Source organism: Vicia villosa, linkage group LG2 (genome assembly GCF_029867415.1).
Source record: "Vicia villosa cultivar HV-30 ecotype Madison, WI linkage group LG2, Vvil1.0, whole genome shotgun sequence".
Classification (NCBI taxonomy): domain Eukaryota; kingdom Viridiplantae; phylum Streptophyta; class Magnoliopsida; order Fabales; family Fabaceae; genus Vicia; species Vicia villosa.
The window spans coordinates 4,860,140-4,932,228 of record NC_081181.1 but is presented as its reverse complement, the minus strand read 5'-3'; the positions used below and the strand labels follow the sequence as shown (position 1 = coordinate 4,932,228).

At 36.5% G+C, this 72,089-nt stretch overlaps 4 protein-coding genes and 1 long non-coding RNA gene across 5 annotated transcripts; 2 read left to right on the top strand and 3 right to left on the bottom strand.

Annotated features, from left to right (window-relative positions):
* Nucleotides 1-6,826: 6,826 nt before the first annotated feature.
* LOC131648868 (importin beta-like SAD2) lies at nucleotides 6,827-16,735 on the bottom strand. The gene is made up of 20 exons (XM_058918596.1): nucleotides 16,241-16,735; nucleotides 15,992-16,144; nucleotides 15,742-15,904; nucleotides 15,225-15,409; nucleotides 14,948-15,121; nucleotides 12,995-13,140; nucleotides 12,783-12,906; nucleotides 12,524-12,704; nucleotides 11,619-11,778; nucleotides 11,486-11,527; nucleotides 11,289-11,407; nucleotides 10,977-11,175; nucleotides 10,147-10,278; nucleotides 9,484-9,587; nucleotides 9,163-9,342; nucleotides 8,572-8,711; nucleotides 8,322-8,461; nucleotides 8,057-8,223; nucleotides 7,725-7,842; nucleotides 6,827-7,627 (listed from the first exon to the last, which is right to left on the bottom strand). The coding sequence occupies exons 1-20, from the start codon at nucleotides 16,549-16,551 to the stop codon at nucleotides 7,467-7,469; spliced, it is 3,099 nt and encodes a 1,032-aa protein (XP_058774579.1). The 5' UTR covers nucleotides 16,552-16,735; the 3' UTR covers nucleotides 6,827-7,466.
* A 31,008-nt stretch (nucleotides 16,736-47,743) lies between these two features.
* Nucleotides 47,744-48,368, bottom strand: LOC131645785 (uncharacterized). The gene is made up of 2 exons (XR_009297192.1): nucleotides 48,180-48,368; nucleotides 47,744-48,078 (listed from the first exon to the last, which is right to left on the bottom strand). It is a non-coding gene; the product is annotated as an uncharacterized LOC131645785 (long non-coding RNA).
* Nucleotides 48,369-60,699: 12,331 nt separating this feature from the next.
* LOC131645784 (putative F-box protein At1g32420) lies at nucleotides 60,700-62,077 on the top strand. The gene is made up of 2 exons (XM_058915994.1): nucleotides 60,700-61,339; nucleotides 61,433-62,077. The coding sequence occupies exons 1-2, from the start codon at nucleotides 60,700-60,702 to the stop codon at nucleotides 61,918-61,920; spliced, it is 1,128 nt and encodes a 375-aa protein (XP_058771977.1). The 3' UTR covers nucleotides 61,921-62,077.
* A 596-nt stretch (nucleotides 62,078-62,673) lies between these two features.
* On the top strand, nucleotides 62,674-63,273 carry LOC131648492 (uncharacterized). Its single transcript, XM_058918245.1, has one exon. The coding sequence runs from the start codon at nucleotides 62,674-62,676 to the stop codon at nucleotides 63,271-63,273; it is 600 nt and encodes a 199-aa protein (XP_058774228.1).
* A 456-nt stretch (nucleotides 63,274-63,729) lies between these two features.
* Nucleotides 63,730-64,755, bottom strand: LOC131645783 (intracellular ribonuclease LX-like). The gene is made up of 2 exons (XM_058915993.1): nucleotides 64,459-64,755; nucleotides 63,730-64,370 (listed from the first exon to the last, which is right to left on the bottom strand). The coding sequence occupies exons 1-2, from the start codon at nucleotides 64,729-64,731 to the stop codon at nucleotides 63,933-63,935; spliced, it is 711 nt and encodes a 236-aa protein (XP_058771976.1). The 5' UTR covers nucleotides 64,732-64,755; the 3' UTR covers nucleotides 63,730-63,932.
* Nucleotides 64,756-72,089: the final 7,334 nt, after the last annotated feature.

Sequence of the window (72,089 nt, the reverse complement as noted above, 5' to 3'; positions counted from 1 at the left end):
GCACATAAATATAATAGAATTAGCAATTACAATAGGAGAGACATAATTCTAAGAAGTAACTGACGCCTACAATGACCAATTTGAGAAATAAACACACATGTAAAAAAAATTCTACTATTTTTGCTACCATGGCTATTTCTGTGGTGGGAAACGAAACACTGTATCAAATCCATTAATATATTATTATTACATACCTTTATAGCTACAATATAATATGATCAGGGCAGAAGCAGTGTGAATCTGCCATATAAGAGTAATAATTAATATGAGAAAGAGAGAGGCGCAAACTTGTGTCAAAGGCACTTGAATGTCACCAAGTGCTTTATATAGTGTTGGAAACACTATGTCAAAGTATACTTCCGGCGAGCGTTGGATGCGTGTGTTGAATTTATCAAGAACATTCATTGCTGTCCACCGAACACGTGGGTGCGTATGTTCAAACGACTCTCTGGTTACTTTCAACACATAGTCTAAGAAACTTTCCAACTGCAACAGTAAAAAATAATGGTCAAACAAACAAATAAAATAAAGTTTTTTTTCCGTTTTGTTTCATGTTTCCTTAAAATTCAATTTTTGTTTTTCTAATCTTCGTCAATGTCATCATTTTTGACATTTTATAAACGGTTTTCCACTATGTTTACTCATTTGATGTTACTTAAACTCATAGAGAATTCACAATTAAATTTGAAGTATTCATGTTCTAAATGGATTTGAGATATCATATATTCAGCTTCATTTTATTTCAGTTTACTATTTACTTTCAAACATTTCAGTTCACATTATTTTAGTTCATTTCAGTTAAATTCACATCATGTCAATAATGGTTTACTCCTATATTACTATTTCATTAGGTATAAAATTGAAATAGAGGTTGAGTATGACAACAAAATTGGTTGTTTTGTTTTTTTGGACAAGAAATGTTATCCATACGGATGAATGCACGTGATCTAAGGCATGTTATGAAGAAGGTATGCATATCCCTACACATACCTGAAAGTTGATCTAAGGCACGTGATCTAAATATTTTTATATACGAAATTTACTATTGATCCAAATATTTTTGTATATGATACCTAAACAAAAATGAAGTCTGTATACGGAAAAAAATTATTATTGATCAAAATATTTTTATATACAATAAATGGTATTTATGATCATATATTTTTTATCCAAAAACGGTATACCGAAAAAAAATCTATTATTGATCTAAATATTTTTGTAAACGAAAATTTAATATTGGTCCAAATGTTTTTGTAAATTATATCTAAACAAAAATAATATTTGTATACGGAAAAAAATCTAGTAGTTACGAAAAATAGCATTTATGATCCAAATATTTTTTATTCAAAAATGATATAAGGGAAAAAATTTACTATTGATCTAAATATTTTTATATATGAAATTTCTTATTGATTCAAATATTTTTGTAAATAATACCTAAACAAAATGAAGTCTGTATACGGAAAAAAAATTATTATTGATCTAAATATTTCTATATACGAGAAATGATATTTATGATCAAATATTTTTTATCCAAACATGGTATACGGGGAAAAATACATTATTGATCTATATATTTTTATATACGAAAATTTAATATTGATCCAAATATTTTTGTAAATGATACCTAAACAAAAAAAATATTTGTATACGGAAAAAAAATTATTATTTACGAAAAATAGTATTTATGATTCAAAAAAATTTTATTCAAAAATGGTATACGGAAAAAAAAATCTACTATTGATCTAAATATTTTTATATACGAAATTTAATATTGATCCAAAATGTTATGATGAATTGGGAGGAATCCAGCATGTACTTTGTTAATAAGGGTGTTGGGATCCAGTTGCAAGGAAACCCTATTTTAGATGATTTAGATGATCAAATAGTTTCGACCAAAACCCTACACAAACTGACTGAGGTAGCGGCTATTTCTTTTAGGGTTAATACCTATTTTCACCCCTGCCATATGGGGCTGATTTGAAAAAAACCCCTGCAAAAAAAAAAGTTGCAAGAATTCCCCTAACATTTGAACATTCTCTCGTTTTAAACCCTGTAAAAATTTTATTTTGAAAACAAACCTTGCCACTTGAAAGACTCTATCATTTTGAACCCGGTAAATTATTATTTTTAGTAAAACCAACCTTTCCTGTCATATTCCAGAGGGTTTAAAATGACATAATCTACAAGATTATAAGGTTTAAAATGAGTGAATCTTCAAATAGCAAGGTTGGTTTTAAAAACAAAATTTTTACAAGGTTTAAAACGAGAACATCTTCAAATGTTAGGGGAATTCTTGCAACTTTTTTTTTTGCAGGGCGGTTTTTCAAATCAGCCCCATATGGCAGGGGTGGAAATAGGTATTAACCCTTTCTTTTATGTTATGTTTTACGCTACAAAACATAAATGTTGGCCAAGAGGGTATTCCAGGTTTGGTCCCACATTCACCTGCAATAGCAGATATTTTGACTAAGTTCCAAGATGTTTTAGAAGGTTACCACCTCATAGGGTGTTATTCACAAGATCCCTTTAAAGAATGTTACTGATCCAATCAATGCACGTCATTTTCGTACCCATGTGCAGAAGAACGCCATAAAGAGATTGGTTGCTGAAATGTTGGAAAGTGGCATCATTCAGCTGAGTTGCCGTCCTTGTTCTAGTCCGGTGATTTTGGTACAAAAAAAAGATGGGAGTTGGAGGTTTTGTGTGGATTATAGGGTTTCGAATTGAGCCAATATAGCATATAAATACCCTATGCCCGTAATTTAAGAACTCCTTGATGAGTTGCAACTTGCAAGGTGCTGAATTTTTTCAAAATTCGACTTGCAATTCAGCTGTCATCAAGTCAGAATGCAAGGTACTATCAGCTCAGTCCATAGTTATTCCTAAGTTGTTCGCTTAATTTCACACTACTCTTTTGGGAGGTCACTTTGATTTCTATCTTACCTATAGGCGTTTACGGCAGTCTAATAGTATGTCAAGTCATGTTATAATTAGAGAAAAAACAGTTGAAACGACTACCTATTCCAATAGCGGTCAATGCTTAGGCACATACGTATAATAGAATTAGCATTAGCAATTACAATAGGAGAGACATAATTCTAAGAAGTAACTGACGCCTACAATGACCAATTTGAGAAATAAACACACATGTAAAAAAAATTCTACTATTTTTGCTACCATGGCTATTTCTGTGGTGGGAAACGAAACACCGTATCAAATCCATTAATATATTATTATTACATACCTTTATAGCTACAATATAATATGATCAGGGCAGAAGCAGTGTGAATCTGCCATATAAGAGTAATAATTAATATGAGAAAGAGAGAGGCGCAAACTTGTGTCAAAGGCACTTGAATGTCACCAAGTGCTTTACATAGTGTTGGAAACACTATGTCAAAGTATACTTCCGGCGAGCGTTGGATGCGTGTGTTGAATTTATCAAGAACATTCATTGTTGTCCACCGAACACGTGGGTGCGTATGTTCAAACGACTCTCTGGTTACTTTCAACACATAGTCTAAGAAACTTTCCAACTGCAACAGTAAAAAATAATGGTGAAACAAACAAACAAAATAAAGTTTTTTTTTCCGTTTTGTTTCATGTTTCCTTAAAATTCAATTTTTTTTCTTCTAATCTTCGTCAATGTCATCATTTTTGACATTTTATAAACGGTTTTCCACTATGTTTACTCATTTGATGTTACTTAAACTCATAGAGAATTCACAATTAAATTTGAAGTATTCATGTTCTAAATGGATTTGAGATATCATATATTCAGCTTCATTTTATTTCAGTTTACTATTTACTTTCAAACATTTCAGTTCACATTATTTTAGTTCATTTCAGTTAAATTCACATCATGTCAATAATGGTTTACTCCTATATTACTATTTCATTAGGTATAAAATTGAAATAGAGGTTGAGTATGACAACAAAATTGGCTGTTTTGTTTTTTTGGGACAAGAAATGTTATCCATACGGATGAATGCACGTGATCTAAGGCATGTTATGAAGAAGGTATGCATATCCCTACACATACCTGAAAGTTGATCTAAGGCACGTGATCTAAATATTTTTATATACGAAATTTACTATTGATCCAAATATTTTTGTAAATGATACCTAAACAAAAATGAAGTCAGTATACGGAAAAAAATTATTATTAATCAAAATATTTTTATATACAATAAATGGTATTTATGATCAAATATTTTTGATCCAAAAACGGTATACCGAAAAAAAATCTATTATTGATCTAAATATTTTTGTAAACAAAAATTTAATATTGGTCCAAATGTTTTTGTAAATTATATTTAAACAAAAATAATATTTGTATCCGGAAAAAAATCTATTAGTTACGAAAAATAGCATATAACCTTTTCGAAATTGATGGGTAATCCTCCATTTATGTTGGTTTCTATGGTTTTTCAAGGACATATAACCTTTTCTGTTGTTACAACCGTTTAAGGAGATAAGTGTCAGGAGATCCTTTGAGTATGATCTAAAGGTCTCTGGGGTTATGTCACTTATATTTATGTGTACTTCTAGAGCAGGTTCATCTTAATATTTTGTGGAAGTAGAACCTTTTACATGGATAACTGCTCTAGGGATTGAAGTCAATACTCCTTATCTTCTAGATATGGCGGTTCTCAACAGCTTCAATTGGTAACTTAGAACACAATCATTTATATTGATATGTTGTACAAAAGGATTAAAACACCAATAATGGTACATGAACAGTGAATGTCTGATAAGTGTTAAATTTACAATAACACTTATTAACATAATTCACAAGTAATAAATGAAAAAATCCCCAATTTATAAATAGGGTTAAATATACTATAGGTCCTTATAAATATCCCAAAATCTAATTGTAGTCCCCAGAATATTTTCGTTCAAAGAATCGTCCTCTTAAAGTTTTTCGTCCCTATTTTTTGTCTCTGACGTCTATTCAGTTAATGGAAGCTTACGTTGACGACGGTGACTTGGCATTTTTTAAATAATTGAACAATTTCAAATTTCCACGTTTGTAAATCAATTATAAGTCGTTATTAAGGTCAATTTTCTTAGTACCATATGTAATTCTATTTTCCTCTGCGTCCTCTTTGTGCCTTAATTCCTTTCTTTGTAACTAGTCGTAGTCGAAGCTTTCTCACTCGCAGATTTAATTCGTCATCATCAAAGGAAGGTTGATGTAGTAATCCAAAACTACTACTTTGAAACCCAGTCTTCGTCCTCCGTGAGATGTCGTCGAGGAAGGAATTGTGGTTGTGAAGCTCGTATGATTACATATATGTGCAAGAATGGTCGCAATACAGACATGCTCTTCTGGAAATGTCCTTTTCGGAAGAGTGGAGAAACTTGTGATTTATTCATGAAGATATGGTTGAAGAAGATGGTAATGGTGTTTAACTAGTAGATGTCGAAAAGCTGAAGGGATTGGAGATCGTTGAACTGCTGAGGAGTTGTATGAAGGTTCCAAGAAGAAGAACATGAAGTTGCAAGCGAAATTGAGATTAGAGGAATGGGTTAGAAAAATCAAATTTTTCTGTTTTGTAGTTTCTCTTATGATTAATGTGTGCATAATAATGAAATGTAATTGTTGAAGTAAGGTTGTATGAGCAATTTAATTAATGTGTTCGTAATGTAATCATTATGTTTCTAATGGAATTATGCTGAATTTTATAGATTGTGTGGAATAGCCACTTATAATTGTGCCCTAATTCTGCTTAACTTTTGAATAAAATTTGCATATTCACTTTTAAAATTTTGTCATATTCACTTCTAAATATTGACATAGTTGGCCTCAATTTCGGCATAGTTTGCCTCAATTTTGGTATATTGTGGTCTAAAATATTCACATTGTTTTCCTTATTTGACAAATAACATTTTGAAGTCAATAGAGAGATTGTACCAAAAAAGGACCAACAATAAAGATCTTGGCCATAAAAAGCATAAATTTTTCCGACCTCATACTTTAACATTGGGACTTTAGCAATACTAATTACTAGAGTACAATTTAAATGTGGGTTATGTGCCAATAAATTGCAATAACACTATTGTTATTAGTCTCACTAAAAGTCATGTGCTTCATTCTCACACTAAACATATTGAACATTCACAGAAAATATCTATCAATTAAACAATAAATTTAAAACCTCGTCAGAAATTTAGACTATCATTGATAAACGTGTAGATTGTGTATAAGTGATTGATAAAATGCATTTTCTATAGGCGGAAGAAATTCAATACCCACAAACTCTCATCTCTATGAAAAATTCATTTAGCATTCACTTGTTATAAATTCTGCAACTTTAAACTTCCAAACAATTTGCAACCATAAGCTTAAAACCATAGTTTGCAACCATAAGCTTAAAACCATAGTGACGGTTAAACGTCATTGATATTGCACTGATCCTTGCGTAAACGATAAAACAAAAATACTTACTTTTTACTGTTTTACTGCAACACTCTCCCATATAATTTCTTCTCTTAGCTCTTATCTTTGATTCTTACATCCATAATCAACTTCTCTTAGCTCTTATCTTGATTCTTACATCCATAATCAATAATCAGTAATCTGTGTTGAATAGTCAAACTCTCCCAAAATACTTTTACTGTCCAAACAAATGTTCATATGAGACTATAGAATAAGAAAGAAATCTATTTAAGAACATGTCACCACACTCCTACTCTTTTCACCACCATAATATACTTCCTTCACTCTTTGTCCACCACAATCTCCAACCCATTTACTTGTAATGTCTATTAAGCTTTGACTAAAACAAAATTTGGAAGAAAACCGAAGACAAACAGAAACTTAACAAAAACATATTTAAACCTTAATGAGTATAATTGTTACACAATATATGCAGTAAGCAAGCAACGCTTGTAAAGGTAAATGCACAGCCTTAATCAATAAGCGGTGGATTTAGAATCTCAACTTAACTATTATAACCAAAAAATTGTCAAAAATACAAAAAACTAATTCCAAAATCATCTCAACAAAACCTGGCAATGCGCCAAACCGCATACCTCCTCGGTTTACCTGTCTATGTGACAGGACATCACAGAACTTGACATGAAGCCACTACTACACTAATCGGACAAGGACTTCCATATGCTGGAAACAGGGAACCTTGACACGGAGACTGGAAATGAAGGATCCATAAAAAAGTGAAAAGGAATTAGAGCAAAAACGGCAAGAATTGATCCTTTCATCCGAAGGATGGCCAGAAGCACTAAACTCCAGTTCCTTGAGCCAATAAATGGGAACTTCAATGTACTAAACTCTCAGGCATTTCAAAACTGCAAACTCTTGACTCATGGACCAACTAGGAACACTGAGCCAATAAATGCTTCAAATATATAACCCTATGCATCTCTTACAAAGTATCGATGCAAGAGAAAATGCCTGATAGCACAACAGCTAAACAAGAACCTCATGTACATCCAAAAGCTTAAGAATCTGCGATAGCTGACGACTTCTCTGATTTTTCCTTCTCAATTTCACCTCTTCTCATCTCGGCATGCTGGGCAACACCACTTGCAAGAGCTTGATAAGAGAACTCAAGTGTCTGGGTCAAGTTCTGAAACTTTATTGGATCGGACGATTGCATCACTACAGAGAAATTTATTTCAAAAGACAGAATTAGAACAATAATGATAGGTATTAAAATGAAACATTTAACACACTTTAAGAGTCAGTATCAACATACCTTTCATTGTATCCACAAAGAAAATAAAAGGATCCACCTCATCAATTGGGGATTGCAAATCTTCGTCATCACTGAAGTCATCCTCCGAGTCATCGTCACTGGGCCTGAATGACTTTGCCTATTGGGTGGCAATGCAAAATGATAACAGGAGTTGAAGAAAGTCATTAAACCAAAACAAATAATAAATTACATAAGTAAACTGTTTAAATAAAAATGCACAGTTTATATTTTATTTTCTGAGAAAGAAAAACAAGAAGTTTCATTCTTAAAAAATATAAATATGAATCAAGCAGACAAATGTTATTTGGGTCTTCAGAACTATATACACAGACCTGATCAGCCAACTTTCTAAGATTACTACTGGCAGCTTCATCTCCATCTTCAGCATCAGCTCCCATTTCCCCGTCAGAACCACTGTCGTCCTCAACTTCATCATCAGTTTGAAAGCCATCCATATCATCAACTTCTTCTTCTTCTTCCTCCTCCTCTTTTGCAGCTTCTGCAAAGTAAATAGTTGAGAATCAAAAATGGAATCAGTATATTCCTGATTATGCACTTCAACATGTCAAAGAGTTACAGAGAGTGTAGCATAAAGACCTGCAACTTGATCTTTGTATGCAACCAGAAGATCAAGAGTGGCACGGAATACCCGGCCTAAAGCCTCTCCTGGCAATTGATCAGCTGGAAGCACCAGCAAGGATGTTAAACCAAGGCAGCAGACTTTCTTACCATGTTCCCTGCATAAAAATAGTCACAACTATGCAATAAATAGACCTTCAAATTGCTACATACAAAAAACTTATATTGAGGTAAGGAGGAGTGATGGTGAAGAGGCAGGATAACAGACCTTTTAAAATTAGCATGTGCACCACTCTTCTTGACTTCTTGTAGCATATGAAACCAAAGATTGAAGATTTCTGATGCAACACCTAACTTTTGCAATATGCTGAGAGTCAATGCAGCATTGTAGTATAGACCATCTGCAATCTGCAAAAAATATATCCTCTTGTGAACTTACATTTGGTGTCTTTCCCTATCATCTTAAAAAAAATTGGCTTAGCTTATATGATAGATAAACTGAACTCATTGGAGAATGAATGAATCAATTTCATCAGACAAGTAATATGTTGCAGTTGATTTCTTTCTCTTTATAAATTTTAACAAGTAAAATCATCGCTAGTGGAAATGCAAACCATACGAACAAGGAGAACATAACAATTGCATAAAAAACCGCCATACAAAATTAAATGCATCCAACTTGATATGACTCGTACCGAATGTAAACCAAACTTCAAAATAGAAACATGGGTTGAAAAGAAAACAAGGTATAATGGATCATAAAAAACCAGCTTTTTTGAAGATGTATAAAAAAATAAGAAAGCAACAGACGCCAACTATCTCATGTGGCGTGTCAATAAAGATTCTAGTAAACCCTTACCACTTGCATGAGAAGACATTTTAAATTTGATTTTCCAGTTCGATGCAAGCGTTCAACTGTAATTCTGAGATACGGCTCAACCCAGTGGTCCACCAGTCCTCTGCAGTTTAGGAAGACAGCTTCAATAAGCTTTGGGGCTGGCTCAATATCACTATCCTCCATATTTTTATCTGCCATAAGCTTTAATGCGAAACATATATCAGAGATAACAAACAAGAAGCTAGAAAAAATAATAACAACTTAACACCCATTTACAATCACCAGATCCCACTCCTAACAGGTGGTGGCTAAATTAATTATAGTAATGCAAATATCACTTACAGATGAAATCATATTCCACAAACTCTGTTGATAGTCAGGTTCTTTGCAAGTAACGAAATGAACAGTTCCCCTTGAAATGTAATTGTCCAGAGGAACCATTATATCTGCCGAATCAAACCAACCAAGTAAGCATGTAGAAAGGGTGAAATTTTATATAGACTGTAAAGAGTCCCACATCGGATGTGAAATGGCTTGAAAATATGTTGAAAAGTGAGGACAACTCTCATCTCACAAGCCGGTTTTGTAGGTTTGAGTTAGGCTCAACCCAAATCGGATGCAATATATGTTTATAAGTGAGGGCATCCTCACCTTGCAAGCAGGTTTCCAAGGGTTCAGTAAGACCTAACTCAAATTCTAAGAAAGACATAAATTAATTTAAATATTAGGGTGCTGTATTGGGTAGAAGAGACAGGAAATTATTTGAAAGATATTCCCTGTTTTGAATAATATGGATCAGATCATGAAAAAATGAACCTTTTAAACAAACAAGGACTGCGTGAACAAAAATGGTGACAGTGACTCATCTCTAGCTTTCAATGTTATTAACAACAACAATCAAGCTTTATCACACTAAGCATGGTCGGCTATAAGTTATTATAAAAGAATATTTTTATAAGGCAACGATAAGTTGAGATGAATTGCATGAAATGCAATTGAACTTACTTGGAAAAAAATCAATTGCCCAGTCTGCTAGTGCTTCCATTATTATTGGCCAAAGACTCCATAAGTCCAATGATATTGTTGGAGAGAAAAAAGTCATATATGATGCAATTTCCAAAATTTCTTCAAAAACCTCTGTAACCATGAATGGAAGATAATGGAAAAAATATAAGCAAGTAAAACCTGAGTGGAACTAAAATTTCAGAAACATAGTCTAAATGCCACAATCCAACAATATCCAAAATTACATGCTCCACTAGTAAATCCAATAAGCAGAAGGTTCATAATAAACCAGCTTCAGTTATCAGCATCGTATTATTTTGATTTGACACAAACTGAAAGATACTACTACCTTATAAAGCTACAGTTCTCCATCTAAAATACTATATCAGTCTACTTTTAAATGAAACCTGTGTGTGCACACCCATACTAACAAATATGAGATGTGATTTCATCTCACTGAACTGAAAATAGAATAGTATTTTTCTGTTATGTGAGTAACTGATTTGCAAGGATATTTATATCCAATGTTATTCTACACCAACCATGGGAGTTAACCTACACCCCTGTAACTAACTGAGTGAGCTGTTATAACAGCTACTATCACAATCTGCCATGTGGCAGAACATTCTAGAAAAGAAGTTATAAAGAATAACAAAAAGATAACATAGTAGTAATGAATACTATTCTAATACATACAATCAAATAGAACCACCTTTGCTCCATTAAATGTATAAACACAAGCAAACACAAAATGACATTGAAAAGACAAGGGGGTAGAAGCAAAAGAAAACCTTGGAGTCATTTAGATAACCATGATTCGTAGTAAATACCTTGACCATCGGTCGTTAACATGCTACGCATTATGGGAAGCAAAGTAGGCTCGATTTGAACAAAAATTTGGGGAAGACTGCTCACTGATTCAAGTATTGTGCTAATGGCACGCAAGCAACCAACTGCAGCCAGAGAACTTGGATCATCATCTTCATCATCAGCATCGGCAGAGTTCATACACCTCCAAAATGCAGCTGCCTTTGTTGAGAAAAGAAAAAACTATTTATAATACAGAAAAAGCACTAGATTTCCAAAACAATGACAGCATTCTTGGCAGATACAAGATTTACAAAATAAAATATATAAATTACCAAATTTTGGCATAATCCAAGCGCATAAGGAGCCATTTCTTCCCCAAACTTGTCCACAATAGTCTCCAAAGTAAACACGAGGTCCTCATTCTCAACTTCATTCATAAGTTTGAAGAACTCTGAAAATATTCTTGTTAGTTAAACTCATTCACCAAAGCCAAATAAGCAGTGTAACACTAATTCTTTTACACACATACCATCAAGGAGTGGAGGGAGAAGAGGACGAATTTCATCTAAATCTGCATCAACAAAAAGAAAAAAATAAGCTTAACTAACAATATTTTTGCCAGAATTCATCCAAATCACAAAATAAACAGAATTCACGACCACCTTCGCAAGCTTCAATGAAAGAACGCAGAGCAAAAACAGAATCAATGCGAACAGGAAGTTCAGGATCTCGCATTCCACATACAACACACTGCATTGCCTTTCGGAAATTGTTCTGATCCGAGAAGCTAATGTGGGCATATTGTCCTGCAACCCATGCTGCCTGTTTTTCACAGGAATGTCAATAGATAGCGAAAACTCTTCAGATAATGAAGGTTCCATAATGTATTATTCAAATTCTACTATTTCCATCAAATCATATATATCATAATACTATATACTCCATCACTATCACAATTCACAATACTATAAGGAAGCAATGAGAGGAGCACTAGCTCTACTTCAATGAGGCTCCCCCTTGGCTGTATACCCCAACCTGCGAAAGAGTGCAAGGTTGGTCTCAACAGGAAAAAACATTTTTGATAATATGTTCACACTGCAGCCAGAAAACGCATTTTGCACTATTTGTGTGTCGTAAACTACTGATTTAATTTTATAAGATTAAATAACATGTACTCCTTTCTCTTTTTCATACAAAATAAAACAAGAAAATACAATCACCACACCTGTGCCATGAAAAAAAAATTATGCTCAGGAAGGAACTTATTAGTTCTAAATAAAAATATCATAGAAAAGTGCATAGACATAGGAGAACATCGGAAAACCGGAGCCCCAGGCAGGAGTTAATTCCAGTCTATTACAATCTTAGGGCCTCCTATTTTTGCTTATTGCATGCCAAACATTTATCAGAAATGGACATCCAAATTAGCAGTCTTTAGTATGGATATTGTGAAATATGCCAGCTTAGCTTTTTAAGATACATTCTTCAGACATAGGACAGATCAAAAGAGAGTGAATTTGGCAAGCATCAGAAAAGACACAAACATAAATTATATAGGAGACCATACCTTGGCCCTAAGATGACCAACGGGGCTGCCGAACTCAGGAAATACATGTTGCACTAACATACGCTCAAGTTCAGATTTATAGGGCTCGGTTTGTTTCAATTTGTCACAAAGTGTCCCAATAGCAAGAAGAGCGCCATCTTTCTGTCTATAAGACTTGTATTCTACTGGTGCTTCATCATACCTAGAATGGAAAAATATATATACATAAATACAGTATCAATCCGTAAACCTTCTTCTTAACAGAAAGTAACATATTTACCTTTTCAAAATTTCAACTATGAATTGCACAAATTTATGAAAATTATCTTCCCTGCGTTTTCGAAGCAGCTCACTCACAAAATCCACAGAGGCAGTCTTAGGACTATACAAGTCTTCAATAATGTCTGTAACAAAGAATTAGAAACTATAAGCTCATGCCAATACAAATTATTTGAAATTTGGGTTCCATGTTTACCCGCCAGTAAAACTTACCATAGCCTTTCCTAACATATTCATGAGGATCTTCGTCCCAAAGCTTTTGATCATTATCATTAAAGCACATAAGAGGAAAAACAATTTCAAAAAGAAGAACATCAAGCCGAGGCTGCATCACAGTATACATGCTTTTCTTTGAAACACTGCATGTTAAAAAAAATTCAAAGAGAAATTGTTAACTCAAAAATCAACATATCATGAAACACGGTGGTAGAGAATAGAAACATTTAATACAGCTGCTAATATTCTCAAGCTAAGTATGTTCCTACTCCCCAAACAACATAAAGTTATTTGAAGGTAACAGTTAGAATGATACTTTCCCAAGTATAGTTATTAGTTACATAGCTTCTTGAGAAAATAACCATATTTTTCCATCTCGTGTCATGAAGCCACTACAACTTTCAAAAAGAAAGTGTAACTCCATAATTAATATATCCTGAAACATGGTGGTAGAGAATAGAAACATTTAACACGGCAGCTAATATTCTCGAGTTAAACATGCTCCTACTCCCAAACAACCTAAAGTTATTCAGGTTCTCATAAGAAATTTGGAAACGAAACAAATACAACCATGAGCCCAAGATAACATCTAGCATGAGACTTTCCCAAGTATCGTTATTAGTTACATAGCTTCTGGACAAAATAACCATATTTATCTATCCCGTTTCAAGAAGCCACTACAACTTTGGTCGGCAAATGAGGACCTATGAAAGGAGATAGGCATCTCGATGAATAAAAGTCACCTCACACAACCCCATTCCCCAAAGTAACGTCAAGATTAATGGGGTGGAGTCAGGGTGCACTAGGGTCAAGAAAACCACCGGCTTTAAGATCATCCCATCCCATCACATCCCAGAATTTTGCTTTTGTTATAACGTTTTCCGTAACATTTTAAGATCATCATTACTTATTGACTTAGATTTGCTAGCATGTGAGATTTTTTAAAAATTCTCTATCTTCGGTGCAAGGGTTTTCCAGTATATTATAGAAAATCAGGCCTTTCTATTCCTGAGCTTGGATTGATGCTTTTTAAAGTTCTATAATTAATAAGAAAGCTTGGCTATCCCTATAAGAGAAGTCATAGTTATTGACCAAGGAACTATAAACCACAAAGTTAGAAGTGTTTCTGACTTAGAGTTGAAAGTTGAAAACTATATCATCTCTCAAGTCATATGGTTTAAATAGAGTCTGTAATACAAAATGATGAAGAAATAAAAGGGCATGTAAATGGAGGAGGGCTTCAAAGGTTTTATGTGATGCAAAGGTACCGCTCAAATTGAAGGAAAAATTTATCGGACTGCAGTAAGATAAATTTATCGGATTGCGGTAAGATCTGCGGTGTGTCCTCTCGGGGCCGGAAAACTCAGATTTGGTCAGAGTAGTGTCTAGTTTTTCCTTCCTATTTTTTTATTTGGCTCTGAAGTGCCGCACCATTTGCGATCTGGTTTGTATTTTTGCATGGCGACACGACACTGCAACGCACTGGGGAACTCTGCTGAGGCCACCTCCCACTTTAGCCTCTCCAGCGCGATGGCACAACATCTGCCACTATTGACAACCTAGAGACAAATCCTTTGGTACCTAAGTGTATGGGACTGGGTCTGTGATAAGTCATAGGAGATTCCTTTCAAATTATATATCAGCATATAGAATCAATGATTATTGGATGAACAGTAATTCCCAACAGAGAATGGGACTTTGATCAAACTATAATTTCTTTGGCAACCATGGAGAAAGCTGCTACTGGAAATTAAGAGAACAAGCTAAGGCCTTGATATTTAACATTTCATAAACTGAACCCGGAATTGCCTTTACTGAAATATCTAAATTCGTATATATATATAAGATTTGACTTCAAAAAAAAATATTGGTTTGTAGTTAATGAAAGCATGGCATGATTTAATGATATGGAATGATGCTACCAATGAGCTTTAAATGATATTGGAGTACCTGTTGGTTAGATATTGAAGAACCAGGTTGATGACTCGGTCAGGTAAATAACCACCTACTCGAATGACATTCAACAGATTTAAGTGGCAATCCAAAATCTTCCCTGCATAATGCTTGTGAAACATCTGAGCAAAGGCCTTGTTTTCAGGGTTTCGCGGCTTCAAGTCGCCAAAACTGTAACATGATAGTTTAAGCACCCGAAGAAGTTGTGGTTCAATCAGCAACTCTACAGCAAACGTCATATTTATCGACTAAATAATCCAAAATTCAAACTCACCGAGTGTATAGCCTATTTAGAATGTGAATTGTCCATTTTTTTACTTTCCACCAGCCCCATGATTTACGAAGATCGGGATCAACAGGCTGACCTTCCGAGGGAACAGGCCTCTCCAATACATTTAAAAACAGCACCATCCAAGCATTGAATACATTTTGATCAAACAAAAGCTTTGGAAGCTCCAACTGCATAAATTTAAAAAATGAGCATGCTATTGAATGTCAATTCTCAGAAACTAAAGTGGATAATACTAGCATATTAGAATGTAAATAAGATAAGCAATTTACAATTGTATTGCCAATTTCAAATCGTAATCAATTTTTTTTTGAAAATCTTGGTATCCAGCCTTGCAACCGACTAATCCAAGAGGGACCAATCCCACCGCCCACTAGCGGGGATCCCAAATCGTTGTCAATTAGTTCCATTACAAATAGAAAAACATGTTATATATAAATGAAAAACGCAACAACGAGCACCCTTATCATTGAATTGTGTGAGTGAGGGAAATAAAACGTACATATATGGAGGACCAGAATATTTTACAGATAAGCTTGATGAGATCAGCTACTTCAATGGATGGATTAGCAATCTGGACAAGGGTGTTGAAAATATTGAGAAGGTGAGGAAACGTCTCTTCAACAATGTGATAAGCCGGAGTCCTCTCGTCATCTGATTTGAACCTGCAAAAATAGAGAGATATCATGAAAAACTTAACCATCTGCAAGAAATGCAATCCATAATATAAGATTAAAAACGGAACAACGTACTCATATTTAATAGAAAGAATGCGGAGAACAAATAAGGCGGAGTAAACTTGTTGTTGATCCTGTAAATTATGCTTGATCCAATCAAGAAGATTGGGACATTGTTCGGGATAGTCGGAATGAAGAATTGTCTTGAGGCACTCGCCAAGTTGAACTCTGTAAGTAAGTAATTAACACAAACACATAGAGTGCAATTGCAGTTAGAAACAAAACAATGTTTATAGAGTTAGTTAGTTAGTTAGAGTGAGATACCTCAGAAGAGAAGGAAGTTGAGGTAGAAAAAGGAGAATGTGATTCCTGACGAGGTCTTTATCGGCGATAGAGATAGTGTGGTGAGAATCGGAAGGAGAAGGAGGAGACCAATTCTTAGCAATGAAGTTTTTGAAGTGAATAGCGGCAACTTGTCTGACGGCAATGTCAGAGTTGGCGTGAACGATGATCTGTAACAGAGTGGGGAGATGGTGAGGGGCGTACTGGATCTGATCCAACCTTAGTTCAGCAGCTTTGCGTTCATCGGGATTGGGACTGAGAGTGGCTTGCAGTATAACACCGACTTCATCCATTTCTCGTAGTAAAACCCTAGCACTGAGTTTCTCTGCGTGTTTGTTTGTGTGTAATAATAGGGTTTTAGAGGTTTCAACTTTCAACCGCTCTTCCTTCTACTGTGTCTCTCAGCGAAGTTTTGGTTGGTTGCTTCACACAGTCACACTTCACTTTACACGTTCACGAGACATCATCCTACGGAACGGATTATTTACCCTCCGTCCAAAAATAATTGGCCATTTGATAAAATTATTTATCCCAAATAATTATCACTAAAAGTTGATTACATCAATAATAAATGATAATTTCTCATCTCACCCCATGACTTTCTTACGCACCATCGAATTGTTCTTCCGTAGGTGCATCTACGGAAAGGTTTGGCGTTATAACTCGCGTCAGACCTTTCTCCTCCCTCATTCTCTTCATTTCAAACTTTTATCTCTCAAACTCTCTAAGCCCCAAACACTCGGCCTACATTGTCAACATCAAGTATCAAGACATTCCATCAAGTTCAAATTGTTATTGAATCGGTAAGTTTTTAATATTTTGACTTATTTTAGAGTGTTTTGAAATCGAATTAGAATATGATATTTAGGTGTAGAAATAATTGGATAGGATTAGAGATATTGTTTAGAGACAATGTAGGTGCTGTTAGTGGTTTATTTTGGACAATCAAACAAAAAATGAGGTTTTTGGGTGACTGAACAGTGCAGTTGCGTCATTGTTGCGTTTCTGAGTTTCAGGGGCTTCCGTAGATGCACCTACGGAAGAGATGAACTTTAGAGCATTCTGTAGGTGCATCTACGGAAGCACCATACATTTTGAAACTAAGGTGCTTCCGTAGGTGCATCTACAGGTGCATCTACGGAAGCACCAAACATTTTGAAAGTAAGGTGTTTCCGTAGGTGCATCTACGGAAAGAGTTTTTTTTTTATTTCTTGTTTATTTATAAATCATAATTTATATATAGATACATATTAGCTAAGTAGATGTTATCACAATGCAGACATTATGACTCACAGTCCGGATAGAGATATACATGGGAGGATTGCACAACACGCATCCGTGCGGCGTGAACGGACGCGTGTATTATCTCAGGTGACTGATGTGAAGGATAGAAAAACACTTAGAAAAGGGGGGGTTTGAATAAGTGTAGCTTTAAAAAACTTGACAGATAAAAATAAATTGCACAGTTATTTTTATCCTGGTTCGTTGTTAACTAAACTACTCCAGTCCACCCCCGCAGAGATGATTTACCTCAACTGAGGATTTAATCCACTAATCGCACGGATTACAATGGTTTTCCACTTAGTCAGCAACTAAGTCTTCCAGAGTCTTCTGATCACACACTGATCACTCCAGGAACAACTGCTTAGATACCCTCTAAGACTTTCTAGAGTATACTGATCCACACGATCACTCTAGTTACAACCTGCTTAGATAACCTCTAAGACTTCCTAGAGTATTCTGATCCACACGATCACTCTAGTTCCTTACAACTTAATGTAATCAATTCTAAGAGTATTACAAATGCTTCTTAAAAGCTATAATCACAAACTGTGATATTTCTCTTATCGTTTAAGCTTAATCTCACTAATATATTACAACAGCAATGTAGTGAGCTTTGATGAAGATGAAGATTCTGAGCTTTGAGTTTAACAGCGTTTCAGCAAGTCTTTTTGAATAATCTTGTTCAGAGTTGTTAACCTTGCTTCTCATCAGAACTTCATATTTATAGGCGTTGAGAAGATGACCGTTGAGTGCATTTAATGCTTTGCGTGTTCCGTACAGCATCGCATTTAATGTTATACGCTTTTGTCAACTACCTCGAGCCTTGTTCACGCTGTGTCTACTGACGTTGCCTTTAATAGCTTTTAACGTTCCTTTTGTCAGTCAGCGTAGCCTGCCACTTGTACTTCCTTCTGATCTGATGTTTGTGAATACAACGTTTGAATATCATCAGAGTCAAACAGCTTGGTGCATAGCATCTTCTGATCTTCTGACCTTGAAGTGCTTCTGTGCGTGATACCATCAGAACTTCAGTGCTTCTGATCTCATGTTCTTCTGATGCTTCCATAGACCCATGTTCTGATTCTGCTTCGACCATCTTCTGATGTCTTGCCAGACCATGTTCTGATGTTGCATGTTGAACCCTTTGAGACAAAGCTTCTGAGCGCTGAATTATGCATACTCTTTATATATTTCCTGAAAAGGAAATTGCATTGGATTAGAGTACCATATTATCTTAAGCAAAATTCATATTATTGTTATCATCAAAACTAAGATAATTGATCAGAACAAATCTTGTTCTAACATGATGGAGTTGTTGTTCCACCTGATACACTCGCTCCAGTCGGGCCTTCTATATTTGTCCCAGTATAGGGGCTCTCAACTGCTATTCCACCTCATACACCCGCTCCATTCGGGCCTTTTACATCTGTCTCAGTTGAGGGGCTCTCTATGCCTGTTCCAGTTGATACACCCGCTCCAGTCGGGCCTTCTCCATCAAACCCAGTTAAGGGGTCTTCCCCGTCTACTACTATTTCACGGAGGCCCTGGGATGATGATGAGGGTTCCTCACATATGTCACCCCCCGCAGATGTCGTCGTGGCACTCCTTCTACTTCTACTCTTGTGCATGTTCCTATGCTTGTAATGGGAGATGCGGGATTTGTTGTGCCACTTCCGGAGGGACACAAGGACGAGTCGGTGCCAGAGCCTATCTGGTACCCTGGGGGTCCTATAGACGCATCCCTTTTGACAAGGTATGAAGATCATGTAGCTAGGCGTATATGGGATAGAGAGGTAAATTTTCATTGTTATTTACTTTTTTTTCTTCAGTTTCTGAATTTGCTTATTAATAATCGTGTTTATTTTTAAAAAATGTCAAGTTAGGGATCCGCAGAGGTTCTACAACCACGACTGAAAGATGGCGAGTCTTGTGCAGCCTGACGAGTCGTGGTTCCAGGATGTACTAGCAGCTTCTGGCATGAGGGACCTCTGTCAGGTGGACTACACGACGATATATAATGGGATGCTGGGGGCATTTGCAGAGAGGTGACATCTGTAACACCCGTTTTCTAACCCCAATTATTTCAATTATAATAGCATAGTAATAAGCATATAACAAAAGGGTGTCACATGTCGTTTTCAAAAATACTTGAAAACCAAAATAAAACATTCAAGCATGCACATGATCATGTTTATAAGACATTTGATTTCTTCATGTTACATTAATATGCAAATGCAACGGAATAATATTTCTCTAATATATTTTCAATGAATATATCTCATATTATATTCATCTACCAAATCATATAACATAATCAACTCATACATATACATGTCATATGAATTCAACAATGCAACATAGCCTTCAACTTCAAATATCCAAATATCATGTCAAATAATAAATAAGATAACAATATCCAAACGTTAAAACATGAGTTAAAATAAACCCCCAAGTGTTACATGATCAGAGCATTTGACTCACTACCTAATCTAAACGATAAACCAAAAGCTCCTTGACTAAATCCTCGGACAAGCTCACTATTCATCGGAACATGCACGATGTCATAATGAACATCATTCAATCAGAAGGGTGAGAATTCACATCATAATGAATACATACAATATGTACAATAAATATAACATACAATGGCATTATCGTGTCCTCATACTTCATAAATGAATAAGTTCTACAATTATTATACAAAACACAATTTCCAATCATCACAAACAATTCACATTAATTCAAGTAATCACATAACACATAATGTGACTCGAATGCAATTAATGTGACTCAATGCATGTGGCACCATGTGAGTATCAAGCTCAGCGCTACGAATTATAAACCAGAGCCACGCTTCCGATCCGAACAAGACCAAAGCCCTCAAAGTTATGAACCTTTAGTTCACCGCTTTCGAACCACAAAGGAACAAAGTCACGACCATGTTTCCACATAAGGATCAAAGCCACCCACTTATGTTTCCACACAAGGATCATAGCCACCATGAATGCATGTACAATTATCACAAGATATATGCAATTAAGATTATCCCTACAATCTTAACATACCACATACCACAATGATTCACACATTGAATTATCCCTCAACTGTACAAAATACATCAAGTAATAAATCTCAACGAATGCATCCAAATAATATATGTCCATTCACACAATTTCATGAATATCATATCTCATACATATCAATAAATGTCATCCACAATTCATCGATTCATAGGATTCACTTAGCACGTAAAACGGAGTTACGGATCAAAAGTTTTGACATTTAGAAGTTTCAGAAAATTCTACATAACATGGTTCACTTAACAGCCTCCCAACGCGCTAGCTAAAACTAAATCCATAAAGTTTGGTTTCCAAAATCTCGCTTAGCGGACCAAGTTCACTTAGCGGACTCGCGATTTCTGAAATTCATTCCCAGACTTCGCTTAGCGGCCTGAGCTCACTTAGCGGACTCACAATTTTGCAGAAAAATTGCATAGCAATCAGTTCCGCAAATGGGTGCCTCTACCCTTATAAATCACTTGCATACAATTAGCACATACTCCTAACAATTTATACCAAAATATGTTTAAGCATACAATTTCATGGATTTCTACACAACCCTAACATTAGAAAGTTATGAGATAGAAAGAGATGGACACATATCATAATACTATATATTGCATAAGCATATAATCAAGATAATGAAAATTCTCCCCTTGCTTGATTCAAGACTCTTTCCTCTTCAAGTTTCTACAAAATCTTCTTCTCTCTTTTACTTTTCTCTTTTCTTCCTCTTTTTCCCAAAAGTGAACTTATGACTCTAAAACCTAACTCCCTTGCTATTTTCCCTTAAGTTAGTTGGACTTAACCCACCAATTCCACCTATTATTGATTTCTACCAATTAGGCCAATAAGTCATACCTTCTTAATAGCTTAATTGCTCTAAATAGCACAATACACATATAATTAAATACTCAAATAATTATTATATCACATAATAACTAAATAAATAAATAATTAATAAAAATACCAAATAAAATAATTACTAAAATAATTAATAAAAATTGGGATATTACAGCATCTAGAGAATTCCTTATTTCATCTTCATCACAGCAAGATTACCATCACTATAGATGATATGGTATGCCTCATGCGACTGCATCTACCTATCAAGGGTATCCTCCTTGGTCACCTTAGGCTGACGAAGGAGGAAGCGATTGGGATGCTGATTGCTGAGTTGAGTGCGATCCGGATGATACACTTGAAGAGGTGGAGAGGACCCGCGGGGCGCATGTGAGGTTTCACACCTTGCAAAGGTTATAAGATGCGGAGCTACTTGCAACACATCAGACTGATGGCGATGAGGTGGAGGCGGATATACACAAAGAGCGGACACTAAGATGTTACTTCATATATTTGATACGTACTCAGCTATTTGTGGACACGAGTTCGTTGTACACAAACATCATCTACCTAACATACTTATCGGATACAACATGTATCCATGATTACAACTAGGGAGCAGCTGTACTGGCGTACGGTTACTACAGACTATGAGAGGGATGCCTGTGGAAGGCAAGGACGGTGGTAGGCAGTTGTACTCTTTTAGTGGTAACAATCTTATACCTTTCTATTTATTATATATTTGTGATTGTAAATTAAAATAACCGTGTTATTTTTAGGCTTAGATAATACAACACTTTCCAGATATTATTGGCTGGGAAGAGGTGCCGATCTACACTAAGCTCATGCTGCGTGCCAGTAGATTCAGCCCCCGTAGAGGGAACCAAGAGTCGTTACCTTACAGGCGCGGACTTGATCACATTGTTGCCGAGGACGTACGTTATGACTGCAAAGCTGAGCATCGGGAGATAGTTCCCTTTGATGAGATAGCACTGTATTCTGGATGGTTGGCCGCCAGCTCGACCATCCTTGTACGATATCTTCCGGAGCGCGTCATGCGTTAGTTTGGCTGCGTACAGACGATACCTCGCGACCCTATAGTTTATGCTCCTATCACCATAACTTGTCGACAGTTAGATGAGGTATTTGTAGACTAGAAGCATCACATGGTTCCCGAGGAGGCTCGGGCGACGAGAGCAGAGAGCGACTAAAGCTACATCGACAGGTACATCACCTAGTACTATAGGGTGTCACACTCGTACATGATGCCCGTTGCAACTGGAGATCTGTCCAGACCAGCCCACGAGGAGATTCTGGAGGCTCATCAGGCTGAGTTGGACCACACTCACGATCTCCTTCCTCAGTGTCATGAGATAGCTGACACGGGACTGAGAGTCATTGTAGATGGTTTATTCTCTGAGGGGTCTGCGAAGAGGCGTGTGGTGGATACTATGATTAGGCTGACACATCAGGCATTTCTATACCGTAGAAATTGTGCCAGGACTGGTAGGTCACTAGACGCTAGAGGCACAACCAGGAGAGGCCGTGGTGGACACAGAGGCGGAGGCTGTGGTGGAGAGCAGCGAGATGATGTCCGCCACACACAGTAGTGATGCTTATGGTATATTTTTATGTTTGTATTTTCTTTGATGATATATGTATGTTACTTATGTTATTTTGATGATATATTCGACATTATGACCAACATTATTTATACGTTGTATTTTTTTTATTTACCTACTATTGTATTTAAAATGTGTTTCTTTAGTTTTACATTTGTATTTTAAAATATTATTGTAACAAAAATTGAGTTTTCGAGTGAAATGAACATGATTTCAAAATTTAGCAGCTTGTTTCGTAGGTGCACCTACGAAACACTCTGCCACCTTCTGTAGATAGATGCATCTACGGAAGGAAACACTTTTTTTCAAAATCAGGGGGCTTCCGGAAGTGCATCTACAGAAGCTGGTGGCCAAATTAGAGTTTCACGTGGTGTGTAAGAGATCTATGGGGTGTATTGTGATATTATCTAATAAATTAGGATAGTTTGATAAAAAAAATATTATTTTCTCTTTCATTTATCATAATTTCTTAATCGGTGTGAAATGACCATTATTTTGGGACGAAGAGAGTATTTATTTGTAAAACATTGCCACCAAATAACTCATTCATGCTTTTTAACTTTTAAAGACTAAATTAATTGCTTTACGAAAACAAACAAAACAATGACGAGAGAAAGAGAAGAGGAGGGCTTATTATATTATTTTCATTTTGATAGTGTTTCAAGTATATTATGAGTCTTATTTATATGACATATGTAGTAAATAAGAAATCAATATAAAATCTCTTAATTAATGAACATACATAATCATGTTATTTATAACATTCTCTATTGGATGTCCATAAAGAATATGTCTCGTTAAAATCTTACTAGAAAAAACTCAGTGAAAAAAAATATAGTAAAAGGAAAAAGAGTACACTATCCTTTTAAGATAAATTCATTTCTCCCTCTCAACTGAACGATCATTCCTTCATCGATGAAGATCAATCTTTTGCACTAGTTGGTTAAAAGTTCCAATAGAGAGTGACTTGGTGAAAAAGTCTACAAGATTATCACATGAACGAATTTGTTGGATGTTTGTATCACCATTCTTCTGAAGATCATGAGTAAAAAATAACTTTGGAGAAATGTGTTTTATTCGATCTCCTTTAATGTAATCGTCTTTCAATTGAGCAATGCATGTAGTATTATCTTCATATGTGGTTGTTGTATTTATTTTTTCAGAAGCCAAACCATATGTCTCTTGTATTGTTGAATTAAGGATTTCAATTCTCGACTTGCCTCATGTAGTGCCAACATTTTTTTATGATTAGATGAAGTTGTTGCTATGATTTATTTTACAAATCTTTAAGAAATAGTCGTTCTGCCACATGTAAACAAATCACCTGTCTGTGATCTATCACTTTGAGGATCTGACAAGTAACATGCATAAGCATAACCTATTAATTTGAATTTGGATACTTAGGAATGAAATAAACCCATGTACATGGTACCTCTAAGATAACAAAGCACACATTTGACTTTGTTCCAATGTTTTTGTGTTGTTGAAGAACTATATATTGCTAATAGATTGACATCAAATGATATATTATGATGTGTATAATTAGCAAGGTACATCAGTGCTCCAACTGCACTAAGATATGGTGTTTCATGACCAAGTAATTCTTCATTTTTTCTTGAGGTCTAAAGGAACCTTTCTTCCCGTTCAATTATCTAACAACCATTAGAGTAAACAACGAATGACATTTGTCCATATAGAAACATTTTAAAACTTTTTCTATATAAGCTTTTTGATGTACAAATATTACATTGTCCAAATGCTCTATTTATAAACCTAGACATAATTTCATCTTTCCTAGGTCATTCATCTCAAACTCTTTCTATAAGCAATTTATAGCTTTTGAAAGATCTTCAGGAGTTCCAATAACATTTAGTTCATCCACATAGACGAATATTATGCGAATTCTCTACTATATCTTTTTATAAAAATACAAGGACAAATGGAGTTATTTGTATATCCATCTCTTATCAAATATTCTCTAAGACAATTATACCACATGTGTCATGATTAATTCGGTCCATAGAGAGACTTGCTCAATTTGATGGAGTAACTTTTTCAAGATCCAAAATTATGTGCATCTATCATATTGAACTATTCAGGGAGTTTCATGTAAATTTCACTATCAAGTATACAAATAAGTATTACAACATCCATCTTGTGCAAACTAAGCTCTTCATGTGCTACAAAGCTTATTAAATATACAAAAAGTACATGCATCCATTACAAGTGAATGTCTCATCAAAATCAATTATAGGTCTTTGCGAGAATCCTTGAGCGGCAAGTCAAGCCTTGTATATTACAAATTCATTATTTTCATTTTGTTTTTCGCATGAAAACTCATTTGTATCCAACTGGCTTCACACCTTAAGGTGTTCAGACTACAGGCAAAAACTTGTCTCTTGTAAAGTGAATATAATTATGCTTTAATTGCATCTTTCTATTTTGGCAAATCCTCACTTTGTCTATAATTTTTAATAGATGTTAGTTCATGATGCTCATTGTTATTTATCATATTTAGTGTTATATTGTATGCAAAAATATCACCAACTTTGACTTTGTGTTGGTTCCATTGTATTCTATTATGGATATAATATATGGATATCTCTTTATTGTTATGAATCTCAGGTACCTCATCAGCCTCTTATGGAGTTGAAGTGTTTATTATATCTGAAGATTCTTTTAAGTTTTCTATATCCTCATTTGGGTCGTCGTTATTCTTAGTTCCCTTTCTGGTTCGAGGATTTTTATCTTTGGAACCGATTGGTCTGCCACGCTTCAGGCATGGTTGAGACTTGTTAGACTGTCCAACAATGACATCAATTTTTATTGGAGCATTGGTTGCTAGTATATATGATTTAGTCACATTTTTGGAATCACTTAATTCATTTGGTAGTTGATTTGCTAAGATTTTCAAGTGGATTAGCTTTTGAACTTCTAATTCACATTATTTTATTCGAGGATCAAGATGAGAGAATAGTAATTCATTCCAAATGATCACTTTTTTACTTTATTATTCTCTCCCCCTAATGTCTAGAATTTTAATTCATCAAAATGGCAATCAACAAATCAAATAGTGAATAAGGCTTATGTTTTTTGTTCAAAGGAACTGTATAGTAAATAGAGATTAATATCCAACATATATTTTCATCCTCCTTTGAGGATCCATATTAGTATGATGTGGTAGAGAAATTAAACATATACCACACATATAAAAAAAATTAAATTAAAAATATTAGGTTCTTTACCAAACACTAATTGTAAAGGGAAAGAGGTGTGATAAAATTTTGGTCTTGCGTGAATGAAATTTGCGGCATGCAAAATTGCAGGCCGCCAAGTGGAAACTGGGAGTTTTCATGTGATAAGAGGTCTTAAAATTAATTTAAGGGTTAAATATATTTCTGGTCCCTATAAAATTACCAAATTTTGTTTTTAGTCCCTTTTTAAAAAAATTACATGTTTTAGTCCCTGCAAAATTATTATTCATGTATTTTTAGTACCTACTATTAAATCGGTGTGTATTTTTGAATACTTATTTAACATACATGTTTAGAATATTATAAATAGTTCCACGAAAAAAAAGAACTCAAGATTTGATTTCTAAGTCGAGAATTGCATTACTTCTATCATTATATTTTGAAATTTAAAAATTCATATTTAATTCTTCTCAATTTAAAAAATACTATAAGTTGGTAAATAAATATTTTATAGTACTCTAAACACGTATGAAAAAATTATTCAAAAATTTAAAATTTTAAGGGTAATTAAACAATTTTCAAAATTTTCAAAAAAAAAACATGGACTAAAATTGTATGCTTATAAATTTTGTAGAGACCAAAATATGTTATTTTTTTTATACTGACTAAATATGAAATTTGAGATATTTATAGGGACCAAAAACACATTTAACCCTTAATTTATTACATTTAATAAACGATTTTGCAAGTCCATTTTGTGTATAACACGAGCTACTAGATGTTCAATGTCAATTCCAATAGACATGCAATACTCATTAAATGCTTGAGATGAAAATTATGCAGTATTATCATGACGTATTTTCTTGACAGGATAATCGAAGAAATGACACTACTCAAGCCGCCGTCGCAACACTGTTCAACCAAATCTCGATTTTTTTTCAATTTTTGATAAAGTCGATTTTTTCTAATTTTTGAAAAGGTAAGTTTTTCTACCAAATTATAAAAAAAAATGATTTAAAAAAAAAACTTACAAGTTTGGGAAAAAGCTTTTTTTTATATAAAAAGTGCTTATTTTATCAAAGGTACTATTTTATTATTAACAATCACCATTTTTCCTATTTTCCACCTAAACACAGACACTCAACAAGGTAAGGTTACCTTAAGCGATTACTCCAAACCTCCTTAGGTCAAAAGATCATCGACCTACATAACATATTTTATGATACCTTATGGAATTATCCCAATTCCCCATTGGACACTACAACAATACATCACAAACACATGTCAACACATCAATCATTATATTAATACATATTCAAAAAGCATAAAATTCCCATTACAGGGCACTGGTGGGAGTGTAATGACCCCTCATTTTCCTAGTTGTCAAAATGTTCACCCAAAAGCAAGTTAATTCTCCCCTTACCTCGTACGTTGAATCCTTGACCAAATTCACAACCGATTCTTCCTCACTCACTGCTATCTCTCTCAGTCGTTTCCCGATTCCTTCCTAGATTGAGATTCTCTTTTTTTTTTGGTCCCAACTCTAACACACTACCACATTTATATATTAACTTAAAATCCCAATATCAGAAATGACTATTACGCCCTTACTAACCATTGAGAAACATGAATTTTGATGAGTGGATAATGTTTTATGTGGGTGATAAGTATTGGATCTTAAGTCTAGACAACCAACGATCCAAATACTAGAAACTGGAGGAACAAAAGGGTGTTCAACCAATCGTCTTTCATCCCAAAAGCTTTCTTATGAAAATTTGATTTGAAGTAGGGTTCACTTTATTCGTGGGTGTGGAGACTTCATTCTTCGAAGAGGTATACTGTGAGCGGTGCTTATCATTTTTTGACGAAGTCGATGGATACTCATCAATACGCTGGCTCTAATGATTGGTGGTTTAAAGCGGTTCCGATAAAGGTTAATCTTTTTGCATCACATTTATACCGTAATAGATTAACAACTAATGATAATTTGGTTAGGTGCCATATCATTAGTGTTGAGGAGTAGAATTGTACAAAAGAGTATGGCCAGTATGAGGACAAGGACCATATTTTTGTTCCGTGACTATGGTAAAATTTGGTTGATGATATTAGGCTGGTTAGGGTTTTCATCGATTTCTCATGGCAATCTTCGGGAACATCACAATCATTTTGTGGCTTTGGGTGGTTGGACAAATTCAGTTCGTAACGCATTTCATATCATTTGGATAACAAATGTGTGGAGCATTTGAAAAGTAAGAAATCGTCGGATTTTTCAGAACATTAGACGATCGTTGAGTTCAATATGTGAATCTGTGAAATTGCAATCGTCCTGGTGGTTGAAATCTCATTTTCTTTCTTCACTTTTGATAGAGTTGGAGGTCAAGTTCTATGCAATGTATTGTAGCTGGTGTTTTATAGTTTTTTTTTTGTGTTTTTGTTCTTTCGGGAAGGCGTTTCGGTCCTGTTTGTGTTGTAACTATACTCTTATATTTCTAGTACTTCTTATTTTATGCTAGAAGGACTTTTTTGTTATTATTTAAAAAACAGTTTTATAGTAAATAAAATTTAATGCGAAAGGAATAGTCATATGATAATAAATCATTTTTATTTATGTTTGGTGATTTTTGTATGGTCATACTATTAATGTTTTTGGATAACAATTGGTATAAATAAAATGAGAAAAGAGACGGTGATGTATCAACAATTGTAAAAATATTTTATATTGTCAGTCAATCACGATCATATATCTAGTTAATAGCGTCAATCAATCACGACCATATATCTAGTTAATAGTGTCAATCAATCACGGCCATTTATCTAATTAAATCATACTATAATTTTTTAAATGATTGATATGATATGTCAGGATGATATATTTTTATTGATTGACGGTGTAACTACATCGCAATTAAACCCAAATAATATACGTAGAAGATAAATATTTGAGGAACTCTAATTTATGTATTAGTATTATATATATGGTTTAGTTTTTGTTGTATTGAATTAGTAGTTGTTGAGTATTTGACAATTTTCAATGTTGTAGATATAAATTTTGTGAGATAAACAATTGCATAAAGATGGTGGAGGATGGTGGAAGTTGTTGTGAATGAGTTATATGATTTTATTTGTAGGAATTGTGGTGGTTTGGATTTTCAATTTCATAAGTTTTGTTGTATAAATTGCAGAGTGTATAAAGGAGTTCTTTGGATTATCTGTCAAGTCAATCTCTATACTTCCTAAAGGTTGAGTTAGCTACTAACTGCTATTTTATTTGAATAAAAGGTTGTTCTTATAGCAACCTCAGCATAATTTATTCAAATTGAAGGAGTCACCCCTTTCTTCTATTCTATAACTGGTCTCACTCTTAGAATTTTCCAAACTTGCATGTTTATATACCTACCTCAATTTGTTTTTCACTTAATTATTGGCTGCATAAAATCTCTTATGATTTAAATTGTGTGACATGCCATATTGAACCTATCAGCTCACAAGAAAAAAAATACATAAACTCATGAGTTGAAGTAGTTGAATTTTGTATCATGATATATATATTTTTGTAATTTAGCTATAAATAAAAGTGGTTGAAAACTTATTTTATTCCATTGGTATTGAAATTGAAACAAATCCACTTCCTTCAAATATGACTTATATTTGACTATTTAAGTTTTTTTTTTTTTGCATTTCCAATTTAATAAGGTAATAATTTTTTAACGATTCCTTTCCTTTCCCAGTTCCAAATTTATAGAAAATTGAAATCAATAATATTTACACTAAAAATTTAGAGGGTTAATTAAGTAATCTAATTCAATTTTGTTTTGTTTTATGCAATCTATTTTGAACTAAGTCTAAAAAGAGCAAAATACAATCATTTTAAAATAAATTTAATAATTTTAAAATTATAATTTATGACAAGATTTTAGTATTATTTTTTCCAATTTAATATTGAACACCCATGATTACAATAATTGTGCTAATAATAATTATTATTATTTAATGTAAAAAATCATTTATAAAAATAAAATAGAATAATTCTTTTAAATATAGAATCACATTAAATTTTTAGAATGTTAGTTAATTAATGTGATTCAATTTTAATTTATTTTATAAAAATTTTTTTGACATAACATTTGAAATACTAAATACAATTATTTTTTCATTTAATTATTGGCTTATTTAATTAGTAACACGCAATTTTATTAACATATAAAAAATTTAGTTTTATTAAATAAAAATTGGGAAAATATTAAAAAATAATTATATCTAACAATTTTATTTATTTATGATATTTTTTTTAAAATATTTTATATATTAATTGCAATTACAAACATTAATAAAATATAATTTATTCATGGTTTTGTTAAAAATATAATTCATATTGCATTAGGAACATTCAATAAAATCTTTTAAACTTCCTATTCATTTCTCCCTTTAACGCCTTATTTTATTCAATTTCATTTTTTTTCTTAAACGACAATAAAATCAAATCAATTAGGATAGTAGATTTTTTGTAATGGAAAGTTATTAAAAATATAATAATAATTATTATTTGTTAAAAGTAATTTTTTTAAATGTGATTATAGATTAAATAATTTTTTTACCATGGAAATTAATTGAAAAACGGGTTAAATGGAAGCGTGTGGATTAATTGAAAAGTGGGTTAGTTGCATACATTTAAAATATTAATTTTACAAAATATAACTAAAATATTAATGAAAAATATGATATTAAGATATGATACAAGAAAAAATAAAATAAAATTTAAAAAATATTAACTTTTTTTAATGATAAAATGTTAACAAAAAATTATACAAATATTTTCATAGTAATCAATATTAATAAGTTATTAATAACAATTATAATAGTTAACCTTAATCAACCTAATCAAAATAAAAATAATATTAAATTAACAGTACCTAATTATTAATCATAAAATAATGATATTTATAAAATTATTATAAATAAAATTTATAAATTATATGTGCTATTATATGTGCTTTTAAAATGAAATTTTTTATTTAAAAATATTTAACCCATGCCTCGCACGGGTCTAAGTACTAGTTTATGTATTAATATTTTAATTTAATTAATAGATATTATAATATTATAATAACATTGAATTAGACATTTAATAAGTTTTATTTATAATTTAATAAATAAAATAAGTAATAAGATATGAGTTATAATGAACCGTAAACTACCTTAAAATTCCAATATTGTTATTCATCAAGATATATGAAGTCTATTTATATTAACATAAGCTAAGTCTGAGAATGGGCATGTTAATCAATTAATTCAAAAGCTTATCCAGTAAAGTTGCAATTAACGACAACAAGAGAGTTATGAAAGCTTCGTAGCAAATGCAATGACAATAATAGTTATCAACTTGTCACGGCTTTCCGTGCTCCTTTTCCTTCTTGACAATTTAAATGTATTATGCAATTATGAAAGTATATCAAAAATAAAAATTAAAGCCACCAACAGAGTCATCACAATTATATTATTATATGATTGGCCAATGGGGACATGTAAGCCACGTCCTCTAGAGAATCCGAATCCGTTGAAGACAACAGCTCCACTATTACTATTAATATAGCAAAGCTCCATCGTTAATTACAATAATACATACTTGACAAAGCATAATGTTCTCACAAAAAAATACCCGAAACGGTTATAAATAATTCAACAATTAATAAAATATGTGCTAATAAGAGAAATGTCAGAAATAATGAGAGCAGCGTCAACCTTCTCAAGGCAAGTAAGTGACTCCTCGCCAACCACCTCAATCCAAGGAAGTGACTGGTATAGAGAAGAATCAGGTTGGGCAGTGACAAATATAATGGCAGACTGTTCCAACAATGAAAAAAACAAAGTAACATTAAATAAAATAATGTCGCATATAAATGAAAAAAACTGCATAAACTATAATTTAGAAAGTGACATAATACTACTCAATACAAAATGGTATTCTTTAGCTTTCATTTCATAAGCTTAACGCTTTATATACACTGAGTATTAAGTCCAAAACACATTACTTGCATCTCAAGTAATGTTTGTATTCATTCCTTAGCTTTCGTTTTATAAGCTAAGGCTTTATATACACGAAATATTAGTTGTTTATAGTGGGGCAACCCAAAACTTCATTGCTAAACCATTGTTGGTTCATAAGCTAGCGTGGAATGTCGAACCAACCCCCAATTACAGAATCAAATTAGGAGCCGACTTTCAAACCATCACAAGGGGGAGTGTGCACAAGCTGCTCTTTAAATAGGGGAGGTGGCTTCGAAAATAGATGCATATTTCTTTGAATTGGAGGGTGTGGATTTGGTGTTGGGAATGGCATGGCTGAAAGCTTTGGGTGGACTTTGAGAGATGTTTTGAACAATATTGAGCGTTGCAAAGTGTCCTAGGAAGAGCTAGTAAAGGTTATGGAGACAAATGGTGGACTTTGGGAGCTGTTTTGAACAATATTGAGGATGTGTGTGGCTTACCGTGTCCTCAACAAGGTTACCGTACCCGAGAATATATTATTACTAAATACCTTTATCGGTAAAAGAAGTGCTTTCAGTATTCTATCTAAATGAGACACTATGAAATCCCTGATGTCAAGCCTTATATAGGGCAGAAGCTGCGTGAATCTGCAATATAAGACTAAAAATTAATATATGTAAAAGAAGTGTTTTCAGTATTCTATCTGAGTGAGTGAGTGAGACAAAAGTATCTCAACAAAAACTGTCAATGCTCCAAATCACATGCCTCGTCAGTTTACCCTTCTATGTGACAGGTGAAAGACATCACAAAACTTGACATGAAGCCACTACTACACTAATCGGAGAAGGACCTCCATATGCTGGAAACAGTGAACCTTAACACAGAGACTTGAAATGAAGGATCCACAAAAAGGTGAAAAGGAATAGAGCAACAACGACAAGACTTGATACTTTCATCCAAAGGATGGCCAAAAGCACTAAACTCCAGTTTCCTTAATCCGACATCTTCTAAAATCAATAGGAACTTACTAAACTCTCAGGCATTTCAAAACTGCAAATTCTTCATGGACCAACTAGGACCACTGAGCCAATAAATGCTTCAAATATATAACCCTTGGGCCAGGAGAAAAAGCATCGATCTTTGCAACAAATGCTATCAGAGTGAGATTCAATTCTTACATTGCTAAAATCCAATCTCTGCCGTGCTCAACAAGTCATGAAGAAATATGCTGACTCTAAACGTCAATTTTTGTCAATTTGAGATTGGTGAAATGGTATTAGTCAAGCTGCAAGCATACCGACAGCACTCTGTGGCTTTACACAAGAATCAGAAATTGATGTTGTGCTACTTCGGGCCTTTTCCAGTGATTGCATAACAGAAAATATTGCCATGAGTAGCATAAAAAGAGGAATCATTCACCAATTAAGGGTGTGGAATATTTTGTTAAAAGACTCTTCTCTCTCTATACTACGACTGCCCTTTTCACTCTGAATTTTCTCCTTCTTGTACTTTTCTAATTCCTCCAAATGGTTCTCAACTATACTTGTTACTCACTTTTATTTAGTGAAATAATTTCTCAATATTATTTGTGTACTCTTTAAATTTCCTATACTATTACATAAATCTACAATAATGCTTAGTAAAGTCTGATTCAAACTTAAACATTTATTTGGATTGTGTACCAGTTTTAAATTTCCTCTGATTCAAACTTAAAAAGAAGTGATTTTGAAGTAATCATGTTCTAAAGGGTCAAATCCCCAACATTTAATGGAATTTCTCCCAAACTTGATTTCATCCAGCTCACCCAATTTCTTCTCAATTTTATATATGTTTCTTGCAGGATGTATGTCTTAATAGTACTACTTTCAGGACATTGAGTAAGTACTACTTTCAAGACATTGTCATTTGCCGTAACCTGTCAAGTTCAGAGCAGTCATATGTCATACAAACCCATGCTTGAGGTCTTATATTGTACTATCTAGCTGACCTATTAGGACATAACTAGTATTCTGCCCTGAAGTGTACTTACTCACCCTCCCAACCTTCATAATTTTCTAGCAGGTATATTATCATCATAAACAAAGAGTACTATAACTTGATAGAATTGTAGTTCTTAAAACTGGAAACACTAAAATTATAAACATCTCACAAGACTTTTCTTCCTGTGACAATTTATGATGTATGTAATGTAACTGTTGATACACTAATCTAATTTTGCATCAACTCCACAGTGACACTAAGAAATTAAACATTTTGTTATAGGCATCCAAAGTCTTAATCCCTCAGGCCTTCACAATAAATGAGTTAAATTACTAGTTTTATTTTTTTTAAAAGGTAATGCGCGCCCTAAGGGCACATGTTAAGACCTAAATAAAGAAACTTTATTTTGGAACCTGTGTATTAAATTAATTACAAATATATAATTAATTTTATTTTTTATTCTAGACAAATTTTCTAAATATAGATTTCTTAACACGTGCCTTAGCATTACTCTTTAAAAAAAATCAACAATGAAAAATAAGACTATACACCTTTGGAGCAAGTATTTCCAGGACACATAACACAGCCCGTCTCTTTTGCCAAAGATGTATATGTGTCCTGGAAATACTTAATCATGTTTTCGCTCATTGTAAATCTCAATCTCATGATCCACGTAATCGCACATTCGTAACTACTCATAAAGTATCCATGGACATCGCCACCCGCCTCCTTCTTATCATACCAACGAGGATCCTCATCATCCTTAAAATTTATCAAATATTCCAGATAACATGAAACAGGTCAACAACCATCTCAAGTTGTCTCTTACTATTACCCTTCTGATGCTTTCGTTGCTCGATTATAGTTACCGCCGATTGTCGAGTCCATAGCTCTATAGAAAATCCAATTAGGCAATTTTCATGATTAGATTGCCAAACACACTAGAAAGTTTAATATGCATGGATCCAAAGAGTTTCTTGGTCATGCAATCTAATCTCTCTGGATCCATGCATATTAAACTGTCTAGTGTTTTTGACAATCTAATTATGAAAATTGCCAAATTGGATTTTGTCTAGAGCTATGGACTCCACAACCGGCGGTAACTATGATCAAGCAACGAAAGCATTAGAAGAGTAATAGTAAGAGACAACTTGAGATGGTTGCAGACCTATTTCATGTTATCATGGAATATTTGATAAATTTTGAGGATGATGAGTATTCTCGTTGTTAGGATAAGAAGGAGACTACAAGTGGCGATGCCGATGGATACATTATGAATAATTATGAATGTGCGATTACGTGGATCACGAGATTGGGATTTACATTGAGCGAGAAAATGATTAAGATGATTGACCGTGACGTGTTGCCGGTATATTTGTCTGAAACCAAGAACGTGTTGCCGGAACATTTGGGCAATAATCTTTGGCAAAAGAGACATGCTGTGTTATGTGTCCTGGAAATACTTGCTCCAAAGGTATATAGTCTTATTCTTCATTGTAGATTTAAAAAAAAATAAAACTAGTAATTTAACTCATTTATTGTATTAAGACTTTGGATGCCTATAACAAAATGTTTAGTTTCTTAGTATCACTGTGGAGTTGATGCAAAATTAGATTAGTGTATTAACAGTTACATACATCATATACTGTGACAGAAAGAAAAGTCTTGTGAGATGTTTATAATTTTAGTGTTTCCAGTTTTAAGAACTTATTACGACTCACATTGGCTGAAAAGCAAAGCTCAAAATAGAAACATGGGTTGAAAAGAAAACATGGTACAATGGACATAAGAAATCCAGCTTTTTTGAACATGTAAAGAAAAACATAAGAAAGAATGCAACAGGAGAAATCCAGCTTTTTTGAACATGTAAAAACATAAGACATTTTAAATAAAAATTATAGTAAACCCTTACCACTTGCATGAGAAGACATTTCAAATTTGATTCTCCAGTTCGATGCAAGCGTTCAACTGTAATTCTGAGATACGGTTCATGTGAGATATTGGATCGAACTCTAGTATGGCCGAAGGGTAGCTTCTTGGTTCGACAGGGTTAAACATGAAGTCGAAGGTTGCTCACATGTTTGTGTCGAAGATGCTAGGGTTGTTAGCATGTTAAATTAGGTTTTAGAGTTTAAACCCTAATTTGTTAAGTTAGCTTGTTTATTAAGTTGACTTGTGTAATGGGCCTTGTGGAAAAAGCCCATTAGTTAGTATGTTAGGTTTCATTATAAATAGCATACTAGTCTCTCATCATTGCTAAGCTGCAAATCCTAATTAAGGGTGAGAGAGGTTATTTGTTATTCTTGTAAACTTGTAATCTTGTTTTTAAGAGAAAGTAAAAGAATAGCAGTTATAACCAATTATTGTGTTCTTCTTCTCCTCCCTAATTCTCTATTATACTTTGTTATTGGTATCGTTTTTCACAACAAATTGGTGCGGTGAGCGAGGAGAAGATGCCTTCAACAAAGTATGAGATTGAAAAGTTCACCGGAGTGAATGATTTCGGTCTGTGGCGCTTGAAGATGAAAGCCCTACTGGTTCAGCAGGGTTGTTTGGAAGCGTTGAAGGGAGAGGCAGCCATGAATGCAGAATTGACGGCAACGGAGAAGACGAATATGATCGAGAAAGCACACAGCGCAATTTTGTTGAGCCTTGGTGATAAGGTTTTCCGACAGGTATCAAAGGAGACGACGACATCAGGGTTATGGGTGAAACTTGAAAGTTTGTATATGACCAAATCACTGGTAAATTGACTCTACCTAAAGCAAGCTTTGTATTCATTCAAGATGGTTGAAGACAAAGTGTTGGCTGAGCAGTTGGATATGTTCAACAAGCTGATTCTTGATCTTGAAAATATTGATGTGAAGATCGATGATGAAGATCAAGCGCTGTTACTATTGTGCGCTTTGCCTCGATCACATGCTCACTTCAAAGAAACTCTCTTGTATGGAAGGGAGTCCCTGACGTTTGAAGAAGTTCAATCAGCCTTGTACTCTAAGGACTTGAATGAACGAAAGGAGCATAAACCTTCGACTGTTGGCGAAGGTTTGGCCGTTAAAGGAAAACTCTTACAAAAGGATGGTAAGTCCGACAAGAAGAAAGGCAAAAGCCAGTCGAAGTCTTACAGTGGCGAAGCATCTGGCATTCGATGCTACCATTGTAAGAAGGAGGGTCACACAAGAAAGGTGTGCCCTGAACGCCTGAAATATCATGGAGGTAAGGATAATGGCAACGCTGCCATTGTTCAAGATGATTTCGAATCATCTGATGTTCTTGTGGTTTCAAGCAGTGACTCTAAGAAGGAGTGGATAATGGATTCAGGTTGCACTTGGCACATGACTCCAAACAAAGACTTGTTCGAGGAATTATGTGATCAAGATGGTGGATCAGTATTGCTGGGAAATAACAAGGCTTGCAAGATTGCAGGTGATGGATCTGTGAGATTCAAGCTCCATGATGAGTCAATAAGGTTGTTGACTGAAGTTAGGTACGTTCCTGATTTGAAGAGAAATATGCTTTCTCTTGGTGAATTCGACAAGAAAGGATATGTTTTCCAAGGAGAGAAAAGTATCCTAAGAGTCATGAAGGGTTCGAAGGAAGTCTTGAGAGGCGTGAAGAAACAAGGCTTGTATACCCTTGAGGCTGAAGTTGTAAGTGGTTCGACAAATGTAGCATCCACGAAACCTTTGTCGAAAACAGAAATCTGGCACATGAGATTGGGCCATGTCAGTGAAAGGGGTCTGGTCGAAATAGGGAAACAAAATCTGCTTGGTGGAGACAAAGTCGAAAAGATGAAGTTTTGTGAACCCTGTGTACTTGGAAAATCTTGCAGAGTGAAGTTCAACAAAGGCAAACATAGAACACATGGATCCCTTGATTACATCCATGCTGATCTTTAGGGGCCTGCAAGGTGCGCATCACATTCTGGAGCGAGGTATTTCCTATCCATAGTAGATGATTATTCCAGGAAATTATGGGTATTCATCTAGAAGACTAAGGATGAAACTTTTGAGAATTTCAAAAGTTGGAAGACTTTGGTTGAAAATCAGACTGGCAGAAAGGTCAAGAGGTTGAGAACCGACAATGGCCTTGAATTTTGCAATGAGGCATTCGACAACTTTTGTGCTGCCTCTGGTATTGCAAGGCACATAACTACTACAGGTACTCCACAGCAAAATGGTTTGGCTGAAAGGTTTAATCGAACTATTTTGGAGAGAGTCAAATGCATGTTGACTAGTGCTGGACTAAAGAAGGTGTTCTGGGCTGAGGCTGTTTCGACAGCAACATATCTGATAAACAGATGTCCTTCGACAGCGTTAGATATGAAGACACCTGTAGAAGTTTGGTCGGGACATCCACCAGATCTCGACAAACTAAGAGTATTTGGCTTCGTAGCCTATGCTCACATTAGGCAAGATAAGGTCGAACCTAGAGCTCTGAAATGCATGTTCATGGGATACCCTGAAGGAGTCAAAGCTTATAGGCTATGGTGCCTAGAGCCAGGTCACAGGAGGTGTATCACCAGTCGAGATGTAGTTTTCAATGAAGCTGAAATGGCTTTTAAGAAAACTGATGATGTTAGTCGAAGTACAGAAACATCTGATGAAGAGCTGGAACAGGTAGAGATTGCTGTTGAGGTGGAGCATGTTGATGCTGAATTGCATATCCCAGATGAAGTCGAAGAAGAAGCAGAAGATGCTGAGGAAGTTGAGGAAATTGACGATGACTACCTATTGTCAAGAGATAGGTCGAGAAGAGTCATCAAACCACCTCAGAGACTTGGGTATGCAGATCTTATAGCTTATGCATTAATCTCTGCCAGTGAGGTTCTTGATGATGAACCTAGAGATTATAAGGAAGTTATGAGGAGTCAAAATAAGACTGAATGGTTGAAAGCCATGGATGATGAGATGAAATCGCTTCATGATAATCATACTTGGGAACTGATCAAGAAACCTGTTGGGGCAAGGTTAGTCAACTGTAAATGGATTTTCAAAGTTAAGGAAGGAATTGAAGGAGTGACGTCGAAAAGATACAAGGCAAGGTTAGTTGCAAGGGGTTTCACTCAGAAAGAAGGTGTCGACTTCAATGATGTGTTTTCTCCTGTTGTGAAGCATAGGTCCATTCGAATGTTACTTGCCATAGTAGCACAGTTCGATCTTGAACTGGAACAAATGGATGTGAAGACTGCGTTCTTGTATGGTGACCTAGATGAAACGATCCTGATGAGGCAACCTGAAGGGTATGTCAAAAAGGGGAAGGAAGATTATGTGTGCAAGTTAAAGAGATCTTTGTATGGGCTGAAACAATCTCCTCGACAGGGGAATAGGAGATTCGACAAGTTCATGGCACGCATAAGTTTCATTAGAAGTCAGTTCGACCACTGCGTTTACTTCAGATTTCGACCTGGTAATTCATTTGTTATTTTGTTGCTTTATGTGGATGATATTCTCATAGCAAGCAACAATGTTGAAGATGTGACGAGGGTGAAGGCTGAACTCAATAAGGAGTTCGATATGAAGGATCTGGGAGCTGCTTCCAGAATTCTTGGAATTGACATTCGAAGAGATAGAAAGAAGTCTAAGTTATGTTTATCTCAAGAGGCATACCTACGGAAGATTCTTGAAAAATTTGGTATGTCGAATTCGAAGCCAGTTGTGACTCCAACAAACCCTCAATTCAAGCTGAGTATTGATCAGTGTCCCAGTACTGATGTGGAAATAGCCCATATGAATAGCATCCCATATGCTAATATAGTTGGTTCTTTGATGTATGCTATGGTCTGTACTAGACCCGACATAGCATACGCAGTAAGTCTTGTAAGCAGGTACATGGCGAATCCTGGAAAGGCTCACTGGCAAGCATTGAAGTGGATTTTAAGGTACATAAATGGGTCTCTGAAAAGAGTCTTAATTTATGGTGGAGCCTTGGGTGAAGATGGTAAAGCAGCTATTGGAGGATATGTCGACTCTGATTATGCAGGTTGTATGGATTCCAGAAAATCTATTTCTGGATATGTTTTCACTATGTTTGGCACAACAATTAGTTGGAAAGCAACACTTCAAAAGGTTGTTGCTCTATCAACCACTGAAACGGAGTATATTGCATTAACTGAAGCTGTGAAAGAAGCATTGTGGCTTGAAGGTTTTGCGAAGGAGCTGAAACTTCAAGGTCAAGGTATCACTGTTAAATGTGATAGTCAAAGTGCAATACATCTGTCGAAGAATTCAGCCTATCATGAGCGAACTAAGCACATTGATGTGAGGCTGCATTTCGTCAGAGGAGTAATCGAGCGTGGAGAAGTCCAAGTGCTGAAGGTTTCGACTGAAGACAATGCTGCTGATATGATCACCAAGACATTGCCAAGTTGCAAGTTTTTCCACTGTATGCAGTTGATAAAGCTGCATGAAGAAAGCTAGTTTGTTCCCTTGATGTTGTAGAGTTAGATCCAAGGTGGAGATTTGTGAGATATTGGATCGAACTCTAGTATGGCCGAAGGGTAGCTTCTTGGTTCGACAGGGTTAAACATGAAGTCGAAGGTTGCTCACATGTTTGTGTCGAAGATGATAGGGTTGTTAGCATGTTAAATTAGGTTTTAGAGTTTAAACCCTAATTTGTTAAGTTAGCTTGTTTATTAAGTTGGCTTGTGTAATGGGCCTTGTGGAAAAAGCCCATTAGTTAGTATGTTAGGTTTTATTATAAATAGCATACTAGTCTCTCATCATTGCTAAGCTGCAAATCCTAATTAAGGGTGAGAGAGGTTATTTGTTATTCTTGTAAACTTGTAATCTTGTTTTTAAGAGAAAGTAAAAGAATAGCAGTTATAACCAATTATTGTGTTCTTCTTCTCCTCCCTAATTCTCTATTATACTTTGTTATTGGTATCGTTTTTCACAATAGTTCAACCTAGTGGTCCACCAGTCCTCTGCAGTTTAAGAAGACAACTTTAATAAGCTTTGAGGCTGGCTCAATATCAGCATCCTCCATAATTTTATATGCCATAAGCTTCAATGCGAAACACAAATCAGAGATAACAAACAAGAAGATAGAAAAAATAATAGCAATTTAACACCCATTTACAATCACCAGATCCCACTCCTAACAGGTGGTGGCTAAATTAATTATAGTAATGCAAAGATCACTTACCGAGGAAATCATATTCCACAAACTCTGCTGATAGTCAGGTTCTTTGAGAGTAACAAAATGAACAGTACCCCTTGAAATATAATTGTCCAGAGGAACCATTATATCTGCCGAATCAAACCAACCAAGTAAACATGTAGAAAAGGTAAAATTTTATACAGAATATTAAGAGTCCCACATCGGATGCGATATGGCTTGAAAATAAGTTTAAAAGTGAGAACAGTTCTCACCTTACAAGCTGGATTTATAGGGTTGAGTTAGGCTCAACCCGAATCGGATGCACTATAAGTTTATAGGTGAGGGCATCCTAACCTTGCAAGCCGATTTTCAAGGGTTCAGTTAGGTTTTCTAGAGCCCTTTAATTTATTAAACAAACAAGGACTGCATGAACGAAAATGGTGGGTCAGAGCAGCCCATCTAGAGGGACGGTTACTCTATCCAATTCGACACAAATCAATTCAACTAATGAGTCTCTTGAATTAACCTTTTTCTATTTGAAATGTTTCATCAATCAAACAGAATATGATACTTATTGATAGGTATAATGGTTATCAGGATAAGATCATCATCAACAACAACAACACAATCATCTTAAAGCAATAAAAACCATTTTATCAATACCTAAACCCTAAACCCTAAACCCTTCCTTTATTCGCCCATCTAGAGGGACGGTTACTCTATCCAATTCGACACAAATCAATTCAACTAACGAGTCTCTTGAATTAACCTTTTTCTATTTGAAATGTTTCATCAATCAAACAGAATATGATACTTATTGATAGGTGTTCTGGACTGGGCCGAGCAGGCCCAACTCTTATCATCAGCCGAGCAGGCCCAAATCACTTGGGCCCAATTACTGGACAACCGTCAGAGGCTGCCTACGAGCGAAGGCTCTAGCCGAGCAGGCCCAAATCGTTTGGGCCCATTACTGGATAACCGCCGAGAGTTATCCACGCGCGAAGACCACGCGTCACGTCAGCGAAGGATTCGGTCAAACTACCTCCGAACCCTACGCCATGCACACCCAGAACGTGAGTCTTCTACTGACTCAGCCCTAGCACGGGACGTTCTGGCAGTTCCCTAGCACGTGGGCCTCCATTTGGATCCGGCCCAATTAGGGAACCTTGGCCCAGCGCTGGGGGCTATAAATACCCTCTTTCACTAGAGGGTCAGGTATTCTTTTCTTCACTCTAAACCTCACTCTCTGATAGCTACTGACTTAAGCATCGGAGAACCTTGCAGGTACCCCCCCCATCTTGCTCTTCAAGCCATATACTGCCACCTTGACGATTCTTCTGATCAGGTACGATCAGTGGCGCCGACTGTGGGGAACTTGCTCCCCCATCTTTAACAAACAAAGATCAAAGCTAACCATCTCCAATCGTCATGGCTGATAACAACAACAACATCCCAAGCGCTGATCCCTTCCTCCTGCACGACCTGATCGAGGAATCTTCCTGGGAGCTGGCAAATCGCCGTCGTCAGGAGAGTCGTCGGCAACGAGGATCCGGGCATGAAACTTCACGCCCCGGAGCTCAGCCGACCCAGGGGACTCAGCCACTGCAAATCCTCCAGCAGGTTCAGAACGTTGAACAAGCAATTCCTGAAGGACACGTTCAGAACGGAGAGGACGGGCGGGTCCGAACGCATAACGGGCCGGAGCAGCCCCCGATCGTGAATGAGGCGGATACCCGAGACGGGCTCGCTGCTTCCTCATTCACCCACACCTCTAACAGGCGGGGGGCCCGTCACGAAGAAGAGGAAGAACCGCTGAACATTCCGGAGGACGCTGACACCGTCGCCGTCCGTCTGCTCAAGGAATTGCAGAAGACGAACAAGCTCCTCCGACTTCAGGGCGACCGCATCCACGAGCTAGAAAGGAAGCGCCGATACCGCTCCCCTCCACGAAGGCACAATCGGTCGCGTTCCTCCTCCTCACGCTCCCCTCCAAGAAGGTACCGTCGGTGTTCCCCGTCTTCCTCACGCTCTCCGCCAAGAAGACATCACCGCCAGAGAACACATTCCCGCTCTCCACCAAGGAAGAGCAGGAAGAATCAGAGACCGGAAACCGACGAAGTGAAAAGTCTCTCCCCCGAGCAGGGTCGTCGGGGCCCTTCCAAAGCTACACTGAAACCCCGTGAACGCCCCCCGGGACAATCGCGGTAGTCCTAACAACGACCAGGGAAGACCCCGACGAGGAAGACACTCACCTTCCCCGAGACCCAGTGACGAAGAGGACTTCCGCAGCCCTCTATCTGAGAGCATCCGAAGAGCTCATCTCCCTCGGGGGATGGAAAGACCGCCCGTCTTGGACCAATACGACGGAGCCACTGACCTCGACGACCATATTCGGAGCATCGAAGCGGTCATGGACTACCACGTCGTCAAGGGCTCCATCAAATGTCGTATCTTCCCGACCACCCTTAGAAAGGGAGCAATGACTTGGTACAGGAACCTCCGTCCCAAATCCATCCATTCCTGGACCGAGCTCAAAGAACTCTTCTTGAGCCACTTCACAGCTTCCCGACGACAGCCGAAATCGGAAGCCAATCTGGAAGCCGTGATACAAGGACCCAACGAACCTCTTCGGGATTACCTCGACAGGTTCAACAGGGAGGCCGTCCAAGTGCAAACAGAGGACTACATGAAGAGATACCTCCTTGAACGAGGGCTCCTACCCAGGAGCGACTTCAAAAAGGCTATCAAGATTGAGAAAGTCCACTCCATGAACGCCTTCCTTCATAAGGCTCAAGCCTTCATCTCATTCGAAGAAGGAGAGGCCGCTGCCATGAAAGCCTCCCGAGGCAATGACGCCGCTCGCAGTTCAAACTATGAGCACTCAGGTTCGAGGCGCGGGCACGAATAAAGGAAAGACGACAGGTCTCTCGACACCAAGGAACGCCGGGGACCCTCTGGTCGCTTCAACGACTACACCCCTCTGAACGCCTCACGGGAGAGGATTCTGACCGAATGCCAAAACACTGACTTCAAGAAGTCGAACATCAGGCCCCCGAAATCAAACCCCGCGAGGCCAGGAACCGACAAGTCCTAGTATTGCAAATACCATAGGAGTCATGGACACCTGACCGAGGAATGCATTCACCTCAAGGATGCCATTGAAACGCTGATCAAGGAGGGTCGCCTTTCGAAATACACAAAGAAAGGTGAATCTTCCCGGAGGGACGACCAAAGAAACTCTGACGAAGGGAACTCACCAGATGATAGACCCTTGCAAGTAGCCCTGTCCGTCACCCGACCAGAAGATTTCATACCGTCTGTCGGGGCATCTGCCACATTCAGCAAATGGGAAGGATTCCCATTCGCCATGGTCGTCTCCAACGGAGAAGACCCGGGCTCCCTCACCATCAGTTCGGTGAAGAGAAAGTTCGATGAGCTGCTTAGCGCCAACGTAGACCTCGGCCCCACACTGCGAAAGTTCCGAGGAAAATCTGAACCGATCACCTTCTACCTGGAAGAACTGCTCGGCGGAGCTCCAAACGCAACAATTCCCCTGCTCGTCCGAGCGAGAATGGCAATATTATGTACCCCCATCTCTTCCGAACACTCCAGCTGGACGAATCGCACCTCACTCCTTATGTGGGTTCAGACCTCCAAGGTTTCAACGGAGCTACCACTAAACCATGGGGTTACGTCGAACTGATTGTCACCTTCGGGGAAGGGGAGGCCTCTAGGCAAGTCAAAACCAGATTCTTGGTGATCGATTGCAAAACCCTGTACAATTGCATCATCGGATGCCCCACTCTGGCCGAGCTAACCGCCGTTCCCTCCACGGTCCACCTGAAGATGAAGTTCTACACGAGGATGGGAAAAGTGGTTACCGTCAGCGCCGATATTGAAGCAGCCAGAAGAATCTTCGACGCCTCCGTCAAAGGACTAGAACTGATCGCTCCGCCAACCAGCTCCAGCAAAAAGCCAAGGGCTGAAGACAAGCATCCTAAGGAAGACCAGCATCAGACCACCAACGTCAGCTCAGTCGACCTAGATGCCCGTTTTAATGAAGAAGAACCGAAGACCGGGGAAGAGGCGCGACCAAAGGCGCCTCATCCCATCCGACCAGTTCCTGACGGAGACTTCGAGCTTGTTCCCTTGGGCGACAACCCCGACAAAGCTGTGAAGATTGAAAAGGGCATCCCAGACCTTCCGAAGAAGCAGCTCGTAGCCTGCCTCCGAGCCAATGCCGATCTGTTCGCCTGGAGCACCGCAGAAATGCCCGGACTCGACCCTGAGGTCGCCTGCCACCACCTCTCCATTGATCCAGCCGCGAAGGCCGTAGTTCAACGTAGGCGTCGGCAGTCTCCCGAGAAAGCGGAGGCTGCCGAGAAAGCTGTAAAAGACCTCCTAGAGGCAAATTTTATTTCCGAGGCCAAGTATTCAACTTGGCTCTCAAACGTTGTACTCGTTAAGAAATCTAATGGAAAATGGAGAATGTGTGTTGATTATACTGATGTTAATCGGGCATGTCCAAAAGACGCCTATCCTTTACCTAACATTGATAGACTGGTCGATAACTCGGCCGGCTATAAACTATTGTCTTTTATGGATGCTTATTCAGGTTACAACCAGATCCCCATGGCGAGGAGCGACAAGCAGTGCATGGCGTTTATGACCGAGTCGGGCAACTATTACTACAACGTAATGCCCTTCGGCCTCAAAAACGCTGGGTCCACATATCAACGGATGATGAACAAAGTGTTCCGAGGTGAGATCGGCGACACCCTCGAGGTATACATGGACGATATGATCGTCAAATCTCGAGAAGACACCGACCACACTTCCCATCTCGAGCGCGTATTCGAGCGGGCCAGATCCTGCAAGATGCGCTTCAACCCAGAGAAATGCACCTTCGGCGTCCGAGCAGGCAAATTCCTCGGTTTCTATCTGACCGAGCGGGGAATAGAGGTCAACCCGGATAAATGCCGAGCATTCTCTGAACTCCCCACTGTCATACCCCAAAATTTACCCTATATTTTTATTTATTTAATATGCTATTATTATTTTTATTCTTGTTTATATCTAATTCATAGTAGGTGTATAAATATTAAGAGTGTTAATGGGCTTAACATTGTGACTCCTAAGCTAATTTCAAAAGAATTTCCTTTCCTAAAGATGTACTCAATAATAAAGGGGTGTATTGTCAATTTTTGTCCTTTGGGCCAAATAGAGTTCAAGCCCATTTATTAAAAAAAAAAAAAAGAAAGAAAACCTTGTTTTAAAAAAATATATATACTTGGGTTTTTTTTACATCTTATATATATAAATATATTTTAATACCAAATCAACTAATCACTTCTTAATATTTTTTATTAAAATTATTGTTTTTTAGATTTATTAAGATGTGTAACCTTTTAAATAATTAATAGTAATACTAATTGTTAATATTATAAATTAATGATAGTTTTTTATATGCATATATAATAAAAATTGTTTTTTAGTCAATAATTAGGTTTAAATTACGTTTTGTTTTCAAAGAGGAATAAACCATGGTCTTTTGACATCTTCAAAACTAAAACGAAACAATGTCTTAGGATTAATTAGTTTAAATAATAAATATTAGTAATAAAAAAAAAATGTCAAAAAAAAATGTTTAGGGGGCGGTTATGTCCATGATTTTAGGCTAGAATTTTGTCCTACTTTTATACTAATAAACAACATAACAAAATGATGACTCTTTCAATGATAAAAAATTACTACTGACATTATATTAATTATTATTATTAAATAATTAAATATTACAACTGTTTTAATCTCTTCAACCTCTATTATTATCATGTGGGTCATTTTTTTTAGTTATGATTATTATTTAACAGTTAGTGTTAGTATTAATTAGAGTTTAAAGTCAATGCACTGACAGTGTAAAATTATTTTACACTGTCATCCAATAGGGAGTCATGAATGTGCCATGTCATTAAAGTTTTTTTTAAATAAAAAAATATTTTAATTGGATGCATGGTGGTGATTGGTTGACAGTCTAAAATATTTTACAGGATGGTGGTGATTGGTTGACAGTCTAAAATATTTTACCCTGTCAGTGCATGATCCCTTTTCTCTATTAATTAACATCTTAAGTGTACTGAAGCATTCATTATTTGCTATTAACTAATACTAGCTATTAATCATCTATATTTATTGTTAAACAACTATTAATTAGAATATTATTATCGGTTAATTAATATCACTAATTTTTACTAATTTATTGTTTTTTATTATTATTAAATTATTATCTTTATTTTGACTAAGTCAAAATTAGGGTTTGGAACCCTTTCACCTTCTTCTTGCTCTAGCGGCGCCTCCAAACCATCCTCTACCAACACAAACCCTAAAAACTAACCAAATCTGAATCTTGCTTGAATCAAATCATGCATTGAAAGAAAAATCTTCATTAATCAACAAAATTATTACAACTAAATCGAAATCAAATCAAACTTTAACAAAACAATAAAACCTTTCCTAAATCAAAAACTAATACAAATCAAACCTCTTAAAACTAAATCAAATCTTCAGAATCAATTCGAATCGAAATCTTTAAAGACTAATTTCCTAATTCATCAATTCCTAATAGCTATAAATCAAGACCTAAGAATCTAAGAAAAGGGGGACCAAGAAAAGAAAACGAAAAAAAGATCAGGGGAGGAGAAAGAGACGAGAAAAAGACGAATCGTACGCTTGCACTATCACCTTGTTCGTGATACCTGAAACGGAAAAGAGAAGGATTAGATTCAAAGCCCCAAATCGGAGAGGAAAAATCGTAAAGAATTTCTGGATCCAGGTAAATGCTTTGAACTTAGCTTACGACTGAATTAGTGTTTGCAATGCGTGTCTGAATGCTTCGATTTATTGTTTTTTTTTTTTTGAAAAAATCTAAGATTAGGATTCTTGTATTGTTGGGGTTCATGGTGGTGGTTCTTTTTCTGGGTTTGTGAGATAGGAGTAGGAGAGAAAGAATTAACGCTGAGAGAGAGAAAGATGAATGAAAATGAAATAAAATTTGTTAAAATCTGAAAATAACTTATTTCCCTGGCCGTTGGATTAACGCCATGTGGCCTCCTGATGGCTACATGGTTTCACACATGAACATGATTCAGTGTGTGTTCACCCATCATATCCCTTGGTCACCATTAGATGGCAGCCATTCGTCCATCATATTTTAGATCCATGCTCCAGATTTCTATTTTGAGAGCCATAGGATCTGAAACAAACGCGTAAGATTCATCTCTTCACAGTAATACCGTGCATCCCGTACCTGGTCAAAACAGACCTTAGAGTCACATTGGGCCAGGCCTATGCTATTGACACCCTTAAAAATTACTTATAAATACAAAAATACACCCTTCACTTAATTTTAATCAATTTTTTTCTCATTTATTCCTTGGTTAATAAATAATAAATAATGAAATAATAAATGTTAGTTTTATTGTCTAATACACGGTTTTATTTAACAATTTTTCAACCCTATAGTAATTAGTTTATATTTAATAATTTAGATAATCACTAGTTAGCAATATATTCAATTTAAATAAGAAATTTACATATTAATTTGAGATAAAGTTTATCTAATCCAATATCTAAAAAAAAAGGATTTATTAATAACATATTACATCATTGGTTTTTATATACGTGTATACATAACCACACGTTCTGTCATATGGTTTTAATAAAAAAAAATTAATGAAGCATGCTATCATATTTTTAGTTGGTAAGATTATTTTTCCTTTAAAAGATTAATAAATCGGTTACTCTTAGTTCATACCAATTTATAATTTTTTTTTTATACATACCAAAAACACTTAAAATATTTAATCTCAATTTAACACATTACTAATTATTACTACACAAAAATACAAAAAAAGGGATTGTATACAATACTATTTTTATTCATAACTACGAACTACGGTAACTGCGAACTACGTAAAATACATTTCAACATACAAAAATAATAGTGTACAATCCCATAAAAAATACCAACAAACAATACGAACTACGTTGACTCTGATCCTCCATTAAGGAGGTACGTAGGCATCTGGGCAACTAGAACGAGTCCCCGTCCCCTAAGGAGGTACGTAGGCATCTGGGCAACTAGAACGAGTCCCCGTCCCCCAAAACTAAGTAGGTTTGAGATTTTATTTTCTACCCTACTGTTTATTTTCAACCACGAACTTTTTATCATAAAACTTACCATAATACTCTTACAAACCTTAGAGACATTTAGAAAACCTTAAGGAAGGGTCAAGGGTGCCTAACACCTTCCCTCACCCTAATTTCTCAACTTACCTAGAATTTTCTTTTATTAGGTTTTTTCCCGTATTTACCCTTATCCTTAGGATAGAATAAATATAGGTGGCGACTCTGTTATTTAAGTTTATTTAACTTAAAATTTAAAGTCGGTCGTAACACCCACTCCTAACAATAAAAAATCCATCCAAGTATTAAACGGGATGCTCACTGCACTATCACGTTTCGTCGCGAAATCCGCCCAGCACGCCCTCCCTTTCTTTAAACTGCTGCGCAAGGAAGCAGCCTTCGAATGGTCCGAAGAATGCGAGCAAGCGCTTGCACACCTCAAGCAAGTACTCTCCGAACCACCCGTCCTTTCTCGACCCAACGACGACGAACCTATGTACCTTTACTTAGCCGTTTCGAACGAAGCGGTCAGCGCGGCTTTGATCCGAGAAACCGAGGACGGGCAAAAACCCGTATATTTCACCAGCAAAGCCCTACAAGGACTCGAGGTGCGATACCAACAAATCGAGAAAGTCACCATGGCCCTAGTGATAGCGGCCAGAAGGCTGCGATACTACTTCCTCGCCCACACCATCTTCGTTCGGACAAATCAACCCATCAAGCAACTCCTCAGCCAACCAGACATGGCCGGCAGAATGCTACGCTGGTCCCTCGAGCTTTCGGAGTTCGACGTGCAGTATGAAAGCAGGAAGGCATTAAAAGCTCAGGCGCTAGCTGACTTTGTAGCGGAAATGACCTCGATCACCGACTCGACGGACACGGCCAAGAACAAATGGACCATCTACGTAGATGGCGCCTCAAGCAGTTCGGGAAGCGGGGCAGGCTTATCTTGGAAAACGACGAAGGACTTATCGTAGAAGTATCTTTGGTCCTCTCCTTCAGCACGTCGAACAACCAGGCCGAGTACGAAGCCCTCCTCGCGGGCCTGAGACTCGCCGAAGACGTGGGGGCACGGGAGATCAAGATCTACACGGACTCCCAACTCGTCACATCCCACATCAGCGGCGACTACCAGGCCAAAAACGACGTACTCGCCGAATATCTTGCGCTCGTCAAAGATAAGATGAAAAAATTCGCCAAAGCAGAAGTCGAGCATATCCCCCGAGAACACAACTCGCGCGCTGACATACTATCCAAGCTAGCGAGCACGAGAAAGAAAGGGGGAAACAAATCGGTTATCCAGGAAACTCTACCCAGACCAAGCATAGGCGAAAACGCGCGAGCTCTACAAATATTCGCTATCGGGGACGACCAATGCTGGATGACCCCAGTATACAACTTCCTCACGAAAGACGAGCTCCCCGCTGACGCCAAAGAAGCTTCAGCAATTAAGAGACGAGCGTGTTCATACACTATCCTCGAAAACAAACTGTACCGACGAGGCTTCTCCATTCCCCTCCTTAAATGCATCGACACCTCGCAAGCACTTGAGGTACTCCAAGAGCTTCATGATGGAATCAACGGCCAACACCTCGGCGGACGGTCACTAGCGAGGAAGGCCCTCAGGGCCGGCTATTATTGGCCGACCATGCAGCAGGACGCCAAAGAATATGTCCAGAAATGCGACAAATGCCAGCGTCACGCTGACATGCACCTAGCTCCCCCGAACGAGCTCAAATCTCTCTCCTCGCCTTGGCCTTTCTCCATGTGGGGAATGGACCTCCTCGGACCTTTCCCAGTCGGATCCTACCAAAACAAATACTTGGTGGTCACTGTGGATTATTTCACGAAATGGATAGAAGCCGAAGCGCTTGCTAAAATCACATCCCAAAATGTGCTTCGATTTTATAAACGGAACATACTCGCTCGCTTCGGGGTGCCGCAGACGATAATAACCGACAATGGCACCCAGTTCACGGACAGAAAATTCCAGGAATTCGTGGCCAAACTCGGGACGAAGCAACACTTTACTTCGGTCGAGCACCCCCAAACCAACGGACAGGCTGAAGCCGCCAACCGGGTCATTCTCCGTGGACTGAAGAGGAGGCTGGGCGAAGCGAAAAAAGCTTGGGTCGAAGAGCTGCACAGCATCCTTTGGGCATATAGAACAACCCCACATTCGAGCACCGGGGAAACTCCATTCAGGTTGACTTATGGCACCGAAGCCGTGATACCCGTGGAGATCCGAGAATCATCTCGTCGAACCGAGTCACTCCTCGAGGAAGAACTCAACGACGAGGCTATGAGGGAAGAGCTCGACATGGTCGAGGAGATCGAAACAGGATCCTCCCTCCGAGAAGCGAAACTGAAACAACAAATAACGTTAAGACATAACACTAAAGTTATCAAGCGCGCATTCGAAGTCGGAGACTTAGTACTCCGCAGGAACATGAAAGATTCTCGCGAGGGCAAACTAGCCCCGAACTGGGAGGGCCCATACAGAGTTTACGATAAAACCGAAAACGGTGCGTACTACCTCGAGAACCTTCTCGGCGAAAAACTCGCTCGACCTTGGAATGCTGAAAAACTCAGACGCTACTACAGTTAGAAACACCCTAACACCACCCGGCCGCTCGTAGCAAGAACGAGACAAGGCTGGGCAAGGACTCGCGCCCTGGTACGAGCGCGTATGCTCCACGACAGCTACGGTCGGATAACCCTAACAAGGGGCAAACCCGACCACGCGACGGGCCTAGCACACAAACTCTTCGCGGAAGTACCTGCACGGCAGAACCCCAGCTCGCGATGGGATCGTTCACGCCGCGAGCACGCGGCCCCAACCCCTGCCTCGAGCTCGCTTATAGCGCACACCTGCTCTGCGCACTCGGACCGTAAAATACACGCCCGGACTACAAACCTCGGTCGAGCACAAACATAAAAACATGCATATTAGAAAAATAAATATCGGATAAGCGCAAATAAACTGAAGCATAAAAAGCAGAATAGTATTAAAGTCCGACCAAACTGGCCGGAATATTCAAATATTACAAAAATTATCCGGGCATCGCCCCAATAAGAACATTGGCACGCAGGCCACAAAACATCGGCACGCAGGCCGCAAAACATTGGCACGCAGGCCACAAACCAAGGGAAACTTATCAGACGTCACCATCCTCATCCTCGGCACCGTTGTCCTCACCCTGGGGCTCCTGCTCATCTTCCCAGTCCTCGAACTCCGGGTTTGATTCAATTCGCCCGTCCACAACCTTATGGTATGGACCAATGCCCCTCGTCACCAAGCACGGGTTGGGGACTTTCAGCTGGTCCACCGCAGCTTTGAAGCCAACACCCAGGGTAGCAACACAGTCGACCTCCAACTCCCTCACCTTGCCCATAAGCTGGGAGCGCGTCACCAAGGCTTTCTCGTCTTCATCTTCCTCGGCAGCAGGGAGATGAGACTTCTCCAACTCAGCAACTCGCTCACGGAGCCTTTTCCCCTCGGCCTCCAAATCCGCGACCTTGTTCTGCTCTTTGACGAGATCTTCGACGATGCCGCTCTGGACCACATACTTGTCTTTGTAACCTTCAAACTCGTGCTCCAGCTCGTTATATTTGGTCTGCAGAGCGTCATAATCCTTCTTAGGACAGACACTTTGAGCATTGAGAGCCAAAGCCAAGGCGGCCACCCTCATCATCCCTTCAAGGTCCTCGGACAGGTCCTTATCTCGAGCCACCCGGTCTTGCCTGAGTATGTGCCTCACCTCCTCCCGCTCGAGCAGCACATTCCTCCTTGAGAAAATCCCCCTGTGCAGAGTACAAGAAGGCAACACTATATCTTCCTCGGAGGGATTGTCGATGATAAGAGGACGAAACTCCGGGGTCCCATCATTCTTTTGCTTCTTCCCGGCTGAGGAACCACGCGATGTCGTCCCAAGTGACGAAGGAGTACCACTGTCGGGAACACCCGCAACAGCCACTTTGACCTCCTCGACCCGCGTTCGCTTCAAGGTCACTTTGACAGCCCCCTTATTCTTTGCCCTCATCCTCACAACTTTGTCGTGCAGGTCGGCCATTTTTCCTGAAAAACAGAGCAAAATAAAGGGTTAGCACCAAAAGGATAGTGCTCGGACAAGCAAATAGCTAACTCACCTAACAGAATCATAGCGTCCCCGTAACTCCCGCACTCGAGGACAACTTTGGTGTTGATATACCGAGGCTCCAGCACGGGGCCTCCATCCTCCTCGAATAGAGGATCCCCGTTAGGATACGTGCATATGGCCGACCTAAACCCGTCCACGAAAGATGCGAACCGCTGGTAACCCCCTGTATCCCGCTCATTGAGATCCTCATCCCGGAAGATGTAATAGTCAGTCCCGCGCTCAAAGTGATCAGGCTGCCACTCTAGTGGGAACCGAGCGGACGGACCTACCTTCTTCACCCCGTCCTCAATATACTCGCGCTCCTCGAACAGATGGTTCTCGGCCTCAGGGGTAAGTGGCTTAACTAAAAAAAACCGACTCTTGAAGTGCTTGATTGAGTCCTGATAGATTGTGAACAACTTCTTCGGCTGCTTGAAGGACACCCAACTCCACTTGCCATCCGGATCACGCAACCTCTGCAAATGAAATACCCTGAAGAAAAGAGGCAGAGTCGCTTCGACCTCCAAAAAACCACATACCACCTCAAAAGCCCTTAAAAACGCGAAGGAGTTGGGGTGAAGTTGGGACGGGCACAGGCGCACCCAACTGAAGACGCTCCGCTGTAAACAAGTGAAAGGGAGGCGAAGACCGACCTCCTTAAAGACGAACTCGTACATAGCGAAGCGAGGACCAGAGAATTGCGAACAAATCCTCTGGTGAGACTTGGGCACAAAGGCGCCCCAAGAAAGCTCGTCATCCTGATCAAGGTCCTCGATAACATTAAAAGCCTCATTGGGACGCGCCAAGAAGCGCGATGCAATCGTCCTCGGAGCGACGACCACCCATTCTTCAAGTTCCCTCGGGGAGGTCTCGACGATCGGAATGTCATCTTGCGAACCAACGGCTTCGTCCCCATCCGAAATATCGAAGACGATGTCATCCTTGTTCTCGTCGGCCGTTAACCTGAAAAGCAGAGGAAACAGTGAATTCGACTGGTCAAATCCACCCTTCCACCGCAAGTCAAGTGAAAGGGCGAGGAGAGAGGACGAAGAGAGTTCCCCCCGTCACCGAAAGACCGACGAGCTAAAGCGCCCACATAATAAAGTCATGACCTCCCCGGCAAACTCATATCCTCATCGAAACATGCAACATCCGCCGCTCGCGGCATTCAAACTACTCTTAATCAATCCTTAAGGCTAGACGTCTCATTCAAACGTTCCTTCTCGGTTCACTCAAATCGCGCCCGGTAAACGCATGGGAAAAGCGATTATCTCCTAGATCTACTCGGCTAATTCATGAACCTTGCTCGTCGCACTCATCAATCATGCCCGTCACACTCAAAACTAATACATAAAAACTTAAATAAAGACATGAAGAAGACGAGGAACTTACTTGAAGGAGCGAAGAAGAGATGAACGAGACGACGAAGAAAGCAGTGAGCGAATCTTGAGGCTTCGAAAAATGTTAAGTGACAAATGAGTGATCTCCTCACTCCTTATATAGGGAAATAAGGCCAAAGGGTGTCGTGATGGCCTAGGCAGCCTAGGAGGCGCCATCATTGCCTACTCCCCAAAGGCGGCTCCATCCATGAAAGGCTGCCACGCGTCCCAAACGTCTTGGAAACTCCAAAGGGCGCCGTTTGCTGTATCCCTCAAAACGGCGCAGCAATGATGACAGCCTGTGCAGTTGACACCTGTCAACCACGCTGACTAATGAAAACCGAAACGTGTCAAGTGAACCAAGGGACAACGCATCCCCGGCTCCCGTGGACCTCGGTCGACCACCATTCGGTCTCGTGACCTGCAGACTCCCCTGCCCGTCGATCTAAACACACGAGGAGCCCACCATTGGAAATCGTTGCTCGTGCTCGGCTAACCTCCTGATTAAAGTCATCATCCTTACAAGACTAATGACTTGGGGGGCTCCTGTTCTGGACTGGGCCGAGCAGGCCCAACTCTTATCATCAGCCAAGCAGGCCCAAATCACTTGGGCCCAATTACTGGACAACCGTCAGAGGCTGCCTACGAGCGAAGGCTCTAGCCGAGCAGGCCCAAATCGTTTGGGCCCATTACTGGATAACCGCCGAGAGTTATCCACGCGCGAAGACCACGCGTCACGTCAGCGGAGGATTCGGTCAAACTACCTCTGAACCCTACGCCATGCACACCCAGAACGTGAGTCTTCTGCTGACTCAGCCCTAGCACGAGACGTTCTGGCAGTTCCCTAGCACGTGGGCCTCCATTTGGATCCGGCCCAATTAGGGAACCTTGGCCCAGAGCTGGGGGCTATAAATACCCTCTTTCACTAGAGGGTCAGGTATTCTTTTCTTCACTCTAAACCTCACTCTCTGATAGCTACTGACTTAAGCATCGGAGAACCTTGCAGGTACCCCCCCATCTTGCTCTTCAAGCCAGATACTGCCACCTTGACGATTCTTCTGATCAGGTACGATCAATAGGTATAATGGTTATCAGGATAAGATCATCAACAACAACAGCACAATCATCTTAAAGCAATAAAAACCATTTTATCAATAACTAAGCATCACAATATTTTTTCTGGTTTCTGTTTCTTTTTTGTACCTTCCATCACACCATTTGAAGAACTATCATTTTAATCCGACTTCCATCTAGATGTATTACTATTTTGCATTTATCTCTCTTCTCATCCTCTAGTGATCCCTAATACAACATGCAATGATTCAGACTAGCATGTATCTTATTGTAACTCAAACCTATCCTCTTGATCATCTTTTTTGCTTCATAGAAAGATGTTGGTAGTTTAGCATGGGGAATTACATCATTTAGAAGCTCAATAATCATCGAAAATGTTTTATCTGTTGCACCACATAAATTTTTTATATGGTAGAGACGAACAATGAATGATAGTTTGCTATATTTTGTGCATCCAAGATAGAGTTCTTGATTCCTATCTTCCATCAACTCCTTAACTTTATTCAAATCTTCATTGTTTATATCCTCTGAAATCATTGGGTGCTTGCTATTAGGAATATTTGATGGCCCTGAGTCTTGACCTCCTTGATCAAATACCACTCCAAAGACATCATTTAACATATCTTGCATTGGACGTTGTCTAATTGGGGGTGCATCTACTTGGTCAGCTGATTGAACATTGTGTTAAACTTCTTTTTCCCCATGCATGTTCCAAAATGTGCACTTTCTAAGAAATCTCTTTCGAATGAGGTGAGTAAACACTTCAACTCTATTACCCGAGTGATTAAATCTGCATGTAATACAAGGACACAATATTTGTCCATTGATTGTTGCGTTTGAAAATGCAAAGTCCAAAAACTGGACTACTCCGTCTTTAAACTCTTTTGATTTTATGGGTTTGTCGGTCCAACTCTTATCAATCACGATTGAATGAATCTATTATAAAATTTTTAGAAAAGAATTAAAAGCATTCAAGCATTTAAAACATAAAATATTTAATATATATAATTTAAAATTGTAGATTTGAATTAAAAAAAAATAATCTTTAAGATGTATATATAAGTTATCCCGAATAAAACAAAAATGTATATATAAGTTATCCTGAATACCTTACTGAAACATCCAAAAAATAGTTTATACATATCATAAGCAATTTTTTAAGATCAATTTCTAAAGCTTGTCTGGTTTTGTGTTTTAGCCTCTTAGATAACCATGAATAAAATAAAAACAGTAGCAGTACCTTCTTGATAGTGTAAAACAAGTTATAATGGATCAATTTAAAAACAACTAGCACACTAATAAATGTCATTTGAAAAAGCAAATAAACATTAACTCAAAGTATAAAAAAGTATTAACTGATTAAGGCCAAGATTATTTATCATTTTCAAAAACAAACATAAACTAAAGACTCAAATAAACAAGAATTCAAAGTATAAAAATTGCTTCGCGATTAAAATGAGTACCTAAGATAAAGAAGAGGAATCAAAACAAAGTGTTTGATTTGGATATCAATAATTGTAGAGAGATGAAATTGACTCCTCAATGTTCCTGAAAAATACAATAAATTACACAATTATCAGTATTGTGTAGTTTTTTAAAATTTACTATAAATACAACAAAAATATAGTAGATCTAAGCAATCTTGTGATTAGAATCAATTAGGTCCTCGTAACTAGCACAGAGAAAAAATGAAATCAAAGAAAATCCATATTCAGTTTCACATGTATTTAACAACTCAAGACTTCACAGAAATCTACAACATGTAACATAAAAGTATTTAAATCAACAATAAAATGACATTCCAGCAAAACTATACTACTGATAGGAAACACAATACACACAAATCATCCATTAGATATTAAATAATCAATACAAACCATGTTTAGTTTTTCTTAATTTCAATCTGTTTTTTTCATTCTTTTCATTATCTCTAATAACTAAATTTTGAAAAAAAATGGTATTTAATATATCATATAATCATGAACACGATATGAGAACTACATATAGAGAACAAATAATTTTGAATAACTTACTCAATCTTAAGATAATTTTTTAGTGTCCTTGAAAAATTACTTGTAGGTAGATAAAGACACTCCTCGGTATCCCTAAAAAATATCACTAAATCACTCAATTGACATAAACATCTTATTAAAGAGATAAACAAAATCATTATCTATCTAAAATCAAAATCTCCAAATTTAAATTTGCGTAACAAATTTAACTTTAGGCTATGTTTGGATTGATGAACTAGAACGGAGCAGAGCGGAATGAAACATGATGGAATGGAGTGGAGCGGAGCGGAATGTTAATGAGATTCCATTCCATTATTTGTGTATAATTTATAATTTGGCGGAGCGGAATATAATATTTTAGTTCATTCCATTGCATACACCCCAAATTGGGTGGAATGAAAATTGAAGGATATGATGGAATAGGATGGAATGGATTCCATCATATTCCATTCCACTCCATCCATTATTTATAAATCCAAACAATGGAATCTTATTAAATACATCTCCACTCCATTTCATTCCATCAATCCAAACATACCCTTAAGCTCAGAAAAATGTAGGGCGGAGTAGAAGGTTCAAGAGGAACCAAAAACAACGGCGGAATCAGAAAAGATACCAAAAGAGGAAGGGATAGTAGAAAAATATTGTTGGCCCAAGAATGAACAATCATCGCCCATCCATTCAGCCAGGCCAACATAAGTTCAAAATCAAATAACCTAATATCCTCATCAACAGACAAAAGAGAAAGTGAAAATGAAGATGCTGTTGCGCTGCCGGTGTTGTTCTTGTTCGCTACTTTGCTTCGTCTCTCTCGTCACTCTTTGAAATCATGAAACAATTTTGTTCGATCTGTTTAGCTTCGTCTCTCACTCGCTCTCGCCTCTCAGCTGAAACATAAAGAAGAGAACAATTAGGGATTAAGGAATTGGAACCGGTGCAAAAATTGAAATGAAAATAAATCCAAGTTGAAACAACACAGAAGCTTAATGATTAGGGATTAGGGTTTATGAAATTCATATTTGTTATATGAAACATCAAAAAAATCAGAATTGAGTTACTTTGGATAGAAGATCGTTTGGTTGTAAAAGGGGGTAAACGTGAGAGTGCCGAGAGAAAAGGAAAAATGAAAATAATATTCTGTATAAAATTTTAGCCGTGAGATTAAAAGAGAGATAGAGATGATGGAGAGGGAAAGAGAGAAAATTGAAGGAGAGAATCCAAGTCCCATTAACATTCAAATAACCATCACTCCTCATATTCAATTTCAATTCAGATGTCATGTGATGTAAAATCCGGGTCTTACGGATATTAAACAAAAGCATAATGTGGTTAAATTGCTCCAATCCCACGCAAACAAAATACACGTTATTTTTTAAAAGAGACTACTTTTAATTGACAAAAGTTAGAACATATATCTCGTAAAAATGCTTCCTTCCTTACCATGTGCAATGGTGTGTTTATTTAAACTCAACATGGCAAAATCATGTGCAATGGGTGTTTAGAGTAGTGTTGAGTGTGTGTTGGAGGAGAGAGATGTTAAGAAAACTCAACACAATGTACACTGACGCAGAGGGGCATGTGGCTGTTTGTGATTGGCTGGCCAGATTTTTATCCATTTAATACTTTGAACTCAATTATTTTGTTGCAAATTATTTTTTTTATTTTTTTTTACCAAAATTCATGATTTTTTTTCTCTATAAATAGAGACTTGGTTCATTTGATTTGGACACAGAAAAAAACCAAGTTTTTCACTATCTTAATCTTATTATTATCTTTCTATTAGTGTTTATTTTGAAGTTAAGTGTCTTTTTTTTTAGTGAAATGGATCCCAATAATCATTTTAACACTCAAAATTCTGTTAATTATTTATTATTTATTATTTTAAGTATTTTAATTATTTATTATTTATCATGTTAAGTATTTATTATTTTAATTTAATTTTAATCGATAATTGTAATTTTATGTAATTATAAAAATAAAAATAAAATTTAAATAAGAATATGAAAATAAAAAGTGGTCGGGTAGGGTGTGGAGTGAAAAACCATTGGAGTAGGTAAAATTTGAATGAGTGTTGAGTTATTAGGTGGAAGAGAGAGAAAATGATGTGGAGTGTTGAGAGTTGAAAAAGTGGGTGTTGAGTGTTGAAACCATTGTAAATGGTCTATCAAAATATGACAGATTGACAAATTTCTTTCCACACATGAAAAAAAGAAGAAGAGAATATCCACTTTATTTTCCAAACAAAAGAACAAAGACAAATGAAACTTCCATTATGTAGCTACGAAGGAAGAAAAAATGTTAATGTAAGCAAAAAAAAAAAAACACCTATTAGAGGGCAAAATAGTACTTAAAAGAGTATACCAAGAACATCAATTTTACTTTGACCCTCACAGAAATTGACCAACTACACGCATGCAAATTATAGAGGTGTAATGTAATTTGAATTGTTTTGACCAAAGTTAATAAAAAAAAAAATTAGGTTTTGGAGCTCCAATTCAAACATTTCTTTAACCTAGCAGCAACAGTAGTAACAGTGAATTGAAGAATTTTTCTCTCTTTGGAAGCCATCGCCGGCGTTCAGGTCGACCATGGATTATCAGCAGAAGCAATCTCCGGCGTTCAGCAAGTCTTCCGATTCAAAGGTTAGCAGAAAGTATATTCACGATGATGTTGCCTTCTACGTTCTTTCGAAACTTCCCATAAAATCATTGAAACGCTTTGGATGCGTACGCAAATCATGGTCCAGTTTATTTGATGACTCTCATTTCTTGACAGTGTTTCGAAACCATTTCATATCTCGTCACAATTCTGATGATGATCATCATACATTTCTCCTCATATATCAACGTGACCATGTTGATCGTGAATACGCTGAATTTCATTTGCTCGATAGTAGAATCAAATTAAATTTGCCACCTCCGTTTTCAGACGATGACAGTTTTCTTAGTATTTTGGGAAAAACAAGTGTTAACGGTATTTTTTGTATTGGACAACGGGGAAATACAAATAAGGTCAGATATGTATTGTGGAACCCAGCTACCGAGGAATTCGTCAACATTCCTCCTAGCCCCGATGAGGTTATGTCAAAACACCCTCTCCTTGGTGTGTTTCATAAATTTCACGGGTTTGGTTATGACCAACTAAGAGATGACTTTAAGGTGATTCAGTATGTATCATTTGATAGCTCAAGTTGTGATGGCTATGACATTGATTCTCCTCCACCTCAAGGTATAATCTATTACTCCTTTTTTGAGATATATAGTCTAAGAAATAATTCTTGGAAGATACTCCACATCGACGATATGTCTATGCGCTATGTAGGTAATGTATTTTCTGGTGAAGAACTGTACATGAATGGTGCTTGTCATTGGTTGGTTCAAGGTAAAATACATGATACAATAGCTCTCATGTCATTTGACCTCACTCATGAGGTGTTCTTTACAACACCCATCGATGAAAGATCTGAGTTGGATTACGGACATTTGGCGGTGTTAAATGGATCAATTGCTTTGATCATAAATCATGACAACAATAATACTTTCCACATATCTATTCTGGGTGAACTCGGCGTGAAGGAATCATGGATCAAACTATTTATTTATGGCCCTATGCCTTCCATTGACTGGCCCCTAATTGGATTTGGGAACAAGGGATACATTTTCTTTAGAAAAATAGATGATGAACTAGTACGGGTTGATTTGAGCACCCAAATAATTGAGGAGCTTGGTTTTAAAGGAGAGGATTATTGTTGTTGTAAGATCGGGATTTACAAGGAAAGCCTTCTCTCGATTCGAGGATCAAATAACTAGTTTTTCACCTGGAGGTATACTGGCTATGGTTATTAGGATTTTTACCTTGTATGTAAAGGATTTGTACACCATGTACTTGATAATTTAACAAGACATTTGGTGATATGGATCTTGTTTCTTGTCTATTTCATTTGTAAGGATGATATGTTTTTTTTAATGAATGTGTTCCAATTTTACTCATTATATTATATATCTATTTTTGAATTTCTTTTCAATATGCTTGAAATATATAGATCAATGTCTCTCTAGAGATTGTTTAACATCCAACACATATCAGTTGGATACCTATAATCAGTTAGGTGAAATGCATGTAGTGAAGACCACTAGAAAAGTAAAAATGAGGGATTGTTTCAGTTGAATTTGGAAGAATATATGATGATAAACTTACACTGATGTGTTGTTTTATTTTAATACTATATAACCATAATGTCTTAATCGTGTATATATGAAAATTATAGTACGTGGTTTGGTGTGTGTTACGCCAACTTGTTTATATTTTTTACTCTTTCCAACCCTGCTGTAATTGCATATGATGATGCTTTCTCTGTTGTGAATATTCTGCCAAAAAGATTCCTGATATATCCTTCTGTCCACAAACTCCTGCTCTATTAGAATCTTGTTCGTAAATTCTGAATCTGCGAACAAGTTCATGAAAGTCGTGTGCGCGTGCTTCATGACTTTCATGGGTTTGGTTATGCCGAAATAAGAGATGACTTTAAGGTCATTCAGCATGTATCATTTGATACCTCTAGTATGGGTGATGGCTATGACAATTATCCTATAAGGTATGACCCTTTTTTTGAGATATATAGTCTAAGAAATAATTCTTGGAAGATACTCCACATCGATGATATGTCTTTGCGCTATGTAGGTAACACATTTACTGGTGACGAATTGTACACGAATGGTGTATGTCATTGGTTGGTTAATAGTCAACCTGATAAAATAGTTCTCTTGTCATTTGACCTGAGTGATGAGATGTTCTTTACAACACCCATTGGTGAAATATCTGATTTCAATTATGGACATTTGGCAGTGTTAAATGGATCAATTGCTTATATCATAAATCATGATAACAATGATATTTTTCACATATCTATTTTGGGTGAACTCGGTGTGAAAGAATCATGGATCAAACTATTTATTTATGGCCCCGTACCGTCCGTGGACTGGCCCCTAATTGGATTTGGGAAGAAGGGATATGTTTTCTTTAGGAAAAAAGATGATGAGCTAGCCTATGTTGATTTGAGCACTCAAATAATTGAGGAGCTTGGTCTTAAAGGAGAGGATTATTGTTGTAAGATCGGAATTTACAAGGAAAGTCTTCTTTCGATTCGAGGATCAAGTAACTAGTTTTTTTTTTCACTCGGAGGTATGACATTGGTTATTAGGATTTTTGCCTTGTATACTTAAGAGTGTGAATATGCTGAAATGCATGTTGTATGTCTCTGTTTTATTCATGTGTATGTGTATATGAAAATTATAGTTTATGGTTTGGTGTGTGTTACAGGGACTTGTTAATATTTTTTATGTTTCTATTTTTCATTTGTAAGAATGCTATGTTTTCTTTAATGAATGTGCTCCAATTTTACTCATATAGTTATCAACATTTGTTCTGCATACCTGTTTTGAAGTCTCGAGAATTTTGATTGTATTGACTATTGAGTCAACAACTCCATCAAAGTAGAGAACTAGAAATATACTTAAGATGATTTGAGTAAATTTTAAATAGAATACTAAATACTGGTACTTTTTCTTTTTTCATTGAAAGAATTTTAAGTTGAGACAACAATAAAGTAAACATTGAGATGAGAGGATAATAGATAAATCTGTTTCATAATAGGGGGATCGAGTAGTACATTGACATTCATAAACACAAATCTGTTTCATAATAGGGGGATGGAGTAGTATATTGAAATTCATAAACACAAGAATCTGTTTCATAAACTTTGACGACACTCATAGTTGCTTCCATTTTATTTAGTATATCTATATCTGGAAGCAATATATTATTATGGTTCTAATTTCCATAAAAACAAGTTGCCACAAGTTGAAGGCCTTGTACAGTTGATGAGATGATTTCCTTCATGATCCAAACACAAAATAACTTCATATAATTCATGTGGTAGGAACGGAGAACACATGAATTGAGGAATGTAGGTAACAGTGTCTTGGGTGTATTGCTTTCTGATGGCTTTTATTGCAGCCTCTGTAGTGTAGTTTTTGCCTAATCCTGAAACAGGGACAATCCCTTCTGCCTTGAGTTTATTAAAAAGTTCAAAATTCTTATAAAAGTTGTCGGCTGTCTGGAAGTATTTGTATTGCTTATGCTTGTTTCCATCGTAGTAACATGTTCCATGCGTCCTCCATTGATATGTCCATAAGTCTTCATCTTTTCCAATTGAGCTTGGCCATGATTTCTTGAGATTTGATATTAAACTACCAATCATCTGTAAAAAAAAAAATTCATGTTATTGATACATGTAATATAAACAAAAGTTATTTTTTGTCATGATAATAAACAAACAAACTCATCACCTTATTCACATCCAAGTATCCCCCTCGACCATCTGTCGTGCAATCACGTGGCTGAGGACCCGAGTGCTTCGAAGGCCACAAACCATGGATACTAAAGTTGTCTGTTACTTTCTTTTGACAGGTAAATTTAATATCTGGCATCCTGCAGTATCCTGGTTGCCATTGATGAGCCAATGCCAAATAGTCATAATCAGTTCCCACACACATGTTAAGTGAAAATGTAAAGCATATCACAATTATTACTACACTCATTCTTGATGATGATAAAGCCATTTCACTCCGATGACTATTTTTACATCAAATTGCTCTCTTATTTATAACTCAACCATGATGTCAAATAATGTTATTGGAATACAAAAGAATTCAAATTCCAATTGCCTCCTAGTCTAATTCATTTATTTCTTAAAAAAAATAAGTTATAAGAAAATGGAAAAATGCAACTACAATGAAATACATCATTTATATATATTTTATTTTGACCTTTTCCACCAACCTATTTGTTTTCTTATTTTTTCTATCACTATTGCCATTTCTATTATTAATTTTTTTTAGTGAAATACTTCTTTTATGCTCTTTATTACTTTAATTTAATTAGTCTTATTCTCTTATAAACAATGACGTAAATTTACTTCCTACTTTTCATAATTAGTTACAATTTAGAAGTATAGTTGTCATGAGTTGTAATGATTTATAAATATCATTTTTTTAATTATAAATCATTATTTTTATATTGAGTTATTTTAATCATTTTTATATGCATATGTACCAATAATTTAAACCTCTGATCTATTTTGAAATACCATTTTTCTTATTATAAATTATTCTTTTTATATTGAGAGATTTCAATCTTTTATAAACTTAATTAATAAAATTTATACATTTGCATCTTTTTACCATGACTTTAATTTTGTGACACATCATACTTTTCAAGGATTTTATAGACAATTTATATAATTTTAATTTAAAAACTTATTTTAAAAATTTATTCATATATATATATTAATTGCTAGAGAATTTATTTGACAATTATTTTTCTATTCTTTATCTTAATATTTATACGTATTCTCTTTTGCAAAATTATATAAGTTTTTTCATTAATAAATTAAATTAATTAAATTATATAATTTTTTTACTATAGTAAATTAATTTAATAATACCATTTATAATAAATATTGTCTATACAAAAAATTAATCATTACCTTTACACTACAATTAATAACTAAGATAAGGGAGACGTAATCGAGACTTTAGATGAAGAATGAACAAATGATTCAACTAAGATAAGGGAGATGCAATATTTTGAAGCCTTGAAGGAGTTATATGAGTTAGCAATGAGAAAAATGTTGAATTGCAGATACAACAGAAGTCAGATGGATTTTGTGGAAAGACGAAGACAATTTACATTGCAATTTCGTTCATGGTCAATTCGTATTTGCTAATGAAATGTAAATGCTGAAGGATCATGGGAAATTGAGAAAATTGTAGTTTTTTATAAACCTGTAACGTGTAATTGTTTGTTTCTGAAATTGAATGCAATGTTGTAGTATGGGTTTAATAATTGTTTGTTAATCCTGTTGTTGTCATAAAACCTATAATTTGACAATGTTACAATATGGGTTTAATAAGAATAAGTGCATGTTAATGTTATAAGACCTATAACTTCACAGGTTCCATAGTGACCTATAATTTGTGTATGTTAATTAGTGACCTATAATTTGACATGTTCCATTGTAAGTCACCTTTAAATTGGTGTCCTATAAGTCACATATATAATTTGCACTTGTAACATAATTAGTTACCTATAATTTGACATAAGCAGATATATTCCATAATATAAGGCACCATAATTAGTAAACATAAGATTAATTAGACATAACATAAAAAGATGACCTTGAATAAGGTTCATTATCAGTACTTTTTGCAGCATATTTAGCTGACTTGAGTTAAGCAAAAAAAGGTTTCAAAAGATTACAAATAAACATAAGAAACATGCATAGTTAAGCATTTGATTACAAAAAAAGTTTCAAAATATTACAAAACAACATAATCAGTGCATCCTTTGTTCACTGAGTTAAGCCTTTATAGATATCATCTCATTTCGTTGTCTTGATGACTGTTAGGAGTGAATTATCAGTATTTTCATGTGTTAAAATAACTACCTTTTGATCTGAAGTTGAGTATATCGTATGATCTTTAGTGAGTTTATGGTTAGAATTGAACTCTAGAAGTTTGATGCTAATTGTAGAGCAAACTGAATCAATTTGGGTGTTATTTGTGCAGGTATTAAGGCTGAGAAGTAAGGACGAGGAAACATGAAGGCGTAAGGACACTGGAGACGCAAAAGCACAAAGAAGTGAGATAAGACAAAGGCCGCGCCGCAACAGATTTGGGCGAGGCGCGCCAAACCCTCTAGTCCGCGCCGCGGTTACTTCGTTAAAAAGAAAGATTATTATAATAGAAGCCCTAATCCTCATAACTCATATATTTTTGGTGAACAAAATTCAGAGAGCATTCATATTCCAGAGCTGAAAACAACATTCAACGGAGAATTCAACATCAATCGAAGACATTCCCTTGATTAAGATGAATCCCTCTATGAAGTTTTATGTGTTCTTCATGTCTATGGAGAGATAAACCCCATTGTGTTGATTTTAAGGTAGTAGTTAACCTATAAAGATGCAATAACTTTGATTAATTCATGTGAACAATTGTTTAAGTTTTATTATCAATAAAGAACCTTGCTTTTATTTTATATCATTGTTGAGCTATCAATCGAGAGATAGGGTTCATACTTTTGCCCTAGGTTTTTATATTGACTTGTTCTTAATTTTCAGAGATGGGATTGTGAATCAGTTTTCATAAATCATTGTGTTTAATTCCTTTTATCCTTATTGTTATTCTGAGAGATCGAATATCATACCGGTAGAGATGGTTCTAAATTGATCTTAGACATGAGGTCAGTTTTGAGGATGAATGAAGATAATAACTTATATAATGGTTCACTTGTGGATTAATTGATCAGTTGCGTACGAATAGGTTGATGAACCCTAGAACTCAACATATTCATCAACATTGTTATTCATTCTTTAAGCTTTCAGTCAATTAATTATTACTTTCTTATACACACTTTTAGACTAAATAATCAAAACCAATGCTTTTTACCATTCATTATAATTCGACTATAGAACAGCAGTAATATTGACTCTGTCTCTGTGGATACGATATTTAGAAAATATTTACCCAAAGTACTTTCAACAAATTGGCGCCGTTGCCGGGGATTGATGTCAATATCGCACGCATAACAATAGTCGTATTATTTTTAGTTATTTACTTAATTTTATATTTTTTGTTTAGTTACTTAATTTTAGATTTTTTGTTTAGTTACTTAATTTTAGATTTTTAGTTTAGTACCTTTATTTTAGATTTTGTTATTGCAATAGTCTTTTAATTTTGATTTTATTATTATTATTATTATTATTTTTATCTTGTTATTTCACTTGTTTGCTAGTTTTGTAGATTTTTGTTTGTCGGAATGTTGGACCCAAATATAAATGTTGCGATTCATGCTCAAAACGATATCCTAACTCAACAAATGAAGTATCTCCTTCAAAGTGTGTCACAATTTACACCTCAAGTTAACGAGTTTCATGATATCGGATGGTGCACACCGGAAGATGCGATGGAGTATCATATGGCTAACCATGAATATCAACAACAAAGGCTTTCATACTATAATCAAGGTTATCAAAGAGGACCCTCTGAGTTAGAGGAAACCATGAATCAATTCATGCAATTCTCTTTAGCCATTCAACAAAACCGGGAAACTCAAGATGTTAAACTTACCAAATTCTTAACCAAGCAAAACGTAAGTCAAGTCTCAACTTTTCAAAACCCTACGACTTGTGTAGAAACTTGCAATACTACTTCCATAAGGAGTGTAAAAGTGATTGGTGAGGATTTTGGAAAGAAGAGAGTGGAGGAGGAAGTTGATGACAAGGAAGATGTTGTTGAAAAGGATAATATAGAGTATGTAAACATCAAGAAAACTATGGAAGTTGAGTATGAGCTCTCAATGAAGCTACCTTATCCAAGACCTCATAAAAAAGTAGATGATGTGTTAGTCGAAGGAACAAAAAAAGTGGATATAATCAAAGAAGTCGTGAATGAGTTAAAAACTTCAAAAGTTGAAACTTTTTCAAAAGAGAATATGGTGGACTTAGAGTTGAAGAAGAGTAGTAATGCAAAGGAGCATAAACTCTCATTGGAATTACTTCCTCTACAAGTTCCTAATAAAGAAGGGAATGAGAGTCATTACTTTCGGCCAATGGAAATGTTTAGCCGTTTGCAAATCACCATCCCATTTTTATAAGGTTTAGAGTTAAAGGAAAAATGTGTCAAATTCATCAAGGATAGGTTCTCACAGAAGAAGAAATTAATGGATAAAGAGGTTATCTCTCTTGAGGAGAGGATAAAACAAATGAAGGAAGAGAGATCGCGAATTGAAGTGGTAAGAATTAAGGATGAAGAAACAAAACAAGCAAACATTAAATACTTTTGGGGCTTCACATTGGTAAGAAAAGTACCAAGAAAACGAGACAATGGTTGATGATTCAACCATGAACCGTCGAGCCATGCGACGTTAAACGAGGCGCTTCGTGGGAGGTAACCCACACTTCTAATGTTTTATTTTGTTTTGTTTATTTTTATTTCAGGAAATAATAAGGGGACCATTCTGGTGAAATCTAGGAAGAAGTAATTGATATGGCAATACCCTTTGTGAGTCAACCCTCTCGGGCTTGTTCTGAAACATTGAGGTCAATGTTTAGTTCAAGTTTGGGGGTGGATTTACTCTTTTGCATTTTTCAATTTTCTGTTTATTGTTTATTTTATCCCCAGTTTAGAATGAGTAGTTCCTAAAACATAATGAAAAGCTCGAGCGAAACAATGAGAGTGCCAACAATGGAGCAACATGCATGAAAGTGGTAGTGAGTGGAAATTTTTGAAAAATTAATTTTTCCCTTTCTTTTTCAATAAAAGTGACAAGGCATGTATGAATTTTTGAACTCTGACTCTTAGTATGTGCATGAAACTTAGGTTGTTAGTAAATACCAATAGAAGTTCTTTATGGTACACAATTTTTGTTGGACCAACTTAGCCTTAACCATTGTGAGGAAAGCTTTCCATTGTTTACTATATGCAGGAGACCATCGATTACTTTGACATGTTTGTATTTTGCTAAACCGGTTGTCGCATCGTTTTGTGAAAATCTGTGAAAATGACTTAGGCACTTGTTTGAAATTGAGAGTTTCTTTGAGCCTATTCCATCTTAAAGCTTATTTTTTCTGTGAGAGTGTGATCCTTTGATAACCATTCTTTGTGATTGATGTCAAGATAAATATCATAATATGCACCAAGAAAAACATCTGGTGAGTTTTTAATCTCAATAAAAAGTTTTGTTTTGGACCATCAACCATAAAATTTGGTGATGTGTTTTCTCTTTTACCTTTATAGAAAGTAGGGGAGCATTCATAGAATCTGAATACAGGTTGATCTCCAAGTTGGGGAGATTCATAATCAAAAGAAGAGTAAGTATAGGTGGTGTTTTGCAAAGAACAAAAGAAATTCGTAGTTTGAGAATAAAGAAAAACAAAAGAAAAACAATGTTGGAACCTAGAAAGTGAAAAAAAAAGGAAAATGTTTGAAGAAAAGAAAATATCGATCTACGAAGGAAAAGATGAACAGGTAAGAAAGTTAATGGCCTAGAGAAAAAGGAATGAGTTGTGATTAGGATGCTTCCATAGAATAGGAACAACCTTTGAATATCTTCTTTTCTTTGAATCTAAACCGCATTACAACCCTATAAAGACCTTCCGATTCTCAGATTTCACAGGACTTGATGCTAACAATATGGTGAACGTATGATATGAATACTTATTGAGTTAATTGTTTGGATGAGTGTTTAACCCCTCGTTAATTCATCATATTTTCTGATGAGAGTGATTAGTGCTGATTCAACTGCGGTTGTGTAGTGTTTTGAACTTCTGGAGGTAATTTTCTTTCAAAATTTGTTTCATGTGCATGTTCTGAGTTTGCAGGGAGATGAAAAGTATCTGAATTGATTGCTGAATTGAGCCATTTGGAAAAATCTTTGAAAAACTTGTTGCATGATTGTTGGTATGTGTTGTTGTATTCAGTAAGGTGAGTAATTTTTTTTAGGGACAAACAAAACTCTAACTTGGGGAGAGTTTGTTAGGAGTGAATTATCAGTATTTTCATGTGTTAAAATAACTACCTTTTGATCTGAAGTTGAGCATATCGTATGATCTTTAGTCAGTTTATGGTTAGAATTGAACTCTAGAAGTTTGATGCTAATTGTAGAGCAAATTGAACCACTTTGGGTGTTATTTGTGCAGGTATTAAGGCTGAGAAGTAAGGACGAGGAAACATGAAAGCCAAAGGACACTGGAGACGCAAAAGAACAAAGAAGTGAGATAAAGCAAAGGCCGCGCCGCAGCAGATTTGGGCAAGGCGCGCCAAACCTTCTAGTCCGCGTCGCGCACTCCCGTGCCGCGCCGCGGTTACTTCGTTAAAAATAAAGATTGTTATAATAGAAGCCCTAATCCCCATAACTCATAGATTTTTGGTGAGCGAAATTCAGAGAGCATTCATATTCCAGAGCTGAAAACATCATTCGACAGAGAATTCAACATTAATCGAAGACATTCCCTTGATTAAGATGAATCCCTCTATGAAGTTTTGTGTGTTCTTCATGTCTATGGAGAGCTAAACCCCATTGTGTTGAGTTTAAGGTAGTAGTTAACCTATGAAGATGCAATAACTTTGATTAATTCCTGTGAACAATTGTTTACGTTTGATTATTAATAAAGAACCTTGCTTTTATTTTATATCATTGTTGAGCTATCAATCGAGAGATAAGGTTCATACTTTTGCCCTAGGTTTTTATATTGACTTGTTCTTAATTTTAAGAGATGGGATTGTGAATCAGTTTTCATAAATCATTGTGTTTAATTCCCTTTATCCTTATTGTTATTCTGAGAGATCGAATATCATACCGGTAGAGGTGGTTCTAAATTGATCTTAGACATGGGGTCAGTTTTGAGGATGAATGAAGATAATAACTTATATAATGGTTCACTTATGGATTAATTGATCAATTGCATACGAATAGGTTGATGAACCCTAGAACTCAACATATTCATCACCATTATTATTCATTCTTTAAGCTTTCAGTCAATTAATTATTACTTTCTTATACGCACTTTTAGACAAAATAATCAAAACCCATGCTTTTTACCACTCATTATAATTCGACTATAGAACGGCAGTAATATTGACTCAGTCTCTGTGGATACGTTATATTGAAAGTATTTACCCAAAATACTTTCAACAATGACACCACTAGTTTAATCTTGTGTTGCTTCATCCTCCTCAGTGATAACCATTGGGTCATCTGGTTTTTTTTCCTGGCCTTGCAATAGCCTTTGTCTTGAGGCTCCTGAGTATATCACTTTGCCTTTTTGCCACTTGAACATCACTTTTAATTTTCTTGGACTTGGCCTGCACTTCTGTTGAAAAATGATGTAGATGGTTTAGCATGAAGTTGTCCAATA

What these genes read in the sequence shown, in the direction of transcription:
- LOC131648868 (XM_058918596.1), bottom strand. Translation starts at nt 16,551, where the DNA reads ATGGATGAAGTCGGTGTTATACTGCAAGCCACTCTCAGTCCCAATCCC. An exon ending in GTTAACGACCGATGGTCAAG is followed by an intron (nt 10,279 to 10,976) that starts GTATTTACTACG and finishes TCATGGTTACAG; the next exon opens with AGGTTTTTGAAGAAATTTTG. An exon ending in TTAGAAAGTTGGCTGATCAG is followed by an intron (nt 7,843 to 8,056) that starts GTCTGTGTATAT and finishes GCCACCCAATAG; the next exon opens with GCAAAGTCATTCAGGCCCAG.
- LOC131645784 (XM_058915994.1), top strand. Translation starts at nt 60,700, where the DNA reads ATGGATTATCAGCAGAAGCAATCTCCGGCGTTCAGCAAGTCTTCCGAT. An exon ending in TGATTCTCCTCCACCTCAAG is followed by an intron (nt 61,340 to 61,432) that starts GTATAATCTATT and finishes TGCGCTATGTAG; the next exon opens with GTAATGTATTTTCTGGTGAA.
- LOC131648492 (XM_058918245.1), top strand. Translation starts at nt 62,674, where the DNA reads ATGGGTGATGGCTATGACAATTATCCTATAAGGTATGACCCTTTTTTT.
- LOC131645783 (XM_058915993.1), bottom strand. Translation starts at nt 64,731, where the DNA reads ATGGCTTTATCATCATCAAGAATGAGTGTAGTAATAATTGTGATATGC. An exon ending in GATACTTGGATGTGAATAAG is followed by an intron (nt 64,371 to 64,458) that starts GTGATGAGTTTG and finishes TTTTTTTTACAG; the next exon opens with ATGATTGGTAGTTTAATATC.